Source organism: Hemiscyllium ocellatum, chromosome 6 (genome assembly GCF_020745735.1).
Source record: "Hemiscyllium ocellatum isolate sHemOce1 chromosome 6, sHemOce1.pat.X.cur, whole genome shotgun sequence".
NCBI classification, from domain to species: Eukaryota; Metazoa; Chordata; class Chondrichthyes; order Orectolobiformes; family Hemiscylliidae; genus Hemiscyllium; species Hemiscyllium ocellatum.
Window position 1 is genome coordinate 50,066,468 of NC_083406.1, and position 72,089 is coordinate 50,138,556.

The 72,089-nt window shown below is 40.3% G+C and overlaps 1 protein-coding gene across 2 annotated transcripts; it reads right to left on the reverse strand.

Annotated features, from left to right (window-relative positions):
* Positions 1–387: 387 nt before the first annotated feature.
* On the reverse strand, positions 388–41,175 carry LOC132816687 (V-set and transmembrane domain-containing protein 5). 2 transcript variants are annotated; one of them, XM_060826554.1, is made up of 4 exons: positions 41,055–41,175; positions 15,236–15,562; positions 10,927–11,025; positions 388–515 (listed from the first exon to the last, which is right to left on the reverse strand). In XM_060826554.1, exons 1-4 carry the CDS (start codon positions 41,128–41,130, stop codon positions 493–495), a joined length of 525 nt encoding a protein of 174 aa, XP_060682537.1. In that variant the 5' UTR covers positions 41,131–41,175; the 3' UTR covers positions 388–492. The 2 variants fall into 2 exon arrangements, with proteins under 2 accessions (XP_060682537.1, XP_060682536.1); XM_060826553.1 differs by having other exon boundaries at positions 10,927–11,070.
* Between the last annotated feature and the right edge of the window lie 30,914 nt (positions 41,176–72,089).

Consider the following 72,089-nt stretch of genomic DNA (forward strand, 5'->3'; position numbering starts at 1 on the left):
TGTGGCTTTCTCAGTAAACTCTTTTGTCATTCTGGTACTTTAAGCAGATTTGATTCTTTACATTAATTGTTTCAGCATCTGAGTTCATCAAATAGATTCAAAAATCAACAGTTTAAGGATTTACATGAACTGAATTTAAATAAATATGAGATGAGAGTTATACATTTATTGCTTCAATTTTCCAAATTTAATCTGTACTTAATATAAAATCCACAGTTCAAAATAAGCATTGTATGTGAGAACTGTTATTCAGAGTACATTCAAAGTATAGATGAGTTTGTTGCAATAATGAATATATGACAGAACTGAGATCATTTAGTGATTTTGCAAAAATCTCATCATATTAGCTATTATTTTTCATGATATAATCATACGAAATATGTCCATTCATCCATTCAAGTTTCTTAGTGTTAGTTATTCCTTGAAGTTCCTTCTATTTTCAGATTTTCTCAGTCTTTGTCAAACAAACAAACTGGAACATGTTATGCAATATTAAAGTGCTGACAGTTCCATATCTGTAGAATTTAATTATGAGAAAAAAAACACATTAAAAATTATTAAAGGAAAACTGTTAGATTTGAACGTGCATCCATATGAAAAATAAACAGATGGCTCTTTTAATGTGACAAGTGAGCATTATCTAGAAACTTCAATGTTATGTTTTTCTGAATGTTTTAAGAGTTAAGCAACATTGCTGTCAGATGTGACTTCTGCTTGTATTGGAATGCTGGTTTTCACTGTGACATAAAAGACATAAAAGGGCGGCACGGTGGCACAGTGGTTAGCACTGCTGCCTCACAGCGCCTGTAGACCCGGGTTCACTTCCCGACTCAGGCGACTGACTGTGTGGAGTTTGCACGTTCTCCCCGTGTCTGCGTGGGTTTCCTCCGGGTGCTCCGGTTTCCTCCCACAGTCCAAAGATGTGCGGGTCAGGTGAATTGGCCATGCTAAATTGCCCGTAGTGTTAGGTAAGGGGTAAATGTAGGGGTACGGGTGGGTTGCGCTTCGGCGGGTCGGTGTGGACTTGTTGGGCCGAAGGGCCTGTTTCCACACTGTAAGTCTAATCTAATCTAACCACACTTCATCCACAAAGCATCCCTCATTCATTGGTTCTGTTCTTTTAGCACCTTCCAATTCAAGAGACAGTCAGGTAGAAATTTGTTTTGCATGGTACTACAAAATGAGCAGCTAAATCATAGAATCTCTACAGTGTGGAAGCAGGCCATTTGACCCATCAAGTCCGCACCAACCCTCCAAAAGGTATCTCACCCAGACCCATCCTGTATAATTTCCATGGCTAATGCAGTAATCTGCACATCTTTGGACTGTGGGAGGAAGCGGGAGAATATGCATACTCCACCCAGTCCAAAGCAGGAATCAAACTCAAATTGCTGGCACAGTGAGATAGCAATGCTAACCATTGAGCCACCGTGCTGCCCTAAATAAAGCACTCTAAGGATCATCACAGCTCAGGCAAGGTGAGAGGTTAGGAATGAAAGTACTTAATAGTAACACTATGCATTGCAAATGAGCCACCTAGTCAATTGAGCTAACTGATCAGCTGAAATATTTTTTCCTCAGACTTTCTCAGGTGTGCTGAGTATTTCCAGCAATTTCTTTAATTTCAGATACTCAGCATTCATTGTATTTTGCTTTTTTATTTCTAACTCATGGTATTCACTAAATGAAAATGTAATTTGAAATATTATGATTCTGTATTCTGTGTCTTAGCATTTATTGCAGTTGTGATTTTGTTATGAAGGTGTAGAAGTGATCTGTACCTTTAAGAGAGTGAAGGACTTAGAGAGGCACACAGAGTGCTGGAGAATTTGCAACGTAACCTGTGGTTCAGCAGCTAGAGTAGTCGGTTGACTGAATACAAAAACAAACCCGAATGTGGCCAATCAGTTTAAATTATACCTCAAAAAATACCAAACTCCAATCAAGTTTGAATTTAGTATTTTGACAATATTAAAAGCTAATTACACAATCTGATGCTTTGGGGTATAAGACTGGGGAAAATTGAACAGTTGAGAGCGAACTGCCAAAAGACCAACAGATGTAGCCTGCTGGTCAGAACTCTCTGAGAGGTACCGTCTAGAGAAGGTGTTTGCACAGAGAAAAACGTCGACCCTGACCTGGAAGCAAACCTACAGAGGAAGATATAAAGCGAATATTCGACCGCTGGCTAATTTTGAAATTTGAATTTTTCAGGAAATCTTTATTGGGGGTTTTATCGGAATAGTATTGTAGAGGGAAAGGTAAAAGATAGGTTACAGAAAGGAGTCATAAATAGTTTTAATTAATTATTCTCTGCTAGACTTAAATAAAGTTGTTAATTTTTACTTTAAATAGTGACTTGAGAGATCGTTCTTGGCCTCTTGAATTTTAAAAGCACGGGGTAAATCTTTTAAACTTTAAATTACTGGTGATGGGGGTTACCCCGTGTTGGAAAACTTAGCACATAATTGTTTATACAAGGCAGTCGGACAACATTTAGTGCAGGGCTTAGCCTGGTGACACCATTTGACTGGTTATCCATATTTTTAATGCCACCAAAGGTATACTGAGTGAATGATTGTTGGAATAATTAATCTAAAAACAAAAAAAAAATGAAAATGCTTAATAAGCCAGACAACAGTGTGGCTTGTGAATATTTCTATGTTCTGCAACTTTTCACTCTTTGAGATGAACTGACCTATTAAAATGGGGGAAGGTGTGCTTGGATGGTCAAAGCACAATTACTGATGTATGTACTGCAGCAGCAAATGTGTTGCTGGTCAAAGCACAGCAGGCCAGGCAGCATCTCAGGAATAGAGAATTCGACGTTTCGAGTATGTACTGCAGCAACTAAGTTATCTATAAGCGATTTGGATGAGAATGTAAGAGGCATGGTTAGTAAATTTGCGGATGACAGAAAACTTGGTGCTTTAGTGTAGAGTGAAGAAGGTCATCTAAGAGTGCAACAAGAATTTGATCAATTGGGCTAGTGGGCCAAAGAATGGTCGATGGAATATAGTTTAGATAAATGAGGTGTTTTGGTAAGACAAACCAGGGCAGGATTACACAGACAGGCCCTGGGGCATGTTGTCAAACAGAGACATCTTGGGATGCAGGTATGTAATTCCTTAAAAGTGGGTGGTGAAGAAGGCATTGGCACATTTGGCCTTCATTAGTCAGAGAACCTCAAGTTATGGCAGCATATATCATTGTTAAGGCCACATTTGGTGTGCTGTGTACAATTCTGACTACCGTACGGTAGGAACGATATTATTAAGCTGGAAAGGGTGCGAAAAAGATTGACAAGTAACTGTTACTGAGACTGGAGGGTTGGAGTTATAAGGAGGAGCTAGATAGGCTGTGACATTTTTCATGAAATGTATGGGGCTGAGGGGTGACCTTTCAGAGTTTAATAAAATCATGAGGGGCATAGGGTAAATAGCCAAGGTAAGGGAGTCCAAAACTGGAGTGCGTCATAAGTTTAAGGTGAGAGCAGAAAGATTTAAAAGGAACTTGAGGGGTGACTTTTTCACAAAAGTAGTTGTGCACATATGGAATGAACTTCCAGAGGGAGTGATAGCGACAAGGATAAATATAGCATTTAAAAGACATTTGGAAAGGTATGTGGATAGGAGAGATTTAGAGGGATATGGGCCAATTGCAACCAATTAGGAAACTTGGTCAGCATAGACAGGTTGGGCTGAAGGATCTGTTTCTGTGCTATATGACTCTATAAACTTCAAGATTTAATGGTATGTTAGATGGATTGTTTATGAACTATTACTATCATAAAACTATTTGCAAGCAGTTTCAAGAGATAAAACAAAATAAGAGTAACTAGACATTGTGGGAAGCGTACAAATGTCTCACATTTATAAATGATGAACAGTTGGGTAGTGGCTACTTTTAGGCACAGAATTTGAAAAGTAACTGCTGATGAAAGCCTTTTTTTGGTATTTGGTAATATACTTACATTGCTGGGTCATATTTGGCAGGTCTTAATGGACATGTGAAAAATGTCAAATACCCCAATTTGATAAAAGCTAAAACGAAATGAATGGGAATCCTGCAAGGTAGAGTTGCACTTTTAAAAATAAGTTGTTTTCTTCAGAAAACAAAGAAATAGGGTTATGTATACACTGGTTGTAAGGTTGCTCACTGAGCTGGTAGGTTTGTTCTCAGACATTTTGTCACCATGCTAGGTAACATCACCAGTGAGCCTCTGGTGAAGCGTTAGTGTTCTGTCCTGCTTTTCAATGTGTTGGTAGGTTTGTGGGCTACCATGATGCCAAGGAGTCAGAGTAGTCTGGTAGTCATCTCTGAGATGTCTGATGTATGGTAGTGTGTGGAGCATCTCTGGACGTGCTGTGTCGTCTTGTTTGGGTTTGTTGTTTAAGAATTGGCGGACTGTACTTATTGGGTACCTGTTGTTCTTGAATACACCGTATAGGTATTTTTCTTCTGCTCATAGTTCCTGGGTGCTGCAGTGTTTTGTGGTCCATTTAAATAATGCCCTGCCTGCACCCAGTTTGTGGGTGTCGGGATGATTGCTCTTATAGTTGAGTATCTGGTCTGTGTGTGTTGCTTTCCTGTAGACGCTTGTCTGCAATTCTCCATTGACTGTTCGTTACCCTGTGATATCGAGGAACAGGAGTCAGTTGTTGTTTTCTTCCTCTTCGTTGAAATTTATGCCATTAAGGATGTTGGTATTGATATTGTAGGTTTCCTCTAATTTGTTCTGTTTCGTGATGACAAAGGTGTCATCCACATAGTGAGGATTTAAAATCTGGAATTAGACTATTGTCAGGAGTAACCATTTTTATGCATGCTTTTATTAACCACACAAAGTAACATAACAAAATGGCTTCAGGCTGCAAATTAACTCTGTGTTTGAAATGGCTTCTTACCCTGCTAAAGGCTGCATTCCTGTCATGCTGAGCTAACTGAATTAAAGGTAAAGCAGAACAACGAACCCTTCACAGCATTGAATTAACTAAGCTAGATAGGATATTACTATTTCAGTTAACCTTAAAATGCAGGTGGAAAGAGATAAATGTATAGTAAATAACTTTGTTTTCCAGAAAATATCATTGGGTTAACCTGCAGTCCATTACGTAATTTTATTACACTTTATTGGATTTTTTCTGTAATTAAGGCTATACTATTTCTTAAGAAACATACAATAATTGCCTTTGTTCTAAATGGAATTGCGCAGTTTCTCCAAGGAACATAGAAGCTGTTAACCTCTGTGTCGCTAGACAAACCTGTGCCTGGCATTGAAATAAACTGTGATATCTTGCAGAAGTAGATCACTTGTTGATTATTTGACCGACCACGGAACTGAGAGACACCTCCCGGGTCGAGATCTTCAAGAGGGAATCCAAAGCTTAGGTTGGATCGTAGGGAGGGATGTTGGTTTGAGTCTCTGCATCACTTCTGCTAAAAATCCTGATATTAGCGATCCCATGGATGTCCCATTGATTTGTTTGTAAGTCTTGTCATAGAAGGTGAAGTGGGTAGTGAGGCACAGGTCAACTAGCCTGAGGATGTTGTCCTTGCTGATTAAGTCGGTGTTGTCCGGTGTTTGTGTCCTTGGTTCATCCAGTCATGAAGTCAGCGTTTCTTTGGCCAGGTTGATGTTAATTGATGTGAAAAGGACTGTTACATCAAAGGAGACCATGACTTGGCCCTCTTCTATCTTGATGTCAGTGACGATGTTCATGAATTCTTGAGTGGAGTGAATGGAGTGGCATAAGTCTTCTACTAGGTATATCAGTTTACAGTGACATTCCTTTTCTAGTCAGTATGTTGGTGTGCTGGAAAGTGAGACTATGGGTCTGAGGGTGGGCCCTGGTTTGTGTACCTTAGGGAACCTGTAGAAATGGGGTGTGTTGGATCCATCAAGTTTCATTCTTTGGAGATTTGTTTCATTAATTTCCTCTGATTTCTGGAGTTTCTTCAGTGATGCTGTGATACAGTTTTCTAGTTGTGAAGTTGGATCCATCACCACCTGTTGGTAGGAGTTGGTATCTGCGAGCATTGAGTTTGCCTTTTCAATGTATTGTTTTCTGTTTAGGGAGATGGCCATGTGCCCTTTGTCTGCTGGTAGGATTACAATATTTGTCTTTTCTGGGTCCTTTTAGGGCTTTCCTTTCCTGTATGTTAAGGGTGGTCCCTTCTTTCTTCCTGCTTAGTGTTGGAGCTGCTGGCTGTCTCATGGTTTGTTGGGTTTCTTCTCTGACTCTTGTCTTTCAGGGTTGATTCCAGTGCTGCTAGAAAGTCCTTTTTGTCTGCATCTCTGTAGTTGTAATTCATCCATCATACTAGGACATTTTCTCTGTGTGTATATACACTTGCTGAGTTTTGTCCATTGTGCATCTCAATCAGATGGACTAAGACCATGCTGCAACATAATTAGGTTAGCACTGCTGCCTCACAACACCAGGGACCTAGGTTCAGTACCCCTCAGGCAACTGTCTGTGTGGAGTTTGCATAATCTCCCCTGTGTGGGTTTCCTCCGGATGCTCTGGTTTCTTCTCACAATCCAAAGATGTGTAGTTTAGGTGAATTCGCCATTCTAAATTGCCCCATAGTGTTCAGGGATGTGCAGATTAGGTGCATCACTCAGAGTAAATGTAGAGTTAGGATTAGGGTAGGGGAATGAGTCTGGGTAGGTTACTGTTCTGAGAGTTGGTGTGAACTTATTGGGCCAAATAACCTGTTTCCACACTGTAGGGATTTTATGAACAATATGAACTGTCTGCATCAAGATTTGCATATTCTCCCTGTCCCTGCATGAGTTTCCTCCAGGTGCTCTGATTTCTTCCTACAACCAAAAATGTGTAGGTTGGGTGGATTGGCCATGCAGGGTTACAGGAATGGAGTGGGTTTTTTTTTCCCCAGAGGGTTTGTATGGATTCAATAGGCTGAATGGCCTGCCCCACACTGTAGGGATTCTATGAAAAACTCAGAGTTATTCAGCACAGAAACAGGCCCTTCAGTCCAAATTGTCTGTGCCAACCAGATATCTTAAACTGATCTAGTCCCAGTTGGCCAGTATCTTTCTAAACCCTTCTTATACATGTATCCATCCTGATGCTTTTTGAATGTCATAATTGTACCCGCCTCCACCACTTCAACTGGCAGCTCGTTCTATGCACGCACCACAGTCTGCATGGAAAAGGTCCTTTTTAAATCTTTCTCCTCTCACCTGAAACATATGCCTTCGAGATTTGGACTCCCTACCCTGGGAAAAGACCTCTGACACTCCAGGGAAAAAAGCTCCGCTTTTATTCAGCCTCTCCTGATAGCTCAAACTCTCCAATCCTGGAAACATGTTTATAAATCTTTTCTGAATCCTTTCACGGTTAACAATTTGTCTTTTTAGTCAATGTAAACATCTCAAAATACTTCACAGAAGCATTTGTATAGAATCTCACATTAATCCATGTAAGATTTGGTCAAGAAAATAGGTTTTAAGGGATATCTTAAAAGACATAAGAATGCAAAGGTCTCGAGAGCAAATTCAGAGTTTAGGGCTTAGACTGCTAAAAGTATTGATTAAAATCAGCAACGTCAAATATGCTAGAATTGGCATAGAACAAAATCGTGCAGAGTTTTAAGCCTCTAGGACATTAGGTCATAATAACAAAGCCTTGCAAGCATTTGGAAACAGTGATGAGAAATTCACAGTTGAAATATTGCTGCGCCGGATTACGGTTGGTCAGGAAAAGCAAGGTGCTAGATGAATAGGTTTTCTGGAGAAGCTCAAGTTTTTAAATGTATAAAGTGAAGCACTGGCAACTGAAATAACCATGTGTAAGTGTAACAAGCATGTTGAATGAGGATTTCAGCAGCAAAAAGAGTTAAGACAGGTTTAAGACAGACAATGCAATAGAACTGGAATAAGGAGGTCTTACTGATGAAGAGTATATGAGATTGGAAGCTCAGTTCAGGGTCAAATAGGAGACTAAGTTTGCAAATCATGTGGTTCAGTTTCAGAAATCAGGGAGAGGATTCGAGTAGCTGGTAAATTCGTGGTAGGGACAGAAAATACTGGTTTCGGTATTAGTAACATTCAGTTGGAGGAAATTTCTACTCATCCAGGCACACAGTCAGTATAACAAATCAGAAGATATGCAGGCATAAAAGACGTTGTAGTGAGAAATAGCTAGATGAAATCAACATACATGTAGAACCTGCTGGTTCAGATGTTGTCACAAGAAAGGAACATTATGGGAAATAGGAAGTGACCAAGTATAGGTCCTAGGAGAAACTCCAGAAAAATTGGTGCGAGAATAAGTCATTGCTTGTGATTCTGGCTACGATTGCTCAGGTGAGGCAGTTCCATTCAACGGGAAATGGAGGAAGTGTTTTGAAGGGGATTTTATTAGATTAGATTAGATTACTTACAGTGTGGAAACAGGCCCTTCAGCCCAACAAGACCACACTAACCCGCCAAAGTTCAACCCACTCCCCTATATTTACCCCTTCACCTAACACTACGGGCAATTTAGCATGGCCAATTCACCTAACCTGCACATTTTTTGGATTGTGGGAGGAAGCCTGAGCACCCGGAGGAAACCCACACAGACACGGGGAGAATGTACAAACTCCACACAGAGTCGCCTGAGGCGGGAATTAAACCCGGGTCTCTGGCACTGTGAGGCAGCAGTGCTAACCACTGTGCCACCATGTGGCCCATGGCATTTTGTGGTTGACCATGTAAAAAGCTGCAGATAGGTATCAAGAAAGCTGAAGAAGGACACATTTACCAGTCACAGTCACAAAAGATGTCATTTGTACTTTCGTAAGAAACATTACACTGCTATGGTGAGGGAAAGGTTCAAAGCTGGAATACTGGGAAAATAAGCATGGATTTGGGAACTGGTGTCATCTTCAACCATATTGGGGAGGAATGAAAGGAAGGACTATTTTCAGGGTTTCAATGGCTGGAGAATTGATATGATGTAGTAGACTAGTTTCTGGCCCACACACCATTTGAGTTCCCTCCTAAGAAAATGAGAACTTACACTCTAATTTTCCAGGTCATACTTGAGTGCTGGGAGCAGGGTTTTTCTGTACTCTGCAATGGTGCAATCTCATGCAAACATTTGGGCAGACATGGATGAGATGCTTTACATTCAGATATATTATGCATAAATCTACAATACATCATACACAATATTGATATTTGTTGAACATAAACAGGCTGCATTAGCGTACAAGGATGTAGAGAAGCCAACTCTATCACTTTCTTTCAAGGATGCATCCATGAAAATTGTTACTTGAAAAATTATCCATCATAGGTAATGCACAAGTTGAAGGAAAACAATTCTTTTTCTTGTTCACATGATTTTAAATGGATACTATGTTTTTGTGTGTTCAGCAGGTATGCAAGATATCCTGCTAAATTGGATCTTCATGCAAAATCTTCCATTTATTGTTTGCCAACAAAATCAACTAATTTTATGTATTATGTTTTTGGTTCGCCATGGCTTTGCTAAAATTCCTGAGAACTGTAGTCAGCCTCATCAGTATTCAAGAGTTCATCTGCATAGAGATTCATACACTGGAGAACTTTAGTTATTTAGATATGAAAGCTGATGGTGAACCAATTTCAAGGAAGGAAGAAGCAAAAGTATGACCAAACAAAAGGCAAGTTGCTGCTTGCCGGAAATATAACATTATCATAAACCTTGGTGAATCAGGAGGATGAATAGCACATCAAATATCTCCAAGCAGAGTACAAAGCAAACAACTCTTTTGTTGCATAGTGTAGCAGAAGAAGAGATCAGTATCCTGCACTGTTTTGAAGCAGGATATCATAGGGAACAATAGAGATGCACACGCAAAGTTTTATCAGAGTATTTCATGGTTCTCCTAATTATTAGACATTTCAAAAAAATCTCTCAGCTTCCTCTGATGATTTGATTTATTGTAGTCACATATACAATGAAAGATAGTGTTTTGCGAGGAGTACAAATAGATCATGGAAACAAGGACATATGGATCATAGGGTGCTTAGACAGAGCAAGGCATTCAGTTTACAACTCTATAAGGAGGTGTGCAAAGCATAGAGAGTCCACTCCCAAGTCTAATAATAACAGGAAAGAAGATGTTCTTGAACCTGTTGGTGCATGTGTTCAAGGTTCTGTATACATGCTGATGTTAATTTTAATATATTTGCCAAAGTGCTAAAATAAGGTGTTTGTGATCAGAGTAATCAGTGAACTACAACTTGAAAGTCTCTCATCATTGCCTGCAAGGAGTTGATAGTAAAATGATTAAATAGCATCTTATCATTAGATTTGCTGTTATTGACAATGCTTTACTAAATGTTGCTCCACTTTTGGAATAAGTAACACAGTTTATTTTTGACTTCCTTGGTGACAAATAATCTATCTATGCATTAAGTATTGTTGAGTTGGGCACTGCTTGATGTCCTGCTCCTCCATCCTTGTTCTTGACCTTTCTCTGCTGTTCTTTCAGCCAGATTCAATATAGTAAGAGCCATGACACTGTTCTGTTCTTTAAAACAGCTGAGTGGTAATTTGCTATCTTTCTTTCTTTGTTCCATACTAGAATCCTGCCAACTTTTATATTGTTTAATATCATGCCGATTGGTAGCATCACTAACATGATCTTGGTTGAAAGGCAAGCACGACCAATTTGATTAATTTTCTGTTAATTGGTAATAATCCACAATTGTTTTAAACTGGTTCAGTCCCAGGAGTAATTTTAGGAACATGGTCAGAAATGCACAATGTAAACATTACAAATTAATTCAAATTTAGTAGGTATGGTATTTATACAAAAAAATTGAATTATTGTTCTGTGCAGATATTTTGCATTGCACAAAATAACTTATGTGCTTCACTACTTGAATTCTTATTCTATGAGGCTATTTCACCACAATGTGATTACCTGTTACACTTTGTGTTCTCTTCTTCATTTTATACAGTTCCACACTTTGATTGCAGATCCATAGAAAGAACATTAGGAGAATAGATATTGCAAAAAGAACTGTAGAAACAACAACAACGAAATACAAGTCCTTATAAACTGGTTCTGTGGAAATACAAATATTAGAAGAAATGTATTTTCATCTAGAATAAATTGTTAAATGTCAGAGATATTTTTATGACTTTCTGATTTTGATCTGATTTCTTGTTAGAAAATGTAATTCAATATTCATGTAGTTGCACTTAAGTTCTGAGAAAACATTGAACAAGCAGTAAATCATTAGCAAATTGTATATGCATCTATGATTACCAAGACAAACTACAAAAAGAGGGAAAGTAAAGTAAATGGGGATAGTGCTTTATTTGACAATAGCATTAATATAATTCACACACTGTTAGCCTATATCATCTTGAAATTTCTCTATCCTCATAGTATTTTTAGTGCCATTACAAATTTTGAAATTGTATCTCGATGGTAATCGAATACAATCCATCAATACACATCAAGAAGAACGGTGCTCTTCGTACTTCCCTTGTGGGATCTCATTCTAGCCCTTCTTCCAGTCAAAAAACAACATTCCCAGTTAAACAGCAGATTACTGCTGATGCTGGAAATATAAATAAAAATAGAAACTTCTTAGAAAGGTTAGCAAGTTAGATAGTGTCTGTGGGGAGGAGAACAGTTAACATCTCTGATCAATGACTTTTATCACTATAGAAAAGTTGGAGATGTAGCATATGGGTGGCATAAGAACAAAGGAAGATCTGTGATACGATGGAAATTAAGCAACATTGAATGACAGCAGAGCTTGACTTGTAGGACCAAAGGTATTGGGGCAAGAAAAGAAGCAAAGAAACAAAAGATGTGTCCAAGGCAGGTGTGCTCAATCTGAAAACAAAAATAAGAAAAATAGAAGCATGCAAAGAAAGAGAAACAAAATGGGGAAACATAGTTTACAATTTTGAAATTGTTGAATTTAACATTGGATCCAGAAGGCTGTATTGTACCTAAATGAAAAATGAGGTACTGTTTGCAACCCTTGATCAGCTTCATTAGAAGAGTACAACAGGCCAAGTGGTGTCAGTGTGAGAACAAGGTGAAGAATTAAAATGATAGGCAAACAGAATTTGCACTTGCTGATTTATATTTGCAAATACATTCTATTTTGTTCAAAAAGCACACAATCTGTATGTAGTCAGTCCATGTGATATTTTATTAATTCCTATTTTGGAAATAGGACCAGTCCGACTCAAGGTTGGAATACAGATACACTCTCCTCATACCTTCAATGAGCTGAGATGTTACCTTTTTTTTAATAAAATCTTAAGTTATCTCAGTAATGTGACTTGAAAGAAATTCTTGGATTTACATACTAATGAATCAAAACCTGTAACCTAAGTGATTAAGACTTAACAGCAATCTAGGTTTGTTCAATACATCTCATCAGCTGTGTGATGTTTTGATGTTTTACTATAAATTCTGTGTCCTATGATTCTGCCCCACCTGATGAAGAAGCAGTGCTCCGAAAGCTTGTACTTTCAAATAAACCTGGTGGACTATAACCACCAGGAGTTTTAACTTTGTCCACTCCAGTCCAACACCGGCACCTCCACATCCTATCACAGACATTCCTTTGTTTTGATGGAAATGACCCCATGTTCAAAACCTATTGGATCTTGACATGAAACAATAACTTTGTTTCTCTTTTCAAAGCTGTTGCCTGACCTGCTGAGTATTTCCAACATTTTCTGTTCCTATTTAACATTAACAAACTTCTCTGTTTCACTTTTGGCAGTTTCTCTTTTGGGGATTGCAACTTTTCTGACAAACCTATTTTGTGACACTTTTGGAAGTACAAACGCACTCATTATCATCATTAACAATCTAATCAGAAACCTCATCCAAGTTAATTCAAAACTATTTGGCTTTAACTTACTGACCTTCCTTAATTAATCCACACTTGTCCAGTGAACTGCTAATTTTGACTGTGACCAACCACCGGTGAAGTCTCCCAGAGCTGTGTCATAACACGCATGAACAAGTTAACTAACTAAGCTTGACAAAGGGTCAGTTAGACTCAAAACGTCAGCTCTTTTCTCTCCTTACAGATGCTGCCAGATCTGATGAGATTTTCCAGCATTTTCTCTTTTGGTTTCAGATTCCAGCATCTGCAGTAATTTGCTTTTAACTAACTAAGCTTACTGCTTTGTAGTTACTGGGTTTATCCTTGTAGCGTCGAGTTTTGGACATGTGTGTAATACAGGTAGGTCTGCTATAACCCCCATTTCGTCAATGTGAGTTTACTATAACACAAGTGGCAAACTGGGGACACGTTTCTAAAACGCAAAGTTTGTATTGGTTTTAATGTGATTCCAGTCCCATAAGTTTACATGGTACCGCTGTTTCATGATTTTCTAATAACATGGGGTAACACAAGAATGGAACTATCGTGGTAACGACTGTGTTCAGCCAACACCACAGCCTTTATCTTCTTGTTACTGAAGAATCTATCGAGCTCTGCCTTAAAAATATTCAAAGACTTTGCTTCCACTGCCTTTTGAGATGTAGGGTTCCAGAGACTTGTGAACACTCTGAGGGAAGGAAATTCTCCTCAACTCTTATTTTTAAACAGTGACTCTTATTTTAAACAGTTCTAGATATTCCCACAAATGAAGACATGTTTTCCAGATTCACCTTGCCAATACCCCTCAGGATTATATGTTTTAACCACATAACCTCTTGCCCTTTATAATCCACCAGAATCCAAATCTCACAAGTCCAAATTGCCCTCATCACCAAACTTCTTATTCCAGGGATTAGTCTAGTAAACCTTTTCTGAACTGTTCCCAATGTACTTACATCCTTTCTTAAATGAAGAAACAAAATTGTATACAAAATGCCACATGTGGTATAACCAGTGCCCTATGTAACCTCCCTGTTTTTATATTCAATTCCCTTGCTGTACCTGTACACTAAATCTTTCGCAATTCACACACCAAGGCACCTACATTCCTCTGCACCCAAGTGTCTGCAATTTCTCATCACTTATACAATATACTTTTTTTTAATGTTCCTGTCAAAATGGACAATTTCACGTTTTCACACGTTATACTCAATTTGCCACTCACTTAACCTTTCTATATCATTTCATCGAAGTCATTTCGTAAATTATAAATGGTTGAGGTCCCAGAACTGATTCTCATGGTACACCACTCGTTATATCTTGCTAACCATTTGCACCTATTCTCTATATCCTGTCAGCTAGCCAATCTTCTGTCCATGCCCTATGTTATCCCCTACCCAATGTGCTATGGTTTTCCTCCCTTTACCCCTAATGGAAATGGTACCTTGACTGTTCCCAAATGGAGAAAGTGGGGACTGCAGATGCTGGAGATCAGAGTTGAAAAGTGTGGTGCTAGAGAAGCACAGCAGGTCAGACAGCATCCAAGGAGCGAGAGAGTTGACATTTCAGGCATGAGCTCTTCATCAGGAATTCCCAAATGATCTATTTTTTTTAGACATTGTCCAAGGTTCAATTACAGTTTTGTCTGCCAATCTTTAATTCTAATTTACCCAGGACTGATCTATTCTCAATCTACTGCTTCAAAGCATCTAGAGCTCTTCTTCATCTTTTTCCTGCTAACTTAAACTCATGATACTTTGAGCACTGTCCCCATCCCATGCTGAAACTTGGTTCATCTGAAGCTCATTATTTTTCAGAACTCTATCCAACAATACCTCCTTCCTCATTAAGCTAGAAATATACTGATGAAGAAAATTATGCCAAAAACATTCTAGAAACTTCAACATCCTTTACAGTCTGCTCCTGGTCCATACAGAAAGCTGAAAATGAAATTAAAACCAGATGTTTAGTTCTCTTGTGCATATTGGGAGCAAGGGAGTGCTTTTACTGTCCTCACACACCGCTTAGACCTTGTGGTTAAGGTAGCTAATTTGATCCTGATTGATATGATTAATTGATATAATCAATATCAGGTAATATTAATTGATTTGCTTACTGAAGACAGAACACTATTTCGTCCCTGTAGGGTGATCTTTCTCTGGTTGAACGACTGGGTTCATGTGGATCATGAATCAGTCCAGGACAACAACTCCCACTATATTTACTAATCTCTCTCTGCCTGTTTTCCACCAAATGGAGCAGTTAAGCTTGGGCTATGGTTTCTATTTGAGACAAGAGGAAATCTTAAAATGAAGCCAGACATGCATAAAGAAAAGGGCAAGAAGTGAATTATTAATAACAACTTACCATTTATATTCAATATAATAACACCATCCTTGCTTCCTCCTACTTTATCTGTCACTGTCACAACATAGCAACCAGCATCATATAACTGAACATTAGAAAGCTGGATGGACCCATTTCTGTATTGCTGAATGCGGTCTTGATAGTTCTCTGAAATGTTTTGATAACTGCCTGGTTCCCAGGTGATGATATTTGTCATTCCTCGTGATGATAGCTGCCTCCATCTAATTGTAGGCACTCCAGTGCATCTATATTCCACTGATAGAATAGCATTTTCATCCACTGAAGCACTGACAAAATGATGAGGTATTAGTACTGTAATTCCATTTGCTGCAAAATAACAGATTCAGATATGTTGATTATGATTATAAATGTAATTCTACTTCCTAAGTCACATATTTTTAATCAACCTCTTCCGACACACCTCAAGCACTTAGGATTTGAAAACAGATTTCTTGGACACGTACCACTGCATCATGAGTGCCTCTATTCCAAAGTTATTTAATGAGACAGAAAACATTGAGATCAATTGTAGAAGAGCTTGTTGGTGCCATACCATCAACACTAAGAAAAGGGAAGACCCTAAGTGTCCAATCTGAGCAACATTGGTGGTCAGGTATTAAGTACAGGTTGGGACATCTCTCACAGGAGACAGAAAATTGAACAGTTTAGGTCATGCCTCGATTAAAACAGCTTTTGAGATAAAAAATACTAATCTGTCAATTGTATTTTTAGGGATGTAGCATTTCATAAAACATAGAATAGTACAATACGGTACAGGCCCTTCGGCCCTCGATATTGTGATGACCTTTTTTCCTACTCTAAGATCAAACTACCCTACATACCCTTCATTTTATGATCATCTATGTGACTATCCAAGAATCACTTAAATGTCTCTACTGTATCTAACTCTACTACCACCGCTGGCAGTGCATTCCATGCACCCACCTCTCTGTGTAAAGACCTACCTCTGACATCTCCCTTCCTCCAATCAACTTTAAAATTATGCTCCCTCCTGATAGCCATTTACCCCTGGGAAAAAGTCTATGGCTATCCACTCTACCTATGCCTCTGATCATCATGTACACCTTTATTAAGTCACTTGTCATCCTTCTTCACTCTCAACTCTTCTTCATAAGACATGTCCTCCAGTCCAGGCAGCATCTTGGTAAATATCCTCAATATCCTCTCTTCAGCTTCAAAATTCTTCTTATAATGAGGTGACGAGAACTGAACATAATATTCAAAGTGCAGTCTCACTAGGGTTTTAAAGAATCTTGTAGCTCTTAAACTCTATGCCCCTGCTAATGAAAGCCAACACACTATATGCCTTCTTAACAACCCTATCAACTTGGGTGGCAAAGTTTGAGGGATCTATGGATGTGGAAGTGGACCCTCCATACTGCCAAGAATCCTGCCTTTAACCCTGTATCCTGCATTCAAATTCAACCTTCCAAAATGAATCATTTCACACTTTCCAGATTGAACTCCATCTGCCACGTATCAGCCTGGTTTTCCATCCTGTCAATGTCCCAATGCAGCCTTCAATAACCCTCCACCCTAACCACAACTCCCCCACAACTTTCATGTCATCGGCAAGCTTACTAACTCATCTTTCCATTTCCTTATCCAAGTCACTTATAAAAATGACAAAGAGCAGAGGTCCCAGAACAGATTGCAGCGATACAACACTTGCCACCAACTTCCAGGCTGAATGCTTTCCAAATTACTACCATCCTCCTGTCTTATATGGAGCAGCCAATTCTGTATTCAGACAGCCAAATTTCCCTGTATCCCATGCTTCCTTCCTTTCTGAATGAGCATACCATGGAGAACCTTATCAAATGCCTTGCTAAAATCCATATGCAACACATCCACTGCTCTACCTTCATTGATGTGTTTTGCCACATCCTTAAAGAATTCAATAAGGTTTGTGAGGCATGACCTTTCCCTCACAAAGCCATGCTGACTATCTTTAATCAAATTATGCTTTTCCAAATAATCATAAATCGTTTGTCTCTCAGAATCCTCTCCAATAATTTGCCTACTTCCCACTCTTCTAAGTCCATTCTTCAGTTCCTTCCTGGTCACTTTGTAACTCTCTAGAGCCCTTACTGATCCTTGCTTCCTCAAAATAAGCTTCCATCTTCCTCTTAACTAGATGTTCTACATCTCTTGTTATCCAAGGTTCTTTCACCATAGCATCCCTTCCTTGCTTCAGAGGTGCAAACCTGTCCAGCACACACAGCAAGTGTCTCTAAACAATCTCCCCAATTCTGTCACGCTTTTCCCTGAGAATATCTGTTGCCAATTTATGCTTCACAGTACCTGCCTAATAGCATTGTAATTCCCCAACGCCAATCAAATACTTTCCCATACCGTCTGCTTCTATCCTTCATGATTATACTAAAGACCAGGGAGTTGTGATCACTAACATTCAAATGCTCTTCCACCAAGAGATCTGACATCTGCTCTGATTCATTGCAAAGCACCAAATCCAATATGGCCTCCCATCTACTCGGCCTATCTACCCATTGATTCTGGAATACTTCTTGGACACATATGGCATTTCCTTTCATAAATCTGGAGGTTAGAGCCAAATTATACCTAAGCCCCTTTTTTGCCTACTTATACTGAGCTGAGTTCATTAAAATGTAATCAAATAAACAATAAAGATAAAGTTACATTTCTGACAATGAGGTTCAAATTAGAATCAGATAAAATTGAATCAGAAATAATGGGGTTGCAGGATTCTATAGTGGTGTGTTGTGTCAACTGGTGCAGCCTGAAAGCAGCCCATGATCCAAAGGTGAAAGGGGCTTGGTTGTACTGATAGCCACGGTCAGTTCTGTCAATGCCTGATTTGGAACTTGAGTTAAAAAGTGAGGTCTGCAGATGCTGGAGATCAGAGCTGAAAATGTGTTGCTGGTTAAAGCACAGCAGGTTAGGCAGCATTCAAGGAACAGGAAATTCGACGTTTCGGGCCAGATGAAGGGCTCATTTTCAGCTTGGAACTTGAGTTATACCTGCACCTGGTAAAGTTGTGTACCTATAGCCTCCTTGCTAAAACAAAGACATGCCATGATAGTATTTCTGAAAAGTTCCTGTTGGAAAAATGCAAACTGAATACGCATTGAGTGCATGCTTTCCTGCCAAGTGCCCACCTCATTCATCGTATCATTAGCAAAATCTACTCAGGAATCAGAAGTCACATTCAAATTAAATAAAAGGCAAAAGAAAAAACATCCAGATGTTAACTAGTAGCCTGAGAAAGCAAACCAGTAATTACCATATATGTATTATGTGCTTCTTCAACTATGCTACTTGCAAGACAGCAAGGATGCTGACTGGATGACTTTAATAAGGGAGTCAGTGTTGAGGTACAACAATGTCAAAATAGGTTCTTCCAACAAGTACAGGACTCTAACTCAAATACGTTTTTCAGTATTATGTATTTGTGTGGTGAGCCATTGACACACTGAATGTTAGTGAAGCCTCATTAAATCATGGTACGTAAAACATTGCCATCTGATAAAATTAGGTTAGAGAAAAAAAACCCTGTAAATGCTAGAATCCAAAGTAGACAGGCAGGAGCCTGGAAGAACACGGCAAGCCAGGCAGCATCAGGAGGTGGAGAAGTCAACATTTTAGGTGCAAACCTTCTTCAGGGCTACATCTGAAATGTCGACTTCTCCACCTCCTAATGTGGCCTAGCTTTCCATGTTCTTCCAGGCTCCTGCCTGTCTACTATTTTTAAAAAAAACACACTTGTTTGATGACTATTTGCATGCTTACATATGTTTTTAGAGAGTGAAAGATGTGCGTAATCATATTTCTAGGCCAAGGCACCTATACATAGATCTAATTCAATTAATTTTCTCAAGAATTTAAGTGCACTTTATCCATGTTTGTCTTAAACAATCATGTTTGCTCAGTAAACTTTCATGGTAATGTGTTGACGTATTCTTTATTTTAGATAGGCAAGTTAAATCTATCATTGCAGAGAACTACAATGCAAGTAAAATTCTAAAGCATTTGGCTAAGGTCTTATGTTAAATATTGGATAGTGTGAAAGAGTTTATTATTTGTAGTGGGCTGCAATGTTAGAGTAGCAAGTCAGCAAAGTAAGTCATAGATATCACCATAGATATGGTGCAAAATCAACTGTTTGCATCCCAGCAAATATAAAAAAAATGCCGTGGATGAATGTTAAATGGTAGTATTACCTTTTTTCAAGCAAGTTTATGAACATGAGGAACAAGAACATAATTTTTCCTTATGTTTTGCCATATGTTAATTACATATTTATAAATTTAGCTTAAAGTGGATAAGTTATTTTTACTATATTGACTTTATCTTACAGCGGTGGTGGTATCTGATGTTTTAATAGCTGGTTGAAATGAGTTATATACTTCTAAGGAAAAAGTAAATTTGAAATCCCAGTTATTTACTGAAAAAATGAAGCCATAGATTCCGTAGTTTAAAACAAATTAATTTTTACTATATAAAAATTGACCAGAGCAAACGTTCATGCTATCTTAGGTAACTCCCTATAGTCTAATATCAAGAATCAACATAAGTTTAACATAAGACCATAAGACATAGGAGCAGAAATTAGCCCATTTGGCCCATCGAGCGTGCTCCACCATTCAACCCCATTTTCCTGCTTTCTCCCCATAACCTTTGATCTCCTTGGGCAATCAAGAACTTATCAATCTCTGTTTTAAATATACTCAGTGACAGAAGGCCGCCCAGCCTTCTGTAACAATGAATTCCACAGATTCATCACTCTCTGGCTAAACAACTTCTGCTTATTTCCATTCAAAAAGGTCTTCTCTTTAGTCTAAGACTGTGTCTTTGAGTCCTCATCTCTCCTACCAATAGAAGCATCTTCCCAACATCCCAACAGGATTCAGTATTCTGAAAGTTTCAATCAGATCCCCCCCCCCTCCATCCTTCTAAATTCCATTGAGTATAGTCCGAGGGTGCTCAAATGTACCTCATATGTTAAGCTTTTCTTTCCTAGGATCATTCTTGTAAGCCTCCTGTGGACCTGCTCTTGGGCTTTCCTGAGGAATGGGGCCCCAAATTTCTCACAATACATTAAATGTGGTCTGACCAGAGCCTTCTAGAGCCACAGAAATACGTCACTGCTCTAGTCTGCTCAAGATGAATGACAACATTGTATTTGCCTTTCATCTGCTGATTCAACCTGCAAGTTTACCATAAGAGAATCCTGGACTAGGACTCCCAAGTTCCTTTGCATTCTGGATTTCTGAATTTTCTCCTCATTTAGAAAATAGTCCATGTTTCTATTCTTGCTACCAAAGTGCATTAGCACACATTTTCCAATATTGTATTTCATCTGCCACTTCTTTGCCCACTCTCCTAACCTGTCTAATTCTTTCTGCAGCCTCTCTGTCTCCTCAATACTACCTGCCCCCCCCATCTATTTTTGTCATCTGCAAATTTAGCCAGAATGCCCTTAGTTCCTTCATCCAGATCATTAATGTATACAGTGAAAAGTTGTGGTTCCAACATCGACCCTTGTGGACCATCACTAGCCACCTACTTCCATCCTGAGAAAGACCTTTGTATCACCACCCTCTGCCTTCTGCCAGACAGACAATCTTCACTGCATGGATGTACCTGGCCTTTAACACCATCTTATTCAGCAGCCTCCCGTGCGGCACCTTAGCAAAGGATTTCTGGAGGTTTAGACAGCTAACATGATTGGCTGTCCTTAGTCTAACTTGTTTATTACCACCTCAAAGAATTTGAACAAATTTGCCTTCCCTTGATGAAACCATGCTGACTTTGCTCTATTTTACTATTTTACTATGCACTTCCAAGTGTTCAGAAATCTTATCCTTCACAATGGACTCCAAAATCTTACCAATGACTATGGTCAGTCTTTTGTCTTGCTCCCTTTTTAAATGTGAGGTTACATTTACAATTTTTTAGTCCTCTGGGACCCTCCCTAACTCCAGTGATATCTGAAAGATCACTACTAAAGCCTTCACTATCTCTTCAACTATCTCTTTCAGAATTCTAGGGTGTGGCCCATCTGATCCAGTCGTTATCCACTTCCAGATTTTCAGTTTTTCTAGTATGTTCTCCTTACTGATAGCCACCATACTCATTTCTGTCCCCGATTCTCGTGATACTTTGACAAATAATTGGTAGTAATACTGCCTCACAGCACCAGGGACTCAGGTTCGATTCTAGCCTAGGGTGACTGTCTGTGTGGAGTTTGCACATTCTACCCGTATCTGCATGGGTCCCCTCTGGATGCTCCGGTTTCCTCTCACAATCAAAAGATGTGCAGGTTAGGTGAATTGGCTGAGCTAAATTGACCATAGTGTTCAGGGGTGTGTACGTTAGGTGCATGTGTCAGGGGTAAATGTAGGGGAAGGGGTCTGTGTGGGTCACTTTTCAGAGGGTCGGTGTGGACTTGTTGGGCCAAAGGGCCTTTTTCCATACCTTAAGTATTCTAAATAGATTACAGGCAAATTGTGATACATTGAATGGCATTTGCAACTAAGAGAAATCTTCTGAATTAGCTCACTAGTTCACTTCGCAGATATGTCATCAGTCATTGTTCAGACTTCTTCATGAAGAATTTCAGCTTCTCTTTTTCAAGAATTCAGCCTGATCCTCAGACAACAGCAGATACAAACAACCCAAATTGTTTGTGTCCATAGGCACAATATTAACTACAAATAGTTTGTGTCTGCGATCACTTCTTAATTCTATGTGTGATGGTCCAGATAGTGTATCTTAGCTAGTTCTCAGCTTCTGGTTCTATCCTTTATATTCTTCAAACTGTTATACTATTAGGCTCCTCATCTACTGAGCACTGGTTACCTATTATATGCTTTCAACCAGTTCAACACTGCTCCAAAGCTTTACATTTGCAGTCATTAGCAGTGGTGTTTTTAGTGGCAGGACCAGAAGGGAGCAACACTAAAGATCAGGGCCAGATAATCAACCCAATTGGTCTATGCGTGAGGAGCATAATGAATCATATGGCAGAGGCTGGCAGGAAGTTGACAGCCCTCCTGCCACCTCATGTAGTCACATGCCTTAACATTGTATATGAAGGGCACACAGATTGACATTCACTTCCTGAAAGCCAAGAACATCATTTTGGTTGTCTGAGTGGACACCAAGAACTGACATTCCAAGAAGGTATAACATACTCATGGATTTTACTCACCCCCCCCAATCCCCTCCCAAGTTTCAACAACATCTAAATGCAGGTTTATTTACAGAAAAGTGAAAAGTCCAGTTTCCCAGAAATGAAAATAGGGGACCCACGTCAGACATGGCAGCCTCGCTGGAGGTCAAAATGCAGGTCAGCACCAATGGGGACAACAGAAAAACCAGGGTCCAGTGCCAAAAGAGAATAAAAGACTTGTTGTGCTCAGCAATGGTATTTGGAGGAGTCATGGCATAGTAGTATTGTCACTAGACCAGTATCCAGATACCATAGTGTTCTGGGGAGATGGGTTTGAATTCCATCTTGGTGGATGGTGAAAGGTGAAATTCAATAAAAAAAATCTTTAATAAAAATTATGCCTGATAGCAACTGTGTAATCATGTTAATTTTCCATAAAAACCCATCTGGTTCACTGATGTCTTTTGGGAAATGAAATCTGCCATCTTTACCTGTATTTCTGACATAAATGTGATGGCAGACGCAAAGCAATGTGGTTGACTGTTAACTGTCCTCTGAAATAGCTTAGCCAACCACTTAGAATGAGGACAATAAGAGGTGTACAATTGGATGCCCTCATCACATGAACATTTGTTTTAAAAAATTTGGGACTGTGTCATCTGTGTTACAAAATAACACTCAAATGGATATCAAGTAGTGTAAATTTGAGAGTGCAGCAGGTCATTGGATAGGACAGTTGGTTGCAGGCCTTAACATCAGAATATGCAGACAATATCCAGAGGCTGTTAATGGGGAGTTAATAGTAGCTAATGTACAAATGGCAGATGAAATGAACAAATATTTTACTTCTATCTTCACTATCAAAGATTCATAAACATTCTAATACTCACTGTAAATTAAAAGGTGGAAGAGAGATGATATTAGTGAAAATAACATCATGACTGAAGTGTTATTAAGGAAATTCTTGGAACTGTGGGGATTTGTTCCCAGCACTTATTAACTTCATCTAAGGGTCTTAGCAGGAGTGATTAATGAGCAAATAGATGTGTTAGAGACAAAAAACCTGCAGATGCTGTACTCCAAGATTGACCAGCAAGAGGCTGGGAGAGCACTTCAAGCCAGGCAGCATCAGGAGGTGGAGAAGTTAACATTTCAAGTGTAATCCCTCTTCAGAATGTATTGGTGTTAATTTTCTAAAATCTCCCTAGATTCAGAAAATGTTGCATTAAACTGGTGAGAAACAATTATAATCCTCTATTTAAGAAGGGACAAAGAAGGAAAACAGGAAACCATAGGCAAGTTAACTTGTCATCTGTCATAGGGAAGATGTTAGAGTCAGTCATTAAGGGGTTTATAGCTGATTCCTTAGAAAAATTGAATAATTGGATGGAATAAGTATAGTTTTGGAAAAGGCAAATCATATTTAATATGGATTAGAGTTCTTTGAAGGAGTTATATATACTATGAATAGGGAGGAAGCTGTAGACAAATGCACTTAGATTTGCAGAAGTCATATGATAAGATGCCACACTAAAGGGTATTGTAGAAACCAAAAAGTTATGGTGTAAGTGGTAATACATTAGCATAGGTAGATGATTGGTTGGTGGCAGAAAACAGAGTTGTGCATAAAAGAGTTTTGTGCTGGGCCTCAATTTCTTCTAATATACAACAATGAATTAGATAGCGGAAGTGAACATCTGATGACTAAATTCACAGGCAGGGAAGAATGTTATGAAGAAGAGATATGGAGTTTACAGATAGATAGAGATTGGTTGACTGAGTGGACAGAAATCTATCAGATAGATTATAACAGTAAAGTTTAAACAGAAAATGTAAAGTTGTTCAATTTGATGGAAAAATAGGAAAGCAGAGAATTACTTAAACAAAATTTTTTGCAGAATTTTGAGTTGCAGAAGGATCTACATTTTCTGGTGCATCTGTCATACAAAAGATTGGCATCTAGGCACAGCAAGTAATCATGAGGGTTAATGAGATGCTTTCCTTTATAACAAGAGGAATTGAACAGAAAAGTAAGAATGTTCTCCTTCAATTATACAGGTTATTGGTGCGTCTACATCTCAAATAATGTGTACAGTTTAGGTTTCCTTGTTTAACGAAGGGCATAAATGCATTGGAGTGATTTCAAGGTTTATTAGAGTGATAACCGGAGTGAATCGGGTGTCTTGTGGAAAATGTTGGACTGGCTGAGTTGGTTTGAGTTTGGAAGAATGAGGGGTGCCTTGACTATATTCTCTAATGTAAGATTCTCTAATGTACAAGATGTATAATAGTCTTGGCAAGGTGAGTGCAGAAAGGTAATTCCTCTTTTGGGAGACTCAAGATCTTGAGGCAGTGTCTCAAAATTAGGGGTCTCTCTAATCGGTCAGAGAGGAGGAGGAGGAGGACCTTTGTCTCTCAAGTTGTATGATCGTAGAACTTTGTCTTAGTAAATAGAGGAGGCAAGGTTGTTGAATATTTGTTAGGCAGAGAAAAAGATGAATTTGTATTAGGCAGGAGAATCAAATATCATTGTGAGTAGCCGGAGATGTGGAATTTGAAGCACTAACAGATCAACCATGGTCTTACTAAATGGCAGAAAAGGCTTGAAGGGCTGAATGTCCTACTTCTGCAAATAATTAAATGTTCATATGATGGAGAGCCATACCACATAAGACCTCTTCCTTTGCCGACAAGGAGGGCTCTGAACTTGCCAGGATGGATGAGGACTTTGCCTATGCCAATGGAAAGTCTGGGGTTTAGCAGAAACTCGGAGAGGATGTCTCCAGCTTGCTATTCACAACTCTATTGGTTCTCCACTTCAGGTCCTTGTAGCAAAACCTATCCCTAGATTTCACATTCACTTCCACCTCAAGCACCACCTCTGAGGGTAATGTTGCCAAATCCTCAGATGATAAACCATCACAGCTTTCACCCAAACCTCCACCAGATGCAGGCACATTCATTTCAGTGGGCATGGTCTGGATTTAGCACAGTGCCAAAATCCTGATCATATCACAGAGATGTGCCAGCAGCTGATGGAGAATGTGACAGCCAAGGTCTCCAAATTAGAGAAATCTGGATGATGATGAGCCTCTGGATTGAGCCATATGAGATCCTGTGGAGGTGCAAAGACAATTAGCATTTGGCTGAGGTGGTGTGTTGCATTGAGCAATATGTGGAGGAAACCATCCAATTTTCAGCTGCTGTTATGGCTCCAGCGTGTAAACTCTTGACTGCCTCCGTGGAAAGAATGATGACCACCTTCAAGAGCGATGCACAGCAGAAAATGCAGTGGCTGCCAGGTATGTGCTCAGAACTGCACTTTGTCAAAGATCAAGAGTTGTCATTGAATGCTGGTGGGGAGGAGCAGTGGAAGAAATTCACCTCAATAACTTCATCCTAATGTGCTTTAAAGTTGCCCTCCACTGCTCCCCCCCCACCCCCCACCCCCGCACCCCTCCCTGCCAGTGGTGTCATCAGCTTCCTGAAAATCAGGATCAGAGGGTACACCAGCATCTGTATATGAGATCCTGAGCTGGCCAGAAGCCTCCAGGCCTCTAGCTCCTTGAAGATGCATGCCAAAGCCACCACAGTCAACTAGGTATAACAGTCAGGAGGCTGCCTTACTTCAGCGGCTTATGTCATGCATAGATGTAGTGGTAGAAAAAGAAAGATTAAAAAGTTAAGCCAGAAACATAGAACAGATATTCAATCACTATAGAAGAAGCACAATTTTGGATGTATGCTCAATTCACTTTCAGCATGTTTGTTGTTATTTGCTTTTTGTTGTTGTTTGCTTCAATAGTTGCATACATTAAAACTTGCTTCACCTCTTTCTCAATCAATTCTGGATGATTTGATTCTATGGGGTACAACATTTATGGGTGTCACATCATCAATAGTGGAATCTGACTATCCTGACATATATAGGCATAAACCTTGGGCAGCATTTGTGTAGTCAGGCTCATGAACTTATCTGGCAACCCAGTAGGTGGCTGTTCTCTTGATTATCATGCTTCTGAGGCTGCTGTCTGAGTAGCATCCACAACCGAGTCATTGAGTCATTGCATATCTTGTCAGTATGTGCACGATGTAGTCCTTTGCAAGATTTTGCCCGCATATGGAGAATGCATACATTAGACAAGAGCATGGCACTGTGCAATTACAAGTGACACGGTATCCAACAATCATGTACATGGACTTACTTGTGCTGCAAACTATAAGACCATAAGATATATGAACAGAATTAAGCCCTTTTGCCCATTGTGTTACTCCACCATTTGATCATGGCTCATACATTTCTCAATTTAATTTTTCTGCCTTCTCACCTAATCCTTCATCTCCTTTCTACTCGAGAGAATTTATATCTTTGTCTTAAATACATTCAATTACTTGGCCTTCACACCCTTCTGTGGCTATGAGGTCCACAGATTCACCACTTTTTGGCTGAAGAAATTCTTCCTTAATTCAGTTGTAAAAGCTCTTCCCTTCACTCTGAGGCAGGACCAGGTTTTCCATGCCCACTCAGTCTGGGACGTTCAATATTCTGTAAGTTTCAGTAAGGTCTTCTTCATTCTTCTAAACTCCTGAGTACAGACCAAAGTCCTCAACCGCTTCTTACATGACAAGTCATAAAGTCATAGAGCCATAGAGACATACAGCATGGAAGCAGGCTCTTCGGTCCAACTCATCCATGACGACCAGAAATCCTAAATTAATCTAGTCCCATTTGCCAACATTTGACCCATATCCCTCTAAGCCCTTCCTATTCTTATGCTCATCAAGGTACCTTTTAAATGTTGGAATTGTATCAACCTCCAACATGAAAAAGGTGCTCCTTGGTTCCCTTTTAAATCTTTCTCCTCTCACCTTAAATCTATGTCTTCTAGGGGAAAAGTCTTTGGCATAAACTTTTATAGGGTCACCCCTCAGCCTCCAACGCTCCATGGATTATAGCCATAGTCTGTTGCTCAAGCCCTCCAATCCTGGCAACATTCTTGTAAATCTTTTCTGAACCTTTTCAAGTTTCACAACATCCTTCATACAGCAGGGAGACTAGAATTGAAAACAGCATTCCAAAAGTGGCATAACCAATATTCTGTATAGCCACAGTATGACCTCCCAAAACCTATACTCAATGCACTGACCAAATACCTTCTTCACTACCTGTGACTATACTTTCAAGGAACTATGAACCTGCACTCTAAGGTCTCTTTGTTCAGCAACACTCTCCAGGACCTTACAATTAAGTGTATAAGTTCTGCCCTGATTTGCCTTTACAAAATGCAGCACCTCACATTTATCTAAATTAAACTCCATGTATCACTCTCAGTATTCTGAGGTAACATTCTTGGCTATCCACAATACCACCAATTTCGGTGCTATTTGCAAACTTACTAACCATATCTTCCAAGTTCACATTTATATAAGTGACAAAAAGCAGTGGAACCAGTGCCAATTCTTGTGGTACACTGCTGGTCACTGGCCTCCAATCTGAAAACACCTTCCACAACCACCCTCTGTCTCCTACCTTTGAGCCAGTTCTGTATCCAAATGACCAGTTCTCCCTGTATTCCATGTGATCTCGCCTTGCTAACCAGTCTACCAAGCAGAACCTTGTTAAGCTCCTTACTGAAGTCCATACCGATCATGTCCACCACTCTGCCCTCATCTAATCTCTTCATTACTTCTTCAAAAAACTCAACCAAGTTAGTGAGATATGATTTCCCATGCACAAAGCCATGTTGACTATCCCTAATCAGTCTTTGCCTTTCCAAATACATATAAATCCTGTCCCTCAGGATACCCTCCAGCAAATTGTTCACCACTTATATCAGGCTCACTGGTTTATAGTTCCCTGGTTTTTCCTTATCATCTTCCTTAAATAGTGGCACCATGTTAGACAACCTCCAGTCTTCTAGCTGTGGCTATCAATGCTAGAAATATCTCAGCAACTGGCCCAGCAATCACTTTCCTGGCTTCCCACAGAGTTCTAGGGTACAGTTAAGAGTCATAGAGTCATAGAGATGTACAGCATGGAAACACACCCTTCGGTCCAACCCGTCCATGCCGACCAGATATCCCACCCAATCTAGTCCCACCTGCCAGCATCCACCCCATATCCCTCCAAACCCTTCCTATTCATATACCCATCCAAATGCTTCTTAAATGTTGCAATTGTACCAGCCTCCACCACATCCTCTGGCAGCTCATTCCATTCACGCACCACCCTCTGCGTGAAAAAGTTGCCCCTTAGGTCTCTTTTGTATCTTCCCCTCTCACCCTAAACCTATGCCCTCTAGTGCTGGACTACCTGACCCCAGGGAAAATACTTTGTTTATTTATCCTATCCACGTGCCTCATTATTTTATAAACCTCTATAAGGTCACCCCTCAGCCCTCAATGCTCCAGGGAAAAAAACCCCAACCTGTTCAGCCTCTCCCTGTAGCTCAAATCCTCCAACCTTGGCAGCATCCTTGTAAATCTTTTCTGAACTCTTTCAAGTTTCACAACATCTTTCCAATAGGAAGGAGATCAGAATTGCATGCAATATTCCGACAGTGGCCTAACCAATGTCCTGTACAGCCGCAACATGACCTCCCAACTCCTGTACTCAATACTCTGACCAATAAAGGAAAGCATGCCAAATGCCTTCTTCACTATCCTATCTACCTGCGATGCCACTTTCAAGGAGCTATGAACCTGCACTCCAAGATCTCTTTGTTCAGCAACACTCCCCCCTAGGACCTTACCATTAAGTGTATAAGTCCTGCTAATATTTGCTTTCCCAAAATGCAGCAGCTCGCATTTATCTGAATTAAGCTCCATCTGCCACTTCTCAGCCCACTGGCCCATCTGGTCCAGATCCTGAAGTAACCTGAGATAACCCTCTTCGCTGTCCACTACACCTCCAATTTTGGTGTCATCTGCAAACTTACTAACTGTATCTCTTATGCTCGCATCCAAATCATTTATGTAAATGACAAAAAGTAGAGGGCCCAGCACCAATCCTTGTGGCACTATACTGGTTATAGGCCTCCAGTCTAAAAAACCCTCCACCACCACCCTCTGTGTTCTACCTTTGAGCCAGTTCTGTATCCAAATGGCTAGTTCTCCCTGTATTCCATGAGATCTAACCTTGCTAATCTGTCTCCCATGGGGAACCTTGTCGAACGCCTTACTGAAGTCCATGTGGATCACATCTACTGCTCTGCCCTCATCAATCTTCTTTGTTACTTCTTCAAAAACCTCAATTAAGTTTGTGAGACATGATTTCCCATGCACAAAGCCATGTTGACTATCCTTAATCAGTCCTTGCCTTTTCAAATACATGTACATCCTGTCTCTCAGGATTCCTTCCAACAAATTGCCCACAACTGAGGTCAGGCTCACCGGTCTATAGTTCCCTGGCTTGTCTTTACCACCCTTCTTAAACAGTGGCGCCACATTTGTCAACCTCCAGTCTTCCAGCACCTCACCTGTGACTATCGATGATACAAATATCTCAGCAAGAGGCCCAGCAATCACTTCTCTAGCTTCCCACAGAGTTCTCAGTTACACCTGATCAGGCCCTGGGGATTTATCCACTTTTAACCGTTTCAAGACATCCAGCACTTGCTCCTCTGTAATCTGGACCTTTTGCAAGATGTCACCATCTATTTCCCTACAGTCTATATCTTCCATATCCTTTTCCACAGTAAATACTGATGCAAAATATTCATTTAGTATCTCCCCCACCTTGATCAGGTCCTGGGAATTTATCCACCTTTATGCCTTTTAAAACATCCAACACCTCCTCCTTGTAATATGGACATTTTTCAAGATGTTGCTACTTATTTCCCCAAACTCTCCACAGTAAATACTGATGCAAAATGCTTGTTTAGTATCTCTCCCCATCTTCTGCGGTTCCACATATAAGTGGCCTTGCTAATCTTTCAGGGACCCTATTCTCTCCCCAGTTACCTTTTTGTCCTTGATGTATTTGTGGAATCCCTTTGGATTCTCCTTAACCCTATTTGCCAAAGCAATCTCATGTCCACTTTTTGCCCTCCTGATTTCCTCTTAATTGTACTTTTACTGCCTTTATACTCTTCGCGGGATTCACTCAGTCCTTGCTGTCTGTACCTGATATGTGCTCCCTTATTTTTCTTGAGCATATCTCAAGTTCTTTAGTCATCCAGTATTCACTACAACTGCCAGCATTGCCCTTTACCCTGACAGAAACTCAGTGGCTCTGGACTGTTGTTATCTAATTTTTGAAGGTCTCCCACTTCCCGGCTATCACTATACCTGTGAATATCCACCCCCAATCAATATTTCGAAGTTCTTCCTGATACTGTCAAAATTGGTCTTCCTCCAATTTAGAACTTTAACTTTTAGATCTGGTCTATCCTTTTTCACTATTTTAGAACTAATAAAATTATGATCATTGGTCCCAAAGTGCTCCTTCAGTGATACCTCAATCACCTGATATGTCTTATTTCCCAAGAGTAAGTCAGGTTTTACGCCTTCTCTATTAGGCACTTTCACATACTGAATTAGAAAATTTCCTTGTACACATTTCACAAATTACTCTCCATCCAAGCCCTTAACACTATGGCAGTTCCGGTCTATGTTTGGAAAGTTACAATCCCCTACTATTACTCTTATAGATAACTGAGCTATCCTTACAAATTTGTTTCTCAATTTCTAGCTGACTACTGACTACAATCCCAATAAGGTGATCATCTCTTTCTTATGTCTCAGTTCCACCGAAATAGCGTCCCCGAATACATTCCCAGGAATATCCTCCCTACGCACAACTGTAATGTTATTCCAAAGCAAATATGCCACTCCTCCTCCTCCTGCTTTCTATTCTACCTATAGCACCTATACCCTGGAACACTGAGCTGCCAGTCCTGTCCATCCCTGAGCCATGTTTCTGTAATCGCTATCATTTTGCAGTCCCATGTTTCCAACCATGTCCTGAGTTCATCTGCTTCTCACATTGAAATAAATGCAGTTTAATTTATCAGGCCTACCTTGTTCTTTGCTTTGTTCCTGCCTTATCTGACTGTTTGATTCACCCCTTTTCCCAACTGCACCATTCTCAGACTGATCTCTTTTCTCACTATCTCCCTGAGTATTCCCCTCCCTTCACTAATTTAAATCCTCCCGAGCAGTTCTAATAAATCTCCCTACCATTATATTAGTCCTCTTTCAATTCTACCCCATAAGACATTCCAATAATCCAAAAACATGTATCCTTCTCCTCCACACTAGCTCCTCAGTCTTTCAGCCCTGGGATCATTCTTGTAAACCTTTTCTGGATCCCCTCAATTGCAAACACATTCTTATTTAGATATAGGGCTGAAAACTGCTGACTATGTTCCAAATATGGTCTGACCAGAGCCTGATACAGTGTCAGCACTATATCTCTGCTCTTATATTCTCGTCCCCTTGTAACTACCATCGAACCTGCTTATTAACCTTAAAAGAATCCTGGACTAGGGCTCCCAATATCCTTTGTGCTTCAGATTTCTGAAGGTTTTACCCATTTAGAAAATAGTCTATGGTTTTTTTCTTCCTACCAAATGCCTAATCTCATACTTTCCCACATTGAATCCCATCTGCCACTTCTTTGCCCACTCTCCTGGTCCAAATCCTTCTATAGCTTCCCCACTTCCTCATCACTACCTGTCCCTCCACCTATCTTTGTGTCATCTGCAAACTTAGCAACAATGCCTTCAGTTCCTTTATCAAGACCATTAAAAAAGATATGAATATTTACGGTCCTAACACTAACGCCTGTGAAACTCCACTGCCTTCCTGAAAAACACCCATTTATCCCTACTCTCTGCCTTCTGCTAGTCAGCCAATTCTCTATCCTTGAACCTAATACCATGAAGTCTTATTTAATTTAGCAGCCTCCTGTGCAACACCTTGTCAAATGCCTTCTGGGAGTCCACATAGATCGTGTCTACTTGTTTGTTAACTCCTCAATGAATTCTATCAGATTTGTAAAATATGACCTCCTCTTGATGAAGCCGTGCTGACTCAGCTCTATTTTCCGAATCACTTCCAAGTAAATCACAACCTTATACATAATAATGGACTGTAAAATTTTGCCACGAACTAAGGCCAGGCTGATTGGCCTATAATTTCCTATGTTCTCATCTCTCCTTTCTTACACACATTTATAATAACAATTTTCCAGTTCTCTTGGATCCTCCCTAACTCCAGTGATTACTGAAAGCACTACCACCAATGTCTTTCAGAACTCTGGGATGTGGTCTGCAGCAATTTTTCTTCCAGGTATCCAAGATATGGGAATATGAAGTATTATGGAAATAGATTTGCATCCTTGCAGCACAGATATCACAATGTTAACATATGCATTAGTTCACATTGGTTCATGCACAGGATAACTTACCAACACTGTTAAGGTGGGATTGTAAAATATAATGCAGTCATGAGTACAAGAGAACAATGCAATGAACCAAAAATCTCAATGTTCATGAGGGAAACGAAGAGGATGAAAACTCTTAATGGCTTGGAGATATTGTAGGACTTCACTCAACCTCAAATTTGATGCTGATAATGTCACGAGCCTGTTTGTCACATTAAACTGTGGCCTGTCATTTGTTGCTGCATCCAAAGGATTCACTCCTTTATTAGCAGCATTTTCTTCCCCTTCCAGCTTGTCAAAGGAGATATTTGTCTCTTCCATCTCCGTCTCTGCAGAATTCGCCTCTCATTGCTAAACAATGTTATGCACGACACAGCTGATCACACTAATTCTGGACATTATTATTGGTGAGTTCTGAAATGCTTCATTTGAGAGTTCCAGACACAGAACCACACCTTTAGCAGTTCACTAGTCTACTGTATTACAAATAACAAAGAAAAAGAAAATTATAGCACAGTAACAGGCCCTTTAGCCTTCTAAGCCTACAATCCAGATCGTCTATCTAGACCTGTTGCCTATTTTCCAAGGATCTGTATCCCTCAGCTCCCTGCCCATTCATGTATCTGTCTAGATATACCTTAAATGAGGCTATCATGCTCGCCTCTGCTGGCAACATGCTCTACTGGCACTCACTACCCTCTGTGTAAAGAACTTTCCATGCATATCTCCCTTAAACTTTTCCCCTCTCATCTTAAACTTGTGACCCCTAGTAATTGAATCCACAACTTTGGGAAAAAGCTTCTTGTTATCCACCCAATCTATATCTCTCATGATTTTGTAGACCTCAATCAGGTTTCTCCTCAACCTCCGTCTTTCTAATGTAAATAATTCTAATCTACTCAACGGCATGATGGCACAGTGGTTAGTACTGCTGCCTCACAGCAGCAGAGACCTGGGTTCAATTCCTGTCTCAGGCAACTGTGTGTGGAGTTTGCACATTCTCCCTATGTCTGCGTGGGTTTCCTCCGGGTGCTCCGGTTTCCTCCCACAGCCCAAAGATGTGCAGGTTAGGTGAATTGGCCATGCTAAATTGCCCGCAGTGTTAGGAGAAGGGATAAATATAGGGGAATGCGTCTGGGTGGGTTGCTCTTCGGAGGCTCGGTGTGGACTTGTTGGGCCAAAGGGCCTGTTTACACACTGTAGGTAATCTAATCTAATAAACCCCTCTTCATAACTAGCATCCTCCATACTAGGCAACATCCTGATGAACGTCTGCTGTATCAACTCCAAAGCATCCACATCCTTTTGATAACATGGTGACCAGAACTATACACAGTATTCTAAATGTGGCCAAACCAAAGTCTGACACAACTGTAACATGACTTGCCAACTCAACACCTCGTCCGATGAAGGAAAGCATGCGCTGTGTGCCTTCGTGACCATCTATTGACCTGCATTGCCTCTTCAGGGTACAATTGACTTGAACATCCAGATCTCTCTCTACATCAAATTTTCCCTGGGCTTTTCCATTTACCATATAGTTCGCCCTTGAATTGGATCTTCCAAATGTATCACCTCGCGTTTGCCTGGATTGAACTCCGTCTGCCATTTCTCTGCCCAACTCTCTAAACTATCTATATTTTGCTGCATTCTCTGACAGTTCCCTTTCACTATCTGCTACTCCACCAATCTTAGTGTAATCTGCAAACTTGCTAATCAAACCACCTATACCATCCTCTAGATCATTTACATGTATCACAAATAACAAAGTCTCAACATGGATCCCTGTGGAACACCACTGGTAACAGTTCTCCATTTTGAGAAACTCCCTTCCACTACTACTCTCTGTCTCCTGTTTTCCAGCCAATTCTCTATCCATCTAGCTAGAACACCCCGAACCCATGCAACTTCACTTTCTCTATCAGCCGACCAAGGGAAACCTTATCAAATCTCTTACTAAAGTTCATGTATATGACATCTACAGTTTTTTCCTCATCAATCAACTTTGTCAATCATCTTTGTCCACTGATATTCTAAAACTTACGGAATTATGGTCACTATTCCCAAAGTAATCCCCTACTGAAACTTCAACCACCTGGCCGATCTCATTCCCCAACACCAGGTCCAGTATGGCCACTTCCTGAGTTGGACAATGTGCATACTGCTCCATAAAACCCTCCTGGTTGCTCCTTACAAACTGCTCCATCTAAACCTCTAACACCAAGTGAATCCCAGTCATTGTTGGGAAAATTAAAATTTCCTATCACCACCAGCCTGTTGCTCCTGTAACTTTCCATAATCTGTTTGTATATTTGTACCTCTATGTCACGTTCACTGTTGGGAGGCCTGTAATACAGAACCAACATTGTTATCATACTCTTCCTATTTCTGAGGTCTGCCCATATTGCCTCATTGCTCCAGTCCTCCATAGTGCCATCTTTCAGCACAATTGTGATATTCTCTCTAACCAGTAATGCAACTCCTCTACCCGTCTTACCTCTCTCTCCACCGTGCCTGAAGCATCTATATCTTGGGATATTTAGTTGCCAATCATGCCCTTCCCTCAACCAAATCTCAGTAATAGCAATAACATCATACTCACATGTACTAATCCAAGCCCCAAGTTCATCTGCCTACACTTCTTGCTAAAACAAATGCATCTCAGACAACCAGTCCCTTTGCATTCATCACCTGCTTGTATTGTCGTTCTTGTTAAGGATGGGCAGCACTGCCTACTGTCCTCAACTGCACTTTGCACACTGTGCTATTAGTTGGGTCTCAGTACATATCTCCTGTCACCTAGGAACCAGCTTTGTAGCTGATGAGGTGGAGCAAATCTATGATTTGGTAAGGATGTATGCATTGTGAAATCTCTCTGCAACAGTACCTGTCCCCCACCAGTTAGCTTCTGCCATTCCAGGTTGTATGCCAATTTGCCCTGCAATTTGTGTGATAGTGAGCGTGGTGTGATATGCTTATGTGATGTGGTGGTTTTTGTTCAAAAGCTGCCAGTGTGCAAGCTGTTTGAGACTTATACAAGTGTTAAGTGCATGAGGTGATGTAAAGCTATATTAGATAAGAATTGTGATTGATAGAGATTGTCAGTTGGTAAGTGATGGGAATGTGCTTTGGGTAGTGTGTGAGACTGTGCCATGCAGTTGGCAGAATATGACATTTAAAGCTATAGTAACTGGTCTTGACTATCATACAAAATCATTGAACATTTTGCAACATTGCATCTAGGTCCTCAGGGTTAGACTGCTAGCATTGACCATCATAGCTGTCTGGTCAAATTGATTTTGCAAAGCTTGGCTGGAGAGTCTAGTGACCATCTATGGATATGTTTACATATTTCCTTCTCTGCATCCAGTGCACTGTTGGAAAATCTTGGTACCTGCTCATTGCCACAATGTGACTTACATTTGCCATTCCCAGGTCAAAATCAGTTGATGAACAACATTCAGAACCTACTCCAGTGACACAGTGTGCCTCCCCTTTAAGGGATACAGATTGGCTTTAAATAGTGCAGGCTGGCTTAAATTGGTAGCCTCTTATGATTTCCACACGTTGAACCCTGGCTGCACCTAATATTCTTTAAATTAGCAAGCAGTAGGAAGTTTGTGTGTTGTGTACATTGAAAGCAATAAGGCTTGGTCACATTGTAATCTGTTCCTATATTCTAGCTTGAAAAATTTCATGACAATATGCAAGACAACGGAAAATAAAACTAGCAGAGATATGGTTTCCATGACGTGAAAATTAAAAAGGCAACTAAGAAAAGACAAGACACACCAGTAGAACCAAACAGCTATCAATAAAAGATTCCTTGAATGCCTTCTTAGGAGAGGAAAAACTAGAACATGAGAGTAGCAAAACATTAGGGAGGAAAAAAAGAGGAAATATACCAATAGCTAAAGAACCAGAAGATAAAGATTTGAGAGCAGCGCTGAGATATTGACTGTAAAAGCTGGCGGGCTATGATCACTGACATTCTAAAACATTGTTAAAAATCACACAACACCAGGTTATAGTCCAACAGGTTTATTGGGAAGCACTAGCTTTTGGAGCACTGCTCCTTCATCAGGTGGTTGTCCTGATGAAAGAGCAGCACTCCGAAAGTTCGTGCTTCCCAATAAACCTGTTGGACTATAACCTGGTGTTGTGTGATTTTCAACCATGCACACCCCGGTCCAACACCGGCATTTCCAATCTTAAAACATGACACCTGGAGAAAAAACAGCTGTGTACAGAAGTTTTGCCCTCAAATTTTGTGGAACTGATTTATAATTTGAAGGATTATGAAGTTGTCATTTTTAAACACAGGGGAGATGCTGATTTTAAATGAACACCAAGGGTTACTTTTGAATGCTATTTGGAAAGTAATCTGACATTAGAATTAACAATTTTACAATGTTTTCAGGTAAATTTATACTGGCTGAATGATCGTTGCTGAAAAGTAATGTGTTTTTAATAAAGGTTTAAATGATTACATTAGATGAAGTAATGTTAATTGGAGAACCATTATGACCTTTATATGGTGATTTAATGGTCTAATGTGTTGCAGTGAAGAGATCAGAGTTTTGCTGCCAAGTAATATTTCCCCTTTGGTGCACAGGCTTTAGAGAATGCAGTGACAAGCTACTCACTTCAAGGTTACTAGTATCTAACCTGCGCTGGCAGCTACACTATTGGAAAAAGTTTAAATTGTTAAATATTGCGTTGGTTTCTTTATGTTCATGCTTTTTGCTCCAATTGGCTTAGCTGCAGCATCAAAAGACCCTATAATCAGTTTCTAAAGATACAGTACATTCAAAAACAGAGTGCAAGCTATTTAACATGATTATTCAAGGATAAAACTTATAACGTGCATTTACTAAGGCTTGTTCCCAAGTATCCGCTGCTGGAACAGGTCAATAATTTTGAAAAAAACAACTGGGGAGCAAGTCCCCACTGTTTGGTACATGCATTGGGAAATGGTGAATATTTCAGTTCTTTGGGAACATATGCAGCAGATGGCTACCTTTCTTTTTGCCACCGTGTGAAGTATGTGCAAGTTTATGACAACAGTTTGTTTTAGATTGATAGTTGTTCTTTAATTTCCTAGGAGCTATGCATGTTTCCTGCCATGGTTTAAACTCACATTTTCATTAAGCTAAGGAACGATCTATGTTTTGACTCTTTCAAAAAGACATTCCTGCACTGCTGTAGATACTAGTTGTTTAAAGATGAAATATCCTACAGTACACATTGGGCATGAACATATTGGACATGAAATTCTGGCTGAGACATTTTCAGCCATGGAGACTGGCTAGTGAAATGGCATTGGGTGATGTTAGGTGGGAAGCTTGCTTGCAAAGTTGCTATCCCATTACTACTGAATATTCCCAAGAAGGCAGTGATCATTTTCCAAGTGACAGAATGCACCACAATCCCCATCATGGGAGACTGCTAAGTATGTTGAGGCAGCGTCCTGGTGACATCTCGAGTATGGCAGGCTTCCAATTGCTCCATGGTTCATAGAGACCCGTCCACCAGTAATGATCTCTTTTAGCTACTAATGCTGACCTGGAGAATTTACCTTTTTAATTGCTGGGCTTGCCTACCGAACTTGGCATATTTTAACAACCTCTTTGTCAGTCGTTGCAGGCTACTCAACATGGAGGTGGCTTCTGTTTCCCTCTACGGCCTCAGCAGCATCCTCCTATATCAGTGTTAATCCTGAGGTTTCGAGGTCACCTCTGCCTCTGTTTGGACAGGCGGCTCTGGGAGGAGGACTGTTGTTCCCAGTTGGATAGTGGTTCCTGAGTCACCTCTTAATTACTTAGTAGAGGTAAAATATCCTCACCACAATCACACTGTTCACATTTGTGGGCTAAGGACCAGACTGGGTCCCAGCAGTAGACTCATGGCATGTCAGGAAAGTTCCAACCATTAGGACTACATCTTTTCCAACAGGTGGTCCCACAGGTGGTGCCCCACCTGCTGAAGATTTCCAGTATTTTCCGTTGTTATTTCAGATTACCAGCGTTTGCAATATTTTGCTTCAGTTGAGCTATCATCCATTTAGTCTGTCTGCATCACATTAAACTCAACCTAGCTTTAATTTCCTCTGGCAGATTTGCTTTCTAAACAGGGATAAATAAATTAAAGGGTAAAAAATGAGGTCTGCAGATGCTGGAGATCACAGCTGAAAATGTGTTGCTGGTTAAAGCACAGCAGGTTAGGCAGCATCCAAGGAATAGGAAATTCGACGTTTCGGGCATAAGCCCTTCATCAGGAATGAAAGGCTTATGCCTGAAACGTCGAATTTCCTATTCCTTGGATGCTGCCTAACCTGCTGTGCTTTAACCAGCAACACATTTTCAGCCATAAATAAGTTAAACGTTACCAATATACTCCTCCCACTACTCTTGTCGATCAAACATGGGAAACTCAAATTCCTACATTCACAAGATTGAATTTCTCTATCAGATACGATTTCTCACCATGTTTCAAAGAACAAAGAAAATTACAGCATAGGAACAGGCCCTTCGGCCCTCCAAGCTTGCGTCAATCCAGATACTCTATCTAAACCTGTCACCTATTTTCGAAGGATCTGTATCCCTCTGCTCCCTGTCCATTCATGTATCTGTCTCAATACATTCTAAATGATGCTATCATGCCAGGCTCTACCGTCCCGCTGGGAACGCGTTCCAGGCACCCATCACCCTCAGCATGAAGAACTTTACCACGCATATCTCCCTTAAACTTTTCTCCTCTCACCTTAAACTCATGACCACAAGTAATTGAGACCCCACTCTCGGGAAAAAAGCTTCTTGTTATCCTTCCTGTCTATACCTCTCATGATTTTGTAGACCTCAATCAGGTCCTCCCTCAACTCCATCTTTCTAATGAAAATAATCCTAATCTACTCAACCTCTCTTCATAGCTAGCACCCTGCATATTAGGCTACATCCTGGTGAACCCACACCCTCTCCAAAGCATCCACATCCGTTTGGTAATGTGATGACCAGAACTGTACGCAGTATTCCAAATGCAGTCAAACCAAAGTCAGATACAACTGTAACATGACCTGCTAAATCTTGTACTCAATATCCTGTCTGATGAAGGAAAGCATGCTGTATGCTTTCTTGAGCACTCTATCAAAATATATTGCCACCTTCAGGGTACAATGGTTCTGAACATCCAGATATCTCTGTACACATATTTTCCCTTAGGCTTTTCCATTTACTGTATAATTCACTCTTGAATTGGATCTTCCAAAATGCATCACCTCGCATTTGCCCGGATTGAACTCCATCTGCCGTTTCTCTGCCCACCTCTATCTATCTATATTCTGCTGCATACTCTGACAGTTCGCTTCACCATCTGCTACTCCACAAATCTTAGTGTCAGCTGCATACTTGCTAATCAGACCACTTATAATTTCCTCCAGATCATTTATATATATATATATCACAAACAACAATGGTCCCAGCATGAATCCCTGTGGAAGACCACTGGTCACAATCCTCCATTTTGAGAAACTCCCTTCCACTACTACTCTCTTGCCTCATGCTGCCTAGTTCTCTATCCATCCATCTAGAACACCTAGACCCCATGCAACTTCACTTTCTCCATCAGCCTACCAGGGTGAATATTATCAAATGCTTTACTGAAGTTTATGTATATAATATCTACATCCCTTCCCTCATCAATCAACTTTGTCACTTCCTCGAAGAATTCTATTAAGTTTGTAAGACATGACCTTCCCTGCACAAAACCATACTGCCTATCACTGATAAGCCAATTTTCTTCCAAATGTAAATAGATCCAATTTCTTATATGCAAACATTCAAATCTTCTCATCTCTCTCATATCTCTCTTTGATTTTATCCTTTCTCAACTGGAAATCAGCACAATTAATTGCCTTCCATGTTGGGGAACATTGTAAGAGGTCTATGAAAATAAAATACTGAAGATGCTGGAGATCTGAAAGTAAAGTAGTGCTGGAGAAACTCAGCAGGCCTGGCATTAACTGTGGAGAGAGAAACTAAAGGATTCCTCTTTGAAACTTTTCATTCTGAAGAAGTCATATCAGATTTGAATCTTTAACACTGTTTCTGAATCCACGGATGCTGCTAGACTTGCTGAGTTTCTCAAATGCTTAGTTTTTATTGCGCATAGTTCCCTGTCCTCAGGCTCTGTGGCTGTCCTTTTAAATGAAAAACCTTGCTCAAAACTATAAGAAAAATTAATAAAATCTAGTTACTTACTGTGTAAATACAATCCTGTTAAACACAAGATTAAAAGACTGTTGTTATTCCAGCTTCTAGTCCTCATTAGAAACATTCAACCATCATTTAGAAGATGGATTATTCCAGCACATGTGTTCTTTCAGCCTCCGTTTGAGCCTGTTTTAATTAACTTTGCACTTCAAATGCTCTGGACAAACTGGTTTGCTTTTCATTTACATGCAAGTTGGCATCGAGCCCGATACAAGAGTTGTATTGAGAAAGTGTTTTGCGGATCATTCTCCAATGTGTAAATATTGAGAAACTCAATGTCTATTGTTCAGTAGAAACCTGTGTATCTGTATGACTCTGCAGTTTGTTATGTGGGAAACTAAATTCAATTGTAGTAGTTATGCTGCAATTGTTTTTCATTATTTTAGTATTCAAACTTCACTATCGCTTTTATTTCAAAGTTTCATGTATGTTTAAGATTCAATTTTCAAATAGATCATGATATTAAATTCAATAAAGGACAGTAAACATTAGCTGAGAAAATGTTGCACAATATACAGAACAAAGGGCCCAGTTAGCTCAGTTGGCTGGATGGCTGGTGCAGAATGAACCCAACAATGCAGATTCAATTCCTCTATAGGCTGAGGTTACCATGATAATCCCACTTTCTGAACCTTACCTCTCGCCTGAAGTGTGGAGACCCACAGGTTAAACCACAACTAGACTTAATACTAATGAGGGGAACAATCCAACCTCAGGGAATATTGCAATTTTACCTTACATGAGAAATTTTGGTAAATTTGCCTATATTAACGAGAGGTATTACTAAAAGAACATTGTCCCTTCATAAAGACAACTTTGCTAAAGCATCTTTAAATTTTGAAATAGGTGAAAAATTATCCTAACTTTGTGCTCAAAAGCAGAATCACTTGTACAAAACAGAATGCCAAAGTATTTTCCTTAAAGATGATATCCCTTTAAAAGAATCCAGTGTTGCAACATATTTTCACAAAATATGTTGCATGTAAATGAAAAGCATGCTCTTAATTCTTGTCACTTACCTTAAATATTCTAGATTAGTGGTGCTGGAAAAGCACAGCAGTTCAGGCAGCATCCGAGGAGCAGTAAAATCGACGTTTCGGGCAAAACCCCTTCATTAGAAATAATATTCTAGTCAAAGTAATATATTCAGATGGTTTGCATTCCCTCACTTGTGGTCTGACATTAAATGTGTTACGTTTAAATACTTTCTATAGGTATCTTGCTATTCTCTTCATTTCTTCTAGTTCACTGAAAGCTGTGCTAAATCTTCTTGTTTTTGATAATCCGTAAAACGTACTAGTTGAACTTTCAAACTTTAAGCCAATGATGGTTACAATAAAGATATGCACATTTATTTGACTTGCACTAAGTATTTTTTGCATTAGAAAGCATACAGTAGTTCATTCTCTGTCATGAACTACACTGGGTAATCTTTTTTTTGTTACTACTCTGCCTAAGCTCTGGAAATATTAGTGACAAATGGAAAATAAATGGACTATTTATTGCTGCTTTTATATGTCACTCCAGTTCCAGTGGGTATAATTCTTAGTGTCCAGGCCTTTGGGTGAGAATGGGAGCAATGTGGGGGAGCGAGTGGAAGCTTTTGCAATTTTTAAAATAAGGGTACATTTAGAGTGCAGCGTCATTTTCTGTTCTCAATGCCTATTTGTTGCTTACCAATTAAGCATGGTATAAAATAAGATAGGGCCATTCTAAGCTACTCTCAGATAGAGCTTTTGGAGTTGGTTTTCTTGTAGTAGTCTTTTTTCTTGTTTGTTCACAAAGAATGTGAGAATGCTTGCCCCATCTAAGTAATGCACTTCTGCAGTTTTGCTTTTCAACACCTCCCACAAGAGAATGCAATTCCTCTTGAGCAATTGTTGCATGCAGTTGCATCCAAATTCATAAGTAGGAAGTAGGTACATTGATTCACTTTAGTACATTGTGATACACAATATGGCAGACGTAAGCACCACTAAATGCACCAAGGAGTCAGCGCTCCTCTAATTATGGCATCTGCATGGCTCAGGAATTGATGCAAGAGGGAGGGTTTTAGATTCCTAGGTCACTGGGACCATTTTGAGACTCATGGAGTTTTACAGCATAGCAACAGACCCTTCGGTCCAACCAGTCCATGCCAATCACAATCCTAAACTAGTCCCACCTGCCTGCATTTGGCCCATTTTCTTTCAAACATTTCTACTTATGCACTTATCCAAATGTCTTTTAAAGCTTGTAACTATACCTTGTATCCATCACTTCCTTCATTTGAAAAATAAATGCACCATGTGATTGTGTCAGTGAAGATTTAATGTTTATGACTTACAGCTGCAATGCAGAAAGACATCTGTTTAATTTTAGATTAAGATTTCCAAGCTTGAATAAGATACTCCCAAACTTGTTAGGTCTTATCAAGGAATCGTGACCAGAGCTATGCCTTTTTATTGATGTGTTAAGAAAAAGCATATCAATCAATTAAATGTAAACTTTAAATTAGAGTTAACTTTATAATGATGTACAAGATTATAATTTTATAATCCTTAGATTTTAACATAAACTGAATGACAGTTTGTAGAAATCAGTACATTTTCTGATCTTCTGTGTTAAGGTAACAAAACTCATTCCAAATATTTCACATGGCAGAATCAGACCAAGGGAAAAGCAGAGAGTGATATGTCAGTGCTTGATTTAATAGGAACTTCACCCAGTTAAGTGAGGATTGAAATAAGACCTCATAGATATCAATCTTTGAGTCCATTATTGCACATGCCTCCCTTTTCCTTTTATCAGAGAAGCAACAAGTAACTTTATCTTAGCAAAATAGTAATAACAAATTTAATGATGAGGATGGGCCCATGGATTATTGACAATTTACAGAACTAGTCAGGACATAGTGAGTGGTGATATCGATCAATGTCCATCACCCTCAAGAGCTAATGTGAGATTGGTCCTATGTCCCCTAAACCAACTACTAAAGTAACTGATCATGCTGCAGGTTATTGCCTGGAAAGAGTTACTAAGCAGTAACTTTCTACTGTTAAGGTGCATAAATGAGAATGTTTAAAGTTATCTTGTGTGAGTATATAGAGAGAGAGACAGGTGGAAGGAGAAAGAGAGACAGATAGAGAGAAAAAGATAGAAAGAGAGAGAAAGCCTGGATATCGACCTAAGCTGTACCAAAAAAGCAAAAGCTATCATCCACCCATAAAGTAGCTGCCCTGCTTCAATAGATATTAAGTTCAACAGAGTTTCTTGAGTTACTGCATTAGATTGTGTCCTATTGCCTTCTTGATTAAAGTCTCAGATGAACAAATTCATGTGGGATTTGAGTATTAGAACTCCACAACTTACAGGATACATAAAGGTAAGAGGTTTCCCCAGCTGGGCAGTCTAAAACCAGGACACACCATTAAAAAGGGGAAGATGTCATTTAACACTGAGATGAGGAGAAATTATTTTACTCAGATGGTTGTGAATCTTTAATTCTCTATCGCAGCGGGCTGTGGAAGCTCAGTTTTTGAATATGTTTCAAGTAGAGGTTGATTTTTGGAAAAAAAAATCAATGGTGTCAAGAGTTAAAGGGATAGTGTGGGTAAAAGGCAGTGAAGTGCTCAATCAGCCATTATTGTAATATACGATTGAACACGTTCAACAGCCTGAATGGCTAATGTCTGCACAATATTCCCATGTAAATGGGAGAGCCCTTATTTTAGTACTCTTTTACTTATGCAATTTTGTTATTAAATTACTTTGAATTTGCTTCCAACACCCTTTTTTGGTGGATGCTTCACACAAAATCTCCTCATCTCCCCTTTTGGCTCTCTTTTTTTTAATCTTGGATTCCTGTCCAACGATTACTGACTGTCTTGCCACTGCAGATATTTTTCTGTCTCCTTTCTGAAAACTTCTGAGAGTTATTAACAAATCTGTTAAATTCCCCGTTAACCTTCCCTGCTCAAATGGGACAATCCATGGTACTTCTGTATCACTGAAGGCTCTTAACTCTAGAACAATTCTGGTAAATCCTCTCTGCCTTTCTATTCAGGGAAAACATTTCACTACAGTTAATTTTGCTTAGACAGTGCTATCAGATGTGCTGTCTTTTGGATGAGAGATCTACCCAGGCATAGTCCATCTTCTGTGATACACAGAAAATATATCATTCAAAACATTTGTGCAAAATTAGATCACCTTTTCTCAGGTATTCAGGCCAACACAACCTTCAAAAATCACCACTAAAAGTATCTGCTTATTGCTGTGTGCTGGGGTCCCTTGCTGCACTTCCAACTTTTCCATGTATGTCCTAGGTCCAACTATCTTCAGCTGCTCCATCAATGACAATCCCTTTGTCATAAGGTCAAAGGTTAAAATGTTTGCTGATGATTGCATAACCTTCAGCACCATTCCCAATTCCTCAGATACTGAAGAAGCCACACAAATTCCAGATAATGACTATTTCCAGTTAGAGACAATCCAACAATTGTTCCTTGATGTTCAGTGGTATCATCATCACTGAATCCCTCACTACCAGCGTTCTGGAGTTTACCATTGACTAGAAACTCAACTCAACTCACCACATAAATGCAGTGATTCCAAGACCAAGACAGAGACTAGGAATACTGCAGGATGACTCCCACCATCTAGAAGGCACAAGTCAGGAGTGCAATGAATACTCCCCACTTACTTGGATCAGTGGAGCTCTAATACTCAAGAAGCTTGACACCATCCAGGACAAAGCAGCCCACTGATTGTCATTGCATCCACATTCACTCCCTGAACCACATTTAGATGAATATCCTTGCAGGTAGGTTTGCTCATACTGTTGGGAGGAATTTAAATCAGTATGATTGGGGTGGGGAGGAAACAGAATATTAACGAAACAGAGATACATCATGTTACAGCAAAGGAAGAAAGTCAGAGTGAGTTCAGCTCTTGTTGAGTATCAAGACAGAAAGGCAAGGCGAGGTGGTCTTTCTTTTAATGCAAGGAGTGACTGATAAGCCAGTGGTGTGGATTGATAAATGGAAGTATGATGTTGTTGCCTTCATAGTAACGTTGCTGAGGGAAGGACTGGATTGGCAACACAGCATTCTAAGGTATAGCATCTGTCGACAAGACAGAGAGGTGTGAAAAGGTGGTGGTGTAGCACTAGTAATAAAGGAGTCAATTGCTGCAAAAAAAAGAGAAGACATTGAGTCATAGAGATGTACAGCACAGAAACATATCCATGCTGACCAGATATCCCAACCTAATCTAGTCCTGCTTGCCAGCATCCGGATCATATCTCTTCAAATCCTTTCTATTCATATACCCATCCAGATGTCTTTTAAATGTTGTAATTGTACCAGCCTCTGGAATGAGCTCTGGCAGCTCATTCCATACATGTACCACCCTCTGCATGAAACAGTTGTCCCCTAGGTCTCTTTTATATCTTTCCCCTCTCACCCTTAACCTATGGTCTTTCTGGACTTCCCAACCCCAGAGAAATACCTTGTCTATTAATTCTATCAATGTTCCTCATCATTTTATAAACCTCCGATCCTCCAGGGAAAACAGCCCCAGCCTACTCAACCACCCCTATAGCTCAAATCCTCCAACCCTGGCAGCATCCTTTTAAATCTTTTCTGAAACATTTCAAGTTTCACAACATCCTTCCAATAAGAAGGAGACCAGAATTGCACGCAGTATTCCAACAGTGGCCTAACCAATGTCCTGTACAGCTGCAAAGTGACCACCCAACTCCTATACTCAATACTCTGACCAACAAAGGAAAGTATGCCAAATGCCTTCTTCACTATCCTATCTACCTGCACCTCATCTTCTGCCTAGGAACCATCCAACCACAAGGGATGAACTCAGATTTCTCCAGATTCCTCATTTCCCCTCCCCCCACCTTGTCTCAGTCCCAACCCTCGAACCTCCTAACCTGCAATCTTCTTCCTGACCTCTCCGCCCCCACCCCCTCTCCAGCCTATCACCCTCACCTTAATCTTCTTCCACCGATCACATTTCCAACACCCCTCCACAAGTCCCTCCTCCCTACCTTCTATTTTAGCCTGCTTGGCACACTCTCCTCATTCCTGAAGAAGGGCTCATGCCCGAAACGTCGATTCTCCTGCTCCTTGGATGCTGCCTGACCTGCTGCGCTTTTCCAGCAACACATTTTCAGCTCTGATCTCCAGCATCTGCAGTCCTCACTTTCTCCCTGTAATTTGAAGTAACCTTCATCGCTGTCCACGACATCTCCAATTGTGGAATAATCTTAAAACTTACTAACTATATCTCTTATGCTCACATCCAAATCATTTATATAATTGACTAAAAGTAGTGGACACTAGCACCAATCCTTGTGGGACTCCACTGGTCACAGTCTTCCATTCTGAAAAACAGCCTCCACCACCACCCTTTGTCTTCTACCTTCGAGCCAATTCTGTATCTAAGTGACTAATTCTTCCTGTATTCCATGAGATCTAACCTTGTTAACTAGTCTCCCATAGGGAACTTTGTCAAACGCTTTACTGAAGTCCTTATAGATCACGTCCACCAGTCTGCCCTCATCAATCCTCTTTGTTACTTCTTCAAAGAACTCAATCAAGTTCGTGAGACAAAATTTCCCATGCACATTGAAAGGGTCCTCAAATGAAGCTTTGTGGGTAGAACTTAGAAATGTTAAGGGGGCAGCTACTTTAATGGGAGTATATTATAGACCTCCAAAGTGTCAGTGGGATAGATGGTTCACAGAGGTATGCAATATTCTGTTAATTATACAAGATGATTTCAACTTTCCCAAAATTAACTGAGATAATCAACATGTTAAGAGTTTAGAAGGGGTGGAATTCTTGCAATGTATTCAGGGCAGTCAATATGTAGAAGGCCCAACAAAGGATAGCACAGTGCTAGATGTCATTCTGAGGAAAGAAGCCAAATAGCTGTTCGATGTGGCAGTGGAGGATCATTTAGATGATAGTGACCACATTTAAATTTATAGCGTCATAAAGTCATACAGCATGGAAGCAGGCCCTCCCTGTCCAATTAGTCCATAATCTCAAACTAAACTAATCCCATCTGACTGTAAACCCGTGTTCCTCCAAATGTTTCTTATTCATGTACTTATCTAAATATCTTTTAAATGTTATAATTGTAACCCCATCCACCACTTCCCCATATGAAACATTTTCTCTGCTAGCAAAAAGTTGCCCCTCATATCATTTTTAAATTGTTCTGGACAAGAAAATAGATGGCTTATAAAAGGTGGCTTTGGATTGAGGGAAGATAGAATTTATTAAATAAAGCAGGATCTGGCCACAATAGATTGTGGACAGCTCCTTGTGGGTAAGTCCACAATAGAACAATAGGGGCCATTTAAGAAAAAGTGTACAGGTCCAACATATACCTTTTCAAGGGATGTGTAGAACAATAAGTTCAGATAGCGCTAGATATCTAGGACAATTCAGGACTAGTAGGGATTTTAGCAAGTCTAAAGGAAGCAATCCAGTTTTGGCCCCAGAGGAATACATGAAGTACAGAAGGGAATTTAAGAAAGCAATTAGAAGAGCAAAAGGGGGACATGAAAAAGGAGTTGTGAACAGGATTAAAGAAAATCTTAAAATATTTTATAAATACATTAAAGTGAACAGGCTAATCAGGGAAAGTATAGGGCCCAATAGGGACCAAACAGGCAAGCTGCGTTCAGAATATTGGAAAGGTGTTGAATGAATACTCTGTTCAGTCCTCACTCTGGAAAAGAAGAACATAGGTATGGAATTCAAGAAAAGAGCCTGTGAGGAGCTTGCATATTTGATATAGGAAATGGGGAGGTATTGGAGGCTCTGCTGGGCTTAAAAATAAATTTCCTCACCTCGGTGAATTGCATCCAACGATGCTATCAGAGGCAAGGTAGGAAATTGCAGCGGCACTGTCACAAATTTTTAATTCCTCTCTGGCTGCAGGGGAAGTGCCAGAGAATTAGAGGATGGTTAATGTAGATCCACTTTTTAAGAGGAATAGTAGAGATGAACCAGGAAATTATAGACTGGTGAATTTCAGTGATAAGGAAACTATTGGAGAAAATTCTGAACAAGCGAATTAATACCCACTTGGAAAGGCATGGGTTAATTAAGGAGAGTCAGATAGCTTTCTCAGAGGGAGGTCATATCTAATGAAATTGGTAGAATATTTAAAAAATGTGATCAAATGTGTGGATGAGGGATGTTTAGTTGATGGAGTCTATATGGATTTTAGCAAAGCGTCTGACAAGGTGCCACATGGGAGAATGATTGAGAATATTAAAGCAAATGGAATTCAGGGAAAGTTGGCAAGATGGAACAGAGTGGGTTTAATAATAGGACACAAAAGGTTAGTGGTTGAAGGTTGTTTCAGCGACGAGACACTGGTGTCCAGTAGCATACCATAAGGATCAGTATTGGGATCCTTATTGTTTGTTATACATAAACGATATAGATAAGAATATGGTGGGAATGTTAAGAAAATTTACAGATGACACCAGAATTGGTAGAGTGGTTAATAGTGAAGAAGGTGGTTGGAGGCCACAGGAAGATATAGATGGGTTGGTCAGATGGGCAGACTAGTGGCAGATGGTATTTAATCATGATAAATGTGAGGTGATGCATTTTGGAAGAAGAAACAAGATGATGGAGTATTCAATGAATGGCTTAGAGGAACAGAATTACTTTTGGGCAATTATTCACAGATCCCTGAAGTTGACAGAGCGCATGAATATGGTAGTTAAAAAGGAAAATGGGACAATAGCTGTCATTCTTCTTGGCATAATGTAGATGTGTAGGAGGTAATGCTGGATTTGTACAGACCATTGGTCAGGCCACAATTAGAATATGTATACAGTTCTGGTCACCTCACTACAGGAAGGATGTGATAGACCTAGCGAGGGTATTCAAGAAGGTTTGTATGGATGTTGTCTGAAATGGAGAAATTGGGCTATAAGAAGAGACTAGAAAGGCTTGGGTTGTTTTCTTTTCTTGTTTTCTTACACCAGTGATATGGAAATTGAGCATATAGGAATTTTCCTGCTTTTTTGTAAACATACTTGGCACATTTTTACATCAGGTGGATGCTGATGTTTTAGCTGTCCTAGAATAGCTTGGCAAGGGGAATGGCCAGTTCAGGGGCCATTTTACTGAAATCCATGAGATCTAAAGGGAAGGCTGTTGGGCAATGATAGTGTCACTACTTCTGAACCAGGAGGTCTGGGTTCAACTCCCACTTGCTCCAGAAGTGTGTCATAGCATTTGGTTCATCTAATTCATGGAAATAAATGTCTCTTGTGTCCATAACTCTGAACCAGATAGCCTGACCCAGACATGCCATGGCACATCTGAACAGGTTGTCTCAAAAATTTCCATAAGATCCTGGCAGGTTAGATATGCAGAAGATATTTCCTGTTATGGGAGAATCACAACCTAGGGATAACCCATTTTTAAATATGAGGTGAATTTTTTTCTCAGAGGGACGTGAGTCTTTGGAAACCTGTTCCTGTAAATTTGATGGATGCAGAGTTCTTAAACATTTTTAAGAAGAGGTAGATTCTTGATAAGCAAAGGGGTAAGAGGTTATCATGAGTAGGCAGGAATATGGATTTGAGGTTACAATCAGATCAGCCATTATTTTGTTTTTGGCAAAACAGACTCAAGAGGTAAATGGCTGCGAAGGCAGTGAGATCTCCCCAAGTACCCACTCAAAGAGAAGGGTAATTTTTTTAGATTTTAAAGGTATTGAAGGGTTTAGGAAGAAAGTAGGTTTATGGAATTGAGATGGAAGATTAATCATGAGCATATTGAATGATGGAGCAGACTTGAATGGCCATATGGTCTACTCCTGCTCCTAGTTTCTATGTTTGCTTGATTTGAAATGTTCCCTTTTCTCCAGCCCATGTGTGAAGTTATTAAATTCCTCATTGATTTGTATAATTCAGTTATTAGATGGTATCAGTTGACTAAGTGAATGTATCTAAACTTTTTAATTAAGAGCCATTAAATGAATTAATTCAATGATTTTAATATCAGCATGTACTTTCCTGACCCATCTAATAGAGATTAAAGCACGCACGAAAAAACCTTGAACAGCCCAACCAGATCACAATGGGTAGCTTTTGTTGTATTCCTCAGTTCACAATTGTAGAATCAATATAATATGATAAGTCAACTCCCAAGAAAAAGGTTCCAACCACTCCCAGGAATGACCACTATTATTGGCTCTTGGAGGGTATCTTGAGAGTACCTGAATTTTCAACACCATCTTTGTCTGTCATCTTGCTTTAAGTAGAGGTAGGACTCTTGACTCCTCCAAAATATCTATTACTGGCACACGCTGTAATAGTCTTGTTTAATTTTTCCTGGTGATCACGTGCAATGATTTTCTGTTCGTAAAAGGTGGGGAATTACATTAATGATCAACTTTCATCAGTGGGGAAGCAACTAAACAGTAATGAATCACAGAGTTGTTATGGTGCAGGTGGAGGCCATTCAACCCATCATACTAGCTCTTTCAAATGAGCAATATTACCTTAATACCAATCTTGTGCTTTTCCCTCATACACTTGCATGCTGTAGTTCTATCCCAGTAATCACACAACGCCATCTTCAAGGCCTTATTGCCCTGCAGAATTAGTTGTTCATTTTAGTCCAGGCCCTCATTTCGTTCCTGTTGATCTTGATGGATTGCCACATATTTAGTGGGAAATTGGAGAAATGGTATGAATTATTAAAATCATCACTGCATCATTTGTTCAAGGACTCTGTGACTTTATTCTCAAACATTAAAGCAGGAATTGGAAAATCCTCATGAATCTTTCCCCTTGAGTCTGCACAATTCTTGAATTTTACTCCACTATTAGCTGTTATAATTGTAAAAGAACGTGAAATTGCCAGCAGCCCAATACCTACCAGCACCATTATCGATTCTTTTTCCTCTTTCCCAGCAGTGAAGGTGCTTAATTGTCTCTCACATGTAAATGATTGTGAGGATGTCAAATCAGGAACTTGTCAGTTTCTCTTCTGTCCTCTACAAGGTGCTGTCAATGCCAGAGACTGCTGGACGAGGATGCAGTATTAAAACTGGGACTGCTGTGGTTACATCTTGACTAGAGAAATGGTGTCCAGTGATTGTTATCTTTCCTGCCATAATAATTTCAAACCTTCAATACTAGATGTTCTATTTTAAAATCTTTCAATCTTCAGGATAGTTATTTTGCTTAACTTGGTTACTTTCATCTCCATGTTACTGTAGTGGAGCTTGACTTAATTTTTTAGGGACAATTTTGCAAAAGCTCTTTTGTTCTGTCTGTGAATGTCACACTAAACTGTCACTTGCCTGAAGTCCCGACCTCTCTCTGATTCCGACCTCTTTCTGTCTTTAGCTTTTCACACTCCAACAAAATTTAATGTTTGCTGAACACTCTGCACTCTCTTTTGCTGATGGGCCAGGATTTCCAAGAAGTATGTATCAAGGGTCCACAGACAATATGTCCCTATTAGGGTAAAGGGAAAAGTTAGTAGATTTATAGATCCATAGCTGATGAGGGATATTTGAGACTATGGCTAAGAAAAAGAAGAAGGCATACATTGGGTTTAAGCTATCAGGCTTAGGTGAATGCCTAGATGACTATAAAAGTGTAAAAACATAGTTAAGAGGGAAATCAGAAGAGCAAAAGTTAGGCATGAAACAGATCTGGCTGGTAAGGTTAAAGTTATCCCAAGAGGTTGAATAGCTATATTAAGAATAAAAGTCTGGCTAGGGAGAGAATAGATCCCCTTAGAGATCAGCATGGGCAGAAATGGGGGAGATTTTTTATTGAATATCTCTCCTCAGTGTTTACTAAGGACAGTGGGGATATTTTGGACCACATACATATTACCAGAAAGGAGGTGTTTGAAACCTCAATGCACATTAAGGTGAATAAATCCCCAGGGCCTGATTAAATCCATCCTAGGGGACTTGTGGGAGGCTAGGGAAGGAATTATAAAAGCCCTTGCAGAGATTTTTGCTTCATCTTTAGCCATTGGTGAGGTTCTGACAGACAGGAATGTGGCTGATGCTGTTCCATTGTTTAAGAAAGGTGACAAAGACAAGCCAGGGAACTACAGGCCAGTAAGACTGACATCAATGGTAGGCAAGTTGTTGGAGAGGAACAGGAACAACCAACATTTGGATTGTCAAGGTCTGATTAGGGAGAGTCAGCGTAGATTTGTGCGTGGGAAGTCATGTCTTAGAATTTTTCGAAGAGGTAACCAAGAGAATAGATGGGGTAGGGCAGTTGATTTTATCTATATGGATTTTAGTACGGTCTTTGATAAGGTCCTGCATGGCAGGCTAGTTATGAAGGTTAGGTCGCATGAGATCTAGGGACAAAGTCTGGTTGAAGATTTGTAGCTCGGGTGTCCGTTGTTGCGGTTCTGTTCGCCGAGCTGGAAGTTTTTGCTGCAAACGTTTCGTTCCCTGGCTAGGGAACATCATCAGTGCTATTGGAGCCTCCTGTGAAGCGCTGCTTTGATGTTTCTTCCGGTATTTACAAACCACTACAGCTGAAACTGACACCCGGAAGCGGCAAGAACATCCATCAACAGACACATCGACCTGGACCCCACATACAAACTACTACAGCTGAAACTGACACCCGGAAGCGGCAAGAACAAACCACTATAAATACCGGAAGAAACATCAAAGCAGCGCTTCACAGGAGGCTCCAATAGCACTGATGATGTTCCTTAGCCAGGGAACGAAACGTTTGCAGCAAAAACTTCCAGCTTGGCGAACAGAACCACAACAGATCTAGGGACAGCTAAGTAATAGGGTTCAAAATTGTCTTGATGATAGGAAGCAGAGGGTAATGGTTGAATGCTGTTTCTCAGATTCAAGGTCTGTGATGAGTGGTGTGCCCCTGGGGTCAGTGCTGGGACCTTTGTTATTTTTTATTGACATAAATGGTCTGGATGTGAATTTATAAAACATGGTTTGTAGGTTTGTGGATGAAACAAAATTAGGAGATATCGTTGATAGTGAGGAAGGTTATCAAAATTTACAGAGGGATCTTGGTCAAATGGGAAAGTGAGCTGAAGATTGGCAAATGCAATTCGACACAGGTAAGTGTGAGATGTTGTACTTTGGAAAGTCAAACCAAGGTAGGACTTATACAGTAAATGGTAAGGTCCTGAGGAGTGCTGTGGAACAGAGGGACCTAGGAGTACAAGTACATAGTTCTTTGAAAGCACCAGCTCAAGGATGGACAGGGTGGTGAAGAAGGCATTTAGCATGCTAGCCTTCATCTGTTGAGGTATTGAGTTTTGGAGTTGGCACATTATGTTACAGTTGTATTATGGCACATTATGTTACTCCAAGTGCGGTGAGGCCGCACTTGGAGTATTGTACAGTATTGGTCACCATGTTATAGGAAAGATGTAGTTAAACTGGAAAGAGTGCAAAGAAGATTTAAAAAGCTGTTGCCAGGACTAGTAGGCCTGAGTTATGGAAAGAGGTTGGGCAGGGTAGGACTTTATTCCTCAAATGTGGGAGAATAGCGAGTGACCTGATTGAAGTGTATAAAATCATGAGGGGCATAGATAGGGTGAATGCATACAGCCTTTTTCCCAGGGAACAAGTATTTAAAACAAGATGATGTAAGTTTAAGGTGAGAGAGAAAGATTTAAGGAGGACCTGAGAGGCAACTTCTTTATGCAGAGAGTGATGTGTATATAGAATGGGCTGCCAAAGAAAGTGGTTGAAGTGGGTACAATAGCAACATTTAAAAAACATTTTGATAGGTACATGGATAGGAATGGATTAGAGGGATATGGACCAAATGCAGGCAATTGGAACTAGCTGAGTGGGCAGTATGAATCAGTTTAGGTCAAAGATCCTATTTCCATGCTATATTACACTATGACTCTAAGTGGCAATCACACACAGCTTGTCACTCTGCCTCATTTTTAATTCAATGATTCTTTTCAGAAATGCAGAGCAGTATTTAGATTCTTATAGGTCCCTGTCATGTAGGTCAATCAGGGGAATGCACACCAGGCCCCTTTTTTCAATTTTGCAATTAAAAATACCAATATCACAGGGTAACTGCATGGGCTAAATGGGAGGTTAGGTTGCCAGGTGGATAAGGTTGGGGGCTAGGTGGTTAGACTAGATTAGAATAGGCAAGAGATTAGGAGGTCGTGTGTGTTGGGTCCAGTGGTTGGATGGGGGTTCAGTTCAGTGTCTGGGGAAGGTGAACTTGGGTGGTAGTTATTACTTAAATAATTACTCAGCTGTTGAACTAGGTATTTAAAGGTCAAACTCTCTTCTTGACTTATTATTTATCCTAACTGCATTAGGATTTTGTTTTTGTCGATAGATACTTTTGGAGGGTTCCAGGCATTGAAGAAATGCTGAGCAGAGTCTTCAAATTCCTTGAAACTTCCTGTGGAGACTGCTATGCTGGAGATTCCACAAGAATTCCATGTGTAACTTCCATCTACGCTGGGAAAAAAAGATTTCCTCACCATCAGAAAATCAATGAATCTATATTGCTGTTTTCTGTCAGCTGACAACTGAACCAGTGTAGAGAAGGTAGCTATTTTTCAGGCTTTTTTTATTTAATGTGAAATGTAATGGGAAAATAATGATTTTTTAAAAAAAGTCATGTTACTTGTTTTCAAAAAGTGCAGCAATGTTTCACCTTTCCCTGTTTTTAAAATCATTATTTTCCCATTTCATTCCATAATCAAAATACAGCCACATTTAAAAAAAAATTTTTTTTACACTTTTGAAGAAGATTAAGAGATGCTATAATTGAAGTCTTAAAGATAATTGACAGATTTGATAGGATAGATTGACAGAAACAAAGGAACATTGTTTTGGATTGAATTATCTAGTTTTCCTCTGAATGAGAGAGGTGGAATGGAAAGTTGGTCTACTCACTCCAACTTCCAAATCAAGAATTGCCTAGCTAATTAGTAGCTAGTTGGTGGCAATAGGACTATTTGGCATTGAAGGGTCTCCCCACTTATTTGATGTCTAGGGCAGGACTTTTGGCATGAGAGGGATTATGAGCACACCAGAAGTCTGTTCTGGTTCACTTGAGTCATGGAATCATACAGCATGGAATTAAAACCTTCCATCCAATCAGTCCATGACATCATATTTCCCAAACAAACCTAATCCAACTTGCCTGAGTTTGATTCATGTCCTTCCAAACCTTTCCTATTCATTAACTTATCCAAAAATCTTTTCATCATTGTAACTGTATCTGTATCCATCACTTTCTCTGACAGTTTATACCACACAAGAACCGGTGTCATTTTTTCCTCATGTCCTTTTTAAATCTTTCTCCTCTCACCTTAAAAATATGTCCCCTAGTTTTGCACTCCTCCACCCGAGGGAAAAGACCCATGTCATTACACCTGATGTAGTATTTAGCTAACATTCCAAAGGGAATGGATCAGTAAAAGTAAGGATGATTTGATAAAACCAAACAAGTGTAGTAGTCAGACCACAGCATAATGCGAACAATTTTGGCCCCTTAATCTAGGGAACGATATACTGGCAATGGAGGCACTAAAGTTCACTCGGCTGATCCTGGGTTTGTAGGAATTTTCTAATGAGAAAGGATTGAGTAGACTGCAACTCCCCTCAATGGAATTTAGAAGAATGACATGCAATCATTTTGAAACATACAAGTTTCTTTGGGGAATGCTGAGAGTTTGTTTTCCCTTATGGGAGAGTCTAGGACCAGAGGTCATGAGCAATGGATCACCAAATTTGACAAAGATGTAGGTAGATTTCTTTTCAGATGGTAGTGAATCTATGGAATTCTTTACCAAGGAGGTTTGTCAAGGCTACGTCGACAAACATATTTAAGCTTGAGATTGAAAATCTGTCTATCAGTAAGGGTTATAGGGAAAACGCAGGAGAATAAAGTTGAGGGATGTCAGGTCAGCTATGAACTCACTGAATTGAAGAATAGATTCAATTGGCTGAATGACTTACTTCTACACCCAAGTTTTACTTAAGGCTATGGGTGCTTACAATATTCTGGTAATAATATTAAAGGTCTGTTCTCCAGAACAAGCCACTCCCCCTTTTTTCCTACTTGCTGTTTAATTACTGCATGCATCCACAGTACCATTCATAGATATTTCCATCTGCCGCTATGCTGCTGCCTTGTACCTGATATAACTTGATGCAAATATTGCCCTGCAAGACAAGTGTTAAATGCAATTTAAAGAAATGAGAAATCCCAACCAACTGACTTTTTAAACCTGTATTTTACAATGGCTGTGGCTTCTGTTTCAGTACTCCCTCATTCTCCATATTGTGGGATGACATTGGATTGCTGACAAGGACCTTAATGGCTTCAGGCTGTAAAATACAATTCCATTTAACACTAGACCCGGGCCATTTAAAGGTGATGTCAGGCAGTACTAATTAATGGAAAGGTAATGTAAACCTAGACCTCTTCCTTCAAAATGTTTGCTGAGGCTAAGCAAATCAGAAATTTCAAAACCCAAATTGCCTAACAAAAATCTGTCAAAGATATTAAAGCTAATAGAACCAAAGTTACCAGCATTATGACACAATGGTGAAGCCCTCTGTTAATTAAACCAAACACCCAGAAAGTTTCACCTCACCTTGTAATCCGCTAAAATGACAAAGAACTCCCAAATTCCATTATTTAAAGAATATAACATCAATTTGATTTTTTAACTCTAAAACTGAACATTAAACAATAACTATTTATAATCTAAGCCCCTGTCTCTCTTAACTGCTTATTATTTGCCTGCAACTCTATAGCAATATGCTATTCCAATACGACACTTATTAAAATTACATCAAGTTAATTTTAAAACCACCACAGGTGCTGTCGGTTTCTGTGACTTCACTCTTCCGGCTGCTGAATTCCTTTGGCTGTCTTCTTCCTTTTTACAATGAGTACATTTCACATGAAAAGTATCTTTGATAGAGTGCTTTTTTAAAAGACCTTGGATCGGTCTTGATGGCAGTTGCTCTCTTACAAATTTTCAAAATGTCCATATTTTTATATTCCCAACATTGGATTGTCTCATTGGTTTGGTGTTGGCAAAACAATAAATTCAAACTTGATTGTGTTTTAGTATCCTGTGGCATAATTTAAACTGATTGGTTAAATTTGAATTGTTGTCAAAACAGCAAACAAAACACAGATATCCATTTCACAGCCTAAATGTTACATATTTTCAATTTTCTAATACACTCTGGTAGTGCCATTTAGTCATATACGCAGCTGTTTGTAATCTCTCTGTTCAGAACAGCATTCACTCTCTCTTAAAGGTACAGTACATGCCTTCAACTTCATAACACAACGTAGAGTTAAGATACCAAAGAGCCGTGACATGACCTAAATGAAAGACAAACAGATCGAGAGGCTAAATAACTAAATGTTAATTTCTATGTTTTGTTGGGTTTTACCTTCTCTCAAAATTGGGTGGCATTTAATACCAAACTTTTCATGAAGAGGGCAAAGGTCATTTAATTGGGCATGAGAGAGGCATGTAATAACCCCATTGCCTTCCTGCCTGTAACTCGATTATGTCTGGCTGGTGGATGGATGCCTAGCTTAGAGTTGCTTATCATTTGCATTCCATCGCTACTGGTATATTCATCTAGCATTAAGTGAATAGCACACTATTCAAGAAACCTGTAAAACAAACACCTATTGGGGTTCCAGGGATGTATGCCTCCCTTATTCAAAAACAATCAATGCCTGCTCTAGGGATAAACCCTCAGGAAAGAGTACTTGCTACAAAGCTATTTCACCCTGCAATTGCTGCTTCCGTTATGACTTGCAACACTTAATTTTCTCTTCTGCTATCACTCATTTGTGACCTGGGTTCGTCTTTGGTCTTGGGCATTGGATGGGCGTATTACAGTTATAGCCACCCTGGTGACTCTGCCAGCAATGAAGAGATGGCTGTGGCCTTTGATTCGATGGGAAAAACTTCTTCTGTTGGAGTCCTTGATTCCAGGGAAGGCCTACCAATATCCAGTTATATGCCTGATTAGCATGTCATTGTCAAGAGTTTTCCTGAAAATAAGCACTTTGAGACTCTCAATGGTTGTCCTGTCTCCAGACCTCACCTATATTTAAGTGATTTCTATAGTAATTCAGAAATGATTATCCTCAAGGTAATGTTTGTAAAGTTGGACTTGAATTTGATATCCCTCAGCAAAACTTCATTCTTATTGTACCAACTTTGTTAGTTTCTATGCGGACTCCAACAAATGAATTCTCCTCCTGCTCAAATTTCCTTTGCAGCTGAGTGGAAATATTTTCAAACTGTGCACAGGGCAAGGAAGGCAACTTTCAGAATTCCTGGTTACAAATGCAGAAGACAGTACACTAACTGTCCAAAACTTATTACTGCCAAATACATTTTAATACCCTTCCTACTCCATCATGTTGACCTTGCTAACATTCACATGGGACTAAAGTAACAATTACATGTTAGATAAGGTCAAAAGCTGAGATTTCTCCTTCACCATAAATCACAGGTTCAAATCAATGGGAATCCCAGTTGGAGGGTCAATAAATGGGAAAGGGGATTCATGCTGCAATTGAGATGGGGGTGAGTGCAGGTAGTTACATTTGTGTCCAGAGTGTTTCTGAACTCTGCATCGGCTATTGTAACTTTTTACTCTGCGAGTAAACAAAATGAAAGTTATTTTAATAATTACCAGCATCTTGTACCTCACACTGCTGACATTTTTATGTTGAGCTTCTACTTTCAGCTTGCCTATGTGTTTCATTATAACATTTTGATTAGATTAGATTCCCTACAGTGTGGGAACAGGCACTTCGGCCCAACTAATCCACACCAACACTCTAAAGAGCAACTCACCCAGACCCATTTCCCTCTGAATAATGCACCTAACACTATGGGCAATTTAGTATGGCCAATTCACCTAACCTGCACATCTTTGGATTGTGGGAGGAAACTAGAGCACCTGGAGGAAACCCACGCAGACACGGGAAGAATGTGCAAACTCCACACAGACAGTTGCCCAAGGAGGGAATCAAACTACTTCATTAACAATCTATCCTGCCTCCATAATTTGCCCCACATCTGATTCCATTCCCATTTAGTCATACATAGTTCCTTGAACAATTCGCCATTCACCAGATATTTGGCAAGTAACCAGTAAACCATGTGCCTGTACCATCTTTCAAAGGCTGCTATGCAGCAGACAAGCATTTTTTGCAACTAATGCTGCCCGTCAATGGCAGCATAATGGGACTGCAGCCACAAAGCCACTTTGTTCAGGGCAAGTAGCTGGCATGACTGACACTTCCTGAAACACACAACCTCATTCTCTGTTGCTGTTTAACCTCCAGACAGCAGTTTTCCTCTCTGGCTGTATTCCATTTAAACACCCTCACTTTACGTCACTATTACTTTACCCACATTGCCCACCAAACACCCACACCATACCCATTTGTGATCTTCCCTTCTGGACAATGAGACAATTCCAAACATGAGCTCTTCTTACATACCAAAAGTAAACACAAGCAAAAGGAACAATTAGTATTGAGTTCAGGAGTTCGGAGGTCATGTTACGGCTGTACAGGACATTGGTCAGGCCACTGTTGGAATATTGCATGCAATTCTGGTCTCCTTCCTATCGGAAAGATGTTGTGAAATTTGAAAGGGTTCAGAAAAGATTTACATGGATGTTGCCAGGGTTGGAGAATCTGAGCTACAGGGAGAGGCTGAAAAGGCTGGTGCTGTTTTCCCTGAAGCGCTGGAGGCTTAGGTGACCTTATAGAGGTTTACAAAATAATGAGGGGCATGGATAGGATAAATAGACAAAGTCTTTTCCCTGGATTCGGGGAGTTCAGAACTAGACGGCATAGGTTTAGAGTGAGAGGGGAAAGATATAAAAGAGACTTAAGGGGCAACTTTTTCACACAGAGGTTGGTACGTGTATGGAATGAGCTGCCAGAGAATGTGGTGGAATTTGGTACAATTGCAATATTTAAGAGGCATTTGGATGGATACATGAATAGGAAGGGTTTGGAGGGATATGGGCCAGGTGCTGGCAGGTGGGACTAGATTGGGTTGGGATATCTGGTCAGCATTGACATGATGGACCGAAGGGTCTGTTTCCATGCTGTACATCTCTATGACTCTATTCAGTTTGCCCTCACAATACAGAACAAATGCTGGCATTGTGACCAATGACTTCTAAACATTCATGATTGTTGGCTGCACACAATTCTCACATACATACTGAACAGAAATTGTTGGAGAAAATCAGCAGGTCTGACAGCATCTATGAAAAGAAAGCAGCCTTAATGTGTTCAAGTCCAGTCACAGATGTAGCATCCATAATTTTTTGACACTCAGATCTGTTCTTGTCTAGTACATTCTGGTCTTGTCTAGCTTTTAGCATCTGACACAGCTGATTTCTGTCATGCATAAGGGACATTGTCCTCCTCTCTAGCGTCTTGCTTAGAAAAACCTCTCCTGTTCTCCCAGGTCCTGAATTTCCAGCACATCATCTTGTTGCTTGGTCTAATTCTATAGAGTGTAACATGTAAGAATAATGCGGCATAAGCTTTCTGGACTATCCTGAAGGATATCCCATATCTCCACCTACTTTCTCATCTCACCACCAGTCCAAGGATTGCATCTTCAACAGCCTTATTGCCTTCTCCTTCACTCCCCAGTCAAAGTATGGGCAGCATTGTATACGCATCTTATATTGTCTGTAGTATTGAGGGGGGGGTGTAATGATGTCATCAGCTGTAACTGTGGTGGGTATCCTTTGCTCCCCAGCAACCAGTCTTATACCATGCTGACATTTGAGTGTTCCAGGACATAGGAGCCATGCCAAATGTTAGGAGGTCATGGGCGACACGCTTCCAGGAACTGGTAATGATGATCAAAGATTTCCTACCCATTAATTGAATAGAGCTCCTTACCATTGATGAATTCTGCAAGTGTTGTGATACAGTCCACTCGGTGTCACGTGTGCAGTCGATTACATTTTTCACTTGGGGAAAGCCAGCTATGTTTTTGCATCCTATTGCCTAGGATACAGCACTCACTCATATCCTGCTTTGGAAAAGAAACTAACTGGTGTGATCTTGCAGATGACATTGATCACTGTCTTAATGTATTTGTGGGTGAAAGACTGAGAGATCACACAAGGGTCAACCATCAGTTCCTGGAAAGAGACAGTCATATAGGTGTTCAGAGTGGCTGTCACCTTCATGGCCATTGGGAGAAGATGGCCTCTTACTCCTGAAGTCAGCAAGTCCCTCTCCAACATCTGGCAAAGTTCTATCAGTGTCTTGGTGCAGACCAAACCTGCATCTTCATTACACTAACAAATGGAGTCGGGGCTGGAAACCTCTGGGTCTGCAGGAGACCCCGTGCATCCAGAGGAGCCTTGTTGTGACCTACCCTGAGCTGAATACTCCTCAGCCTCCATGGTTGCCTGAGTTTTCCCCTGGATTGTTGCTGCCCCTGGCCCTGCAGCAGCCTCCTAACCATTTTAGATTTGTCTCAAACACATTTTAGGAAGGCAGCCCCAATGGTAGGATTCTCATTGGACATGATTTCTGTTGGGAACGTAAAGAGAAAAAGAGGTTTTTAGGAGTCAGAAAATACAGTGGTGGCATACCCTGTTTGATACTCTGGTAATCTGGTAGAACTTAAAGAACTAATTTTAAAAACCAAATGCTTCAACTTTCCAAACATTTAGAGTACCAGTGAACAAGTTATCCATAATTCCATATGTCAGAGTCATTTACAATATTCTCTAAGCTCCTCACTCGCACAGCTGCTCCAATGTGGTGCTTGAAATCAAAATACCAATCGCGCCATTGACTTTCAGTTCCTCAAGTCACTGTTATGCAAAGACCTCTGAGACCTGTGCAGCCAGAGAGAAAATTGGAGGGAATACTAGTCATCTCTCATACTCTTTCTCACTGTCAGTCTCACATTTTCTCTCTCTCTCACCCTGACTCTTACAGTTTCTCACCCACACTCTCTCTCACACCCACTCACTCATACTCTCTCTCTCTCATTTTCATATACAGACAGTGTTTGTCTCACTCTTACTGCCTTGTGCTGCAGCACTTTCTCACATACTCTTTCTTGACCAGATTCCTTCGCTTGAGCACTCTCTTGTGCTCTCGTGTGTTCTTGCGCAGTCTCTCTGTCTTCCTCTCTTCCTCATACTTGGATGATTTGTGCATGTTGAACTTGTCTGATACACTGGTAATGTGGTAGAACTTAAAGAACTAATCTTAAAAGCCAAGTTCTCAACTTTTCAAATATTTAGAGTCCAGTGAACAAGTTAACTATAATTCCATATGTAATTTCAGTAATTGATTCTCTTGGACTTCAAACAATTATATTATTATGTATTTATAACCCGAGTTTATTACACCTGAAAATATTGCACTGGGACTTTGTTTTATTTATCTATCACAAACAAATGAACACTACGGCTGCACAGTGGCTCAGTTGCTGCCTCACAGCACCAGGGGCCCAGGTTTGATTCCAGCCTTGGGTGACTGTGTGGAGTTTGCATATTTTCCCCATGTTTGTGTGAGTTTCCTCCGGGTGCTCCGGTTTCCTCCCACAAGTCCAAAGATGTGCAGGTTAGGTGAATTGGCCATGCTAAATTGCCCATAATGTTCAGGTATGTGTAGGCTAGGTGCATTAGTCAGGGGTAAATGTAGAGTAATAGGGGAGTGGGTCTGGGTGGGATACTCTTCGGAGGGTCAGTGTGGACTTGTTCGACCTAATGGCCTGTTTCCACACTCTAGCAATTCTAAATGTTTTAACATTGAAAATTGCATTTTTATAGTGAAATCTTGTGTTCAAAATGCTCATTGTTATAGAATGGAAATACTATACATTAAAGTCAAGATATACTGCTGTCATGTAATTATGTTAGTGCATGACAATTTCTTTATTTTGTTTTCATTCACTCTTGGGACATGAGTGTTCCAGAAGGTAGCTGTATTCTGGATGGGGGACTTTAATATCCATCATCAAGTGGCTCTCACAGCAGCACTACTGATCGAGCTATTGGAGTCTCAAAGGACATAACTGCTAGACTGGGTCTGTGGCTGCTGGGTAGGGGACCTATAAGAGGGAAAAACATTCAACCTTCATCTTACTAATCTGCATATCACAAATGCATCTGTCTGTGACAGTATATGGAAGAGTGACTACTGAAGGGCTTTTGCCTGAAACATCAATTTTCCTGCTCCTTGGATGCTGCCTGACCTGCTGTGCTTTTCCAGCACCACTCTAATCTTGACTCTTATCTCCAGCATCTTCAGTCCTCACTTTCACCTGGCATCCATAAGGCACTGTGGATCATCAGCAGCAGTGGAATTATACTTCAGTATAATCTGAAATTTTATAATGTGGAATATCCAACCAGGGTCTTCTACTTCAATGAACAGGGCAGGTGGACATACTGGAAGCAGCACTAGGCATACCTAAAAATAAGATATCAATCTAGTGAAGCCACTAACAGGACTATTTGCATGCCAAACAGTATAAGCAGCAGTGATAGAGCTAATAAATCCCACAACCAAAAATTCAGATCCATCCTTCTACTCCTACTACAGGAAGAGGAGAACGTTCCATGGATGTGATGTTTAGAGGTAGTTTCACCCCCCAGGGTTAAGTTCATGGGGTCCATTGTCAGGAATTAGAGGGTATGACTACGAGTGAGGCAGGCGTGGAGCTCTAAAGAGTAACAATGGAGAATTCTCAGCCATTACATTTGTTGAATTGGTTCAGTTGCTGTAGTTGAAAACTAAGTGGGCAATTCAAGTGCAAAAGCAGGGGTTGTAGGGGGCAGTATAATTAGTAAAGGAAAAGTATTGTTCTCTGCAGCCAAGAGTATGAATCTTGAAGGACGTGTTGCCTGCTGGTGCCAGCTTAAGGACATGTACTTTGGACTGGGGAGAAAGTTGGAATGGGAAGTGAAGGAGTTGTCCTCGTTGCAGTTAATATATCCAGTTGTCTTGATGTAAGTGCATATCGAAAGTACGACTATGAAAGTATATCTGCTGAGGGGTTTTATGAAGTCAGAGGCCAAATGTAAAACACAGGACCACAAAAGTGTTAATATCTAAATTATTACATGCTATAAGCAAAAGGTAAATAAGATCAGAAAGTTAAATTCATGCCTTTAAGATTGTGACATGTTTAATTACATCTGTTTACCCTCTTTACCTGAAACATGCAACCTTCAAAAGATGAATGAATTGATAACGCAAATAGTAATAAATGAGCGTGATATGAAAGTCATTGAAGAGACATGATGGCCAAGACTAAAAGTTGAATATTGAAGAATGTTTGACATTTCAAACATATAGAAATAAAGGAAAAGAGTTTGGCTAGCTCTGTTAGGATGTTCAATCTAGTAGTGAAAAATTATCTTGATTGGGAAGATCAAAATGTAGAATCACTTTTGGAGGAGATGAGAAACACCACAGAAAAAAGGCATGGATGAGAATTCAACAGGTTTATTTGGAAGTACTAGCTTTCAGAGCACTGCTCCTTCAGCCTTGATGATGTCAGCAGAAGGAGCAGTGCTCTGAAAGCTAGTGCTTTCAAATAAATCAGTTGGACTATAGCATGTCATTGTATGATTTTTAACTTTGTACATCCCAGTCCAACAGCGGCACCTCCAAATCATGGATGAGAATAGTTTAGAAGTCCCAACAATAGCTACACTGAAGGGTTTAGTATAATTCAATAAAGAATGGAGGCTTTAAAAAAAATGTTGCAATTACTCTGGATTATTTTAATCTTTAATCTTTTATTGAAAAGTACCTAAGCTCATAATGTATTTGGGACAGTTTCTCTGAACTTTCTGGAACCAACAGGAAGCTTTATTTTAGACTTTAATAATGTTTAATGACAAAACATGAATCAACAACCTCCTAGTCAAGGATTCGCTAGACAAGAATGGTTTGTAGCATGCTAGACACTCTGGGACCATTGTGTTAAACTTGAAGAGCAATAGAAAGAAAATATAAAGACATAGATACCTACAATGAAATGAGAATATGGATTAAAAGAGAAGGTGGTAAAACATTTAAGGAAATAAGTTTATCATTCTCAACAGATGCATATTCCATTGGAAAAAATATATAAGAATGCACTACAGGATAACTCAATAAAACTAAAGAAACTACATGATGTGACCAGATTGAAAGGATAGATGTATAATTCTGCATTATTAGCAGTAGGGTAGAAGTTTGGTAAGGTTTTTGAAGCCTGTTAAGTATAACAGTAGACTAGCAAGAAATCCAAAAGAAAATGTAAGAGCTTCTACAGGCATACAGAAGGACAATGTAAGCATTAGACCCTTAGAGGAAAATTAATAGACAACAAGTGAATGGGGAGATTTTGGAGAAGTATTTATTTCTGCCTTCAGTGTAGAAGGCACAAAACATCCCAGAATAGTAAGAAATGAAGAGGCACAAGAGTGAAGAGATCTCTTGATCACTTGAGAAGAAGTTGCAGGAAAACCAATGGGAATAAAGACCAATAAGTGCCCTGGACTTGACGGCTGTTGTAGGGAAAATATAGTCCATAATTGGTGCATTGTTAGGATATCAAGAAAATCATAATACAATCAAGCAGAGTTAACAATGGTTTTATGAAAGGGAAATCGCGATTAACAAGTTGGTTGAGTTGAAGAGTCATAGAGTCAAACAGCATAGATCAATGCTAACCAACAAATACCAAACTCTTCTAATCCCATTTACCTATACATGGTCCATAATGTACTATTCCCTGTCATTTTAAGCACTTATCCCGATGCTGCCTAAATGTTGCTAGAATACTTGCTTACACCATCCTTAGACAGCACTTTATATCTGTCTACCATGCCCGGGTGAAAATATTTTTTTTCTCAGGCTTGATTCTCACCTTAAATTTAGATCTTTTGGTCTTAGACATGCCTGCCATGAGGAAGAGATTCTCATAATCTTTGTCTTTGCCTCTCATGGTTTTGTATGTCTCAGTCAGATCCCCCTCAGCCACTTCTGCTCCACAAAAACAATCTCAGCCAACCCAGTTTCTTCTCATATCTGAGATTTCCTAACCCAGGCAACCTCCTGGTGAATCTCTTCTGCACCCTCTCTAGAGCAATCATGTCCTTCTGATAGTGTGTTGACCAGAACTGCACGCAATATTCCATCTGTAGCCAAACCAACGTTTTATAAAGTTGTGACAAGATTTTCTTGCTCCTATATTCTAAGCCCTGACTAATGAAGGCAAGCATTCTGTATTCTTTCTTCATCACCCTATGTGTGCTGACTTGCACACCATTGTCTCTTTGTTCCTCAGTACTCCCTAAGGATCTACCAATCATTGTGTATATCTTTACCTAATTAGAGGTCCCAAAATGCCCCAGCTTGTACTTATCAGAATTAAATCCCATCTGTCATTGCTCCACCCAATTTCCATATGATCAAATTGAGACTGTAGCCTGAGACCATCTCCTCACTGTCGACAGCACCCCTAATGTTTTGTATTATTTGCAATCTTACTAACTAAACCTTCTGCATTGATATTGAAGTTGTTAATGTACAAAAACAATAGCAAGGTTACGAGCACTGAACCCTTTAGTAGGGCACCACTGGACATAGGCTTCCAATTACAAAAAGAATTGTCTGCCATCACTCTTTGGCTCCTATTTGTAAGCCAATTTTGATCCAGTTTGCCAACTTACCTTGGATCTTATGGTTCTTACCTTTTGGATCAGTTTTCAATATGGGACCTTGTCAAAGATCTTACTGAAGTTCATGTAAACATCAACTGCACTACCATCATCAATATACTTAGTTATCTTTTCAAACAACTAAATTAAATTAGTCATACAAGGCCTCCCTCTAACAAATCTGTGCTCACTATCCCTGATCAATGTCTGCCTTTCTGAGTATTGATTACTCCTGTTATTCAGAATGTTTACAATAATTTCCCTACCACAGACATCAGATAACTGGTCGGCAATTAGCTAGCATACCCCTACTTGAATGAAGAAACCATATCTAATCATCTGACACTTCCCCTATGGTCAGGGAAGCATTAACTAAATCTACCAAGGCCCCAGCAGTCTCCTCCCTAGGTTCCCAAAGCAGTATGGGATATATCTGGCCCTGTATTCTAGGTGGCGCCGACACCGGGCAACTCTTTGTGAGCTCTCAGCAACAGATCTTACTCTATCATTTCTTATAGTTCCACCCTTTTCAACCTAAATTTTAAGTCTGTAAAAATTAATAATAATGTTCTTTTAAATTTACTTACATGTCTGAGGATCCTATGAACATCCAGACCCAAGCACCGACATTGGATTCGCAGGCCCAGAGCAAACCAACCAACTTACTGGAAGACACACAAGGACACCCGGAACCAAAGTTCAAACCCTGACCTATAGTGACCTGACCCTAACATGGAATGAAACCAACCCCAAGAGTGACTTGGCACTGAGAAGGCCCAGGACCTAACCCCAGACCTAAAGCGATGCATTCCCGAGGAGGCTCAACCAACCCAGGCCCATTCCCTGAACCCTTGGCTATGTGCTCCCAAGGAAGCCCAGCCCAGCCCATCCTGAACCAACTCACTTCCTATCTGGACCAGCAGACTCACATCACCGCCACCCCAAACTGACCAGAGTGAAAATCCTACCACCGCCACCTGTCTCTGAGGAGACCAGATCAGCCAGGCCCGAACTCTAACCTCACGTATCAATCCCAGTGGAGGCCCAACCCAACTGGACCCATCTCACTACCTTCTGGACCAACAGACCCGCACCACAGACTCCCGGATCATTCAGATGCAGAAAACCTACAAGAAAATGGGGAAGATGTGCTGGCATGCAGATGACATTGAAACGAGGTTTGAAGTCCCCACTTCCTAGCATACTCCTAGCCAACATCCAAGCTATTCAAAACAAAATTGAACTCCGATCTAGACTGAGGGAAATGTCTGTGCCTTGTAAGCTGAGGAGTTCTTCATACTTCACATGGACGGTACAGGATCCTCGGGTAAGGCAAAGGGCGGAGGGGTATGCTTCTTAACCAACACCTCCTCGTGCTCAGACATGGTAACCCTGGCAAGTCACTGCTCCCAGGATCTAGAATACCTTAAATTGAAATGCTGTCCCTATTATCTGTCGTGCGGGTTCACCTCTGCCATGCTGACAGCAGTTTACATATGCAGATGTTAGAATGCCCTGGATAAAATTCCCCGGGCCTTATTCATCGTGGCTGGTGACTTCAACCAGGCCAACCGCATGAGGGAGCTGCCATGGGGGTGTGGAAAATGGTTCAGTGGTTAACACTGCTGCCTCACAGCACCAGGGTCCCAGGTTCGATTCCAGCCTTGGGCGGCTGTCTGTGTGGAGTTTACACATTCTCCCTGTGTCTGCGTGGGTTTCCTGCGGGTGCTTCGGTTTCCTCCCATAGACCAAAGATGTGCAAGCCAGGCGAATTGGCCATGCTAAATTGCCCATAATGTTAGGTGCATTAGTCAGAGGGGAAATGGGTCTAGGTGGGTTACTCTTCGGAGGGTCGGTGTGGACTGGTTGTGCCAAAGGGCCTGTTTCCACACTGTAGGGAATCTAATCATAATCTAATTTGAAATAATACCACCGAAGTGTCTCCTACCCATTAGATGGCTGAACATCTTGGACCACTGCTACAGAAGTCCATCCTGTGCACTTCAAAAAATCAGATCACAGCACTATATTCCTCCTCTCAGCATATAAGCAGAAGCTGAAATGGAACGATCCTTCACAGAAGGACCTTCTGAGGCATCAGAAGACCTTTTCTGAGACTGTTTGGAGTTGGTGGACTGGATGAAACCTACAGTGGAAGACTGCATGCCAAAGAATTCAATCTGGGTGTTCCCCAACCAGAAACCATGGATGAACTGGGAAATCCACTCCCTGATGAAGACCAGTCATTTCTGATGAAGACTTTTGCCCGAAATGTCGATTTTCTTGCTCCTTGGATGCTGCCTGAATTGCTGTGCTTTTCCAGCACCACTCTAATCCAGAACACAACATTCAAGTTAGACAACCCAAACCTAGACAGAAAATCCAGATACCATGCCAAGTTACAGAAACAAACCAACCATATGGACACCCACCGCCTGGCAATATAATAGGATACAAAATGAAGGAGAGGAAGATAGTAGACAAAAACACATCCCTCCTTAGTTTGCTCAATACTTTCTATCTCGGTTTGAGCAGAATACCAGCAGCATGTTGACACATATCCCAACAGCCCAGGATGCACCTGTTCCCTCCATCACTATTGCAGACATCAGATTGGTCTTCCTGAGAGTCAACCCAAATAAAACAACGGGCTTGGATGGAGTCCTCCATTATGGCCTTAGATCCTGTGCAAACCAGTTGGCGGAGATATTAACTAACATCTTCAAACTCTCTCTCCTGCAAGCAGATATTCCCAGTTGCTTCAAGAAGACCACCGTCAAACCAGTACTAAACAAAGCACATGCAGCATACCTTAATGACTACTGCCCTGACCTCCATAATCACAAAGTGCTTCAAGAGGCTGGTCATGGCCCATATGAACTGTAGCCTACCAGCCTGTCATGATCCCCTGCAATTTGCCTACCGATGAAACAGGTCCACAGTGGAAGCCATTTTCCGAGCCTTATACTCATCCCTGGAACATCTGGATAACAAGGACACCTATACCACACTCCTACTCATCAACTAAGAGAAAGTGAAGACAGCAGATGCTGGAGATCAGAGTCAAAAAGTGTGGTGCTGGAAAAGCACAGCTGGTCAGGCAGTATCTAAGGAGCGAAAGGCTCAACGTTTGGAACATAAGCTCTTCATCAGGATTTTGACCTCCACACTTTTTGACTCCTACTCATCAATTCCAGCTCCACATTCAACATCATAATCCCCTCCAGAATAATCTCAAAACTCTGAGACTTGGATCTCGGCTCCACCCCCTGCAACTGGATCTTCAGTTTACTAGTGTTCTGACTGTAATCAGTGAAAAAAGACAACTACATCTCCTCCATGATAACCTGTAACATAGAGTCCCCCAACAATGCATTCTCCACTCCCTTCTGTACTCTCTGTACACCCATAAATGTATAGCCAAATTCCGAATGAACACCATCTACAAGTTGGCTGATAGTAGGATGGTTATCAAACATAGATGAGTCAAAATACCGAAAGGACACTGAGGGCTAGATGTCATGGTACAATGATAACAACCTTTCTCTCAATGTCAGCAGAACAAAAGAGTGGATCATTGACTTCAGGAAGAAAAGAAGAGTACATATACCCCATCTATATCAGCAGAGTTGAGACAGAGAGAGAGTCGCGACTGTCAAGTTCCTAGGGGTGACCATAACCGAAACCCTGTCCTGGATTTCCCATGTAGGTGCAATGGTCTAGAAGGCACAACAACACCACCTCTTCCTCAGGCAGCTTAGGAAATTCAGCATGTCTCTAAGGAGTCTCACCAACTTTTACAGATGCACCATAGAAAGCAGACAATTTTGGGTGCACAATGGCCTGGAATGGTAACTACTCTGCTCAGGACGGGAAGAAACAACAGAAGATTGTGTGCACTGTCTCGACCATTACAGAAGCCAACCTCCCATCCGTGGACTTCTTGTTGCCACGGAAAGGCTGCAAACATCCTTGAAGTTCCCTCCCACCCCGGTAATACATCTGTCAGGCAGAAGGTACAGAAACTTGAACACAGGTTCAAGAACAGCTACTCCCCTGCCAATATAAGACTGATGAATGTATTCTGTAACCTCAAATAATGTTGATCTTATTTTGAACACCTCTTGTGCAGTTGTAACTTGTATGATTTGCTCTGTGTAAGCATCCTATAATCTGTATGTCCTTGTTTGCTATGAGCTGCTATACTGCTCGCAAAACAAAGCTTTTCACTGTACTTAGATATCTATGACTACAATAAAT

Coding starts and splice junctions, on each gene's coding strand:
- LOC132816687 (XM_060826553.1), bottom strand. CDS start 41,130: ATGTTTCTAATGAGGACTAGAAGCTGGAATAACAACAGTCTTTTAATC. Junction 15,563..41,054: donor AACAGGATTGTATTTACACA/GTAAGTAACTAG, acceptor GTTATTTTGCAG/CAAATGGAATTACAGTACTA. Junction 516..10,926: donor GAGAACACAAAGTGTAACAG/GTAATCACATTG, acceptor TAAATTCTACAG/ATATGGAACTGTCAGCACTT.